Below are 72,089 nucleotides of genomic sequence, written 5' to 3'. Positions count from 1 at the left end.
GTTACTGCCTCCACAACTGTTAGGGTTAATTCTATTTCTACTGATTGTGTTACAGTTACTGCCTCAACAACTGTTAGGGTTAATTCTGTTTCTATTGAGTGTGTTACAGTTGCTGCCTCCACAACTGTTAGGGTTAATTCTGTTTCTATTGATTGTGTTAAAGATGCTGCCTCCACAACTGTTAGGTTAATTCTATTTCTACTGATTGTGTTACAGTTTACTGCCTCCACAACTGTTAGGGTTAATTCTGTTTCTACTGATTGTGTTACAGTTACTGCCTCCACAACTGTTAGGGTTAATTCTGTTTCTACTGATTGTGTTACAGTTACTGCCTCCACAACTGTTAGCGTTAATTCTGTTTCTACTGATTGTGTTACAGTTACTGCCTCCACAACTGTGAGGGGTTAATTCTGTTTCTACTGATTGTGTTACAGTTACTGCCTCCACAACTGTTAGGGTTAATTTTATTTCTACTGATTGTGTTACAGTTTACTGCCTCCACGAATGCTAGGGTTAGTCTTCATTTATTTAATGTACTTTTAAAAATAAATTCCTGCTGCTATTACCAGTTACTTCCAATTCTATTTCACTAACATAGTGACATTCTCCTCAATGGACTGACCTGTGAAGATCCGGGTTGGAATAGGTCTTCAGCAACCCATGCTTGCCGTGAAAGGCGACTATGCTTGTCGTAAAAGGCGATCGGGTGGTCAGACTCGCTGACTTGGTGGATGCATGTCATCGTATCCAAATTGCGTGGATCGATGCTCATAATGTCAATCACTGGATTGTCTGGTCCAGACTCGATTAATTACAGACCGCCGTCATATAGATGGAATATTGCCGAGTTCGGCGTTAAACAACCAACCAACCAACCAGCCTGAATGGACAAGGTGTGTTTGTTATAGTTACTGCCTCCACGACTGTTAGGGTTTTTGTACGTCTACTGAATGTGGCTCTAAACAAATAATTTTGAAGAAATAATAGTGATTTTATATTTTTAAAATTTTCTATGGCAAATAGTATCGAGATTGAAAATAGTTAAATAGTCTATGGCAAAAGCGAACGTGAAAGCTGTGCATTATTGTATATGAACATTGTTGAGAGTCGCTGATATATTCTCTTCTTGGGTAAAGTTCGTTGTGAAGGCTTACATTGCGTCGAAGGGCCCTTCGAATCACCATCTTCAGAGTCTCGTGGAGCGAGTGAAGATAAAAGGGAGAGAACTCTTGATAGTCTATGCCGCATATTAACGGCTCGTCGTTCATCAAGCGACAACCTCTCACGCTCCTCGTCAGCCGTGGAGGAATGCTGTCTGTTATGGACAGGTCGCATTGATACCATCGTATTGTCCACAAATCTAGACTATAACTATGGGACAAGGGACAAAATACTTCTTCACACTCGCTAGCTGGGTTAATGAAAAACGTGTCACGACCCCCACCCCCCCACCCCCACACGTCATATAGCTGGAATATTGCTCATACAGTCACGCATTCACACATACTTCAAATACACACCCTAATCATTCAAAATAATAAAGTATCATATTGCATTTGACAAGTGTAAAAACACTGGGTGAAATTTTGCTACATGCAATTTAGAGCTCGTCAGCGTTTTGTCGTGCCCTTAAAAAAGTCTAATAGATTGTTCACTTCCTCAGGGCTAAGTTAAAACGAAGGACACATTGTATAAATACAGTGGTTTTCCTACGGCATATTGACAATTCATAGTCCTTAATCGCCCAAAACGTTAAGGAATAATAACAAAAGCATATGCACTGGCGCCATTCCGATCCGATTCTAGAAAGTTTTCTTAATTGGACAGAAATGCCCGACAGTATTTTCAATAACAGTTATGATAAAATATTGTGCTGCGGTGCAAAGGTCGTTTAATGAACTGAATTGACTCAGTTAGACGCTGCTGAATCCACCGGAGGCAGAGTTTATCACCACTAGGCAGTTATCGTGCAGTAATTCACCGGTTCTTTAATCAATACGCTATTTAGGCTTTGAGACGAGGTGTTGAACACAATTAAGTCTATAGTTAGGAGCTGCGCCTCTCGCAGCAGCATTTATGAAGATGATGGGGCAGTTTGTGTTGGGCAGTCGTGTAGTTAACATGAAGATACGACCCCTGAAGATCCGGGGTAGAATGGGTCTTCAGCACCCCATGCTTCCCATAAAAGGCGACTATGCTTGTCGTAAGAGGCGACTAACGGGATCGGGTGGTCAGGATCGCTGACATGGTTGATGCATGTCATCGTATCCCAATTGCGTTGATCGATGCTAATGATGTTAATCACTGGATTGTCTGGTCCAGGCTCGATTATTTACAGACCGCCGTCATATAGGTGGAATATTAGTGAGTGCGGCGTTAAACAACAAACAAACATGAAGATACATACACAATATGTCAGCTATTGTGTTGTAAAACATTTTCACTTGGTATCTCCGACCATCTATAAATCTCCGAATTTATAATTTTTTAATTGCAAATAATGGAGGCGTGTAATATAGTCTAAATTTATCATTGAACTAATTGTGAATATATCATCATGTTTAAATATGGTATAGATAGAATGAGTCCTCGCCCGTTCTACCTTTGACGGACAGCACTGGTTGCACTGGTTGTTCACTACAGTGAAGTATCAAGTGTTATGTTTACTACAGTGAAATATCAAGTGTTATGTTCACTACAGTGAAGGATCAAGTGTTATGTTCACTACAGTGAAGTATCAAGTGTTGTGTTCACTACAGTGAAGTATCAAGTGTTTTGTTCACTACAGTGAAGTATCAAGTGTTATGTTCACTACAGTGAAGTATCAAGTGTTATGTTTACTGCAGTGAAGTATCAAGTGTTTTGTTCACTACAGTGAAGTATCAAGTGTTATGTTCACTACAGTGAAGTATCAAGTGTTATGTTTACTGCAGTGAAGTATCAAGTGTTATGTTCACTACAGTGAAGTATCAAGTGTTTTGTTCACTGCAGTGAAATATCAAGTGTTGTGTTCACTACAGTGAAGTATCAAGCGTTATGTTTACTGCAGTGAAGTATCAAGTGTTTTGTTCACTACAGTGAAATATCAAGTGTTATGTTCACTACAGTGAAGTATCAAGTGTTGTGTTCACTACAGTGAAGTATCAAGTGTTATGTTCACTACAGTGAAGTATCAAGTGTTGTGTTCACTACAGTGAAGTATCGAGTGTTATGTTTACTACAGTGAAGTATCAAGTGTTGTGTTCACTACAGTGAAGTATCGAGTGTTATGTTTACGGCAGTGAAGTATCAAGTGTTATGTTTACTGCAGTGAAATATCAAGTGTTGTGTTCACTACAGTGAAGTATCAAGTGTTGTGTTCACTACAGTGAAGTATCAAGTGTTATGTTCACTACAGTGAAGTATCAAGTGTTTTGTTCACTACAGTGAAGTATCAAGTGTTATGTTTACTACAGTGAAGTATCAAGTGTTATGTTCACTACAGTGTAGTATCAAGTGTTATGTTTACTGCAGTGAAGTATCAAGTGTTATGTTCACTACAGTGAAGTATCAAGTTTTAAGTTCCCTACAGTGAAGTATCAAGTGTTGTGTTCACTACAGTGAAGTATCAAGTGTTGTGTTCACTACAGTGAAGTATCAAGTGTTAAGTTCACTACAGTGAAATATGAAGTGTTATGTTTACTGCAGTGAAGTATCAAGTGTTATGTTTACTACAGTGAAGTATCAAGTGTTGTGTTTACTGCAGTGAAGTATCAAGTGTTTTGTTCCCTGCAGTGAAATATCAAGTGTTATGTTCACTACAGTGAAGTATCAAGTGTTGTGTTCACTACAGTGAAGTATCAAGTGTTCTGTTTACTGCAGTGAAATATGAAGTGTTATGTTTACTGCAGTGAAGTATCAAGTGTTGTGTTCACTACAGTGAAGTATCAAGTGTTAAGTTCACTACAGTGAAATATGAAGTGTTATGTTTACTGCAGTGAAGTATCAAGTGTTATGTTTACTACAGTGAAGTATCAAGTGTTATGTTCACTACAGTGAAGTATCAAGTGTTATGTTCACTACAGTGAAGTATCAAGTGTTATGTTTACTACAGTGAAGTATCAAGTGTTATGTTCACTACAGTGAAGTATCAAGTGTTGTGTTCACTACAGTGAAGTATCAAGTGTTATGTTTACTGCAGTGAAGTATCAAGTGTTATGTTCACTACAGTGAAGTATCAAGTGTTGTGTTTATTGCAGTGAAGTATCAAGTGTTCTGTTCACTACAGTGAAGTATCAAGTGTTATGTTTACTACAGTGAAGTATCAAGTGTTATGTTCACTACAGTGAAGTATCAAGTGTTTTGTTTACTGCAGTGAAGTATCAAGTGCTATGTTCACTACAGTGAAATATCAAGTGTTTTGTTCACTACAGTGAAGTATCAAGTGTTCTGTTTAATGCAGTGAAGTATCAAGTGCTATGTTCACTACAGTGAAATATCAAGTGTTTTGTTCACTACAGTGAAGTATCAAGTGTTCTGTTCACTACAGTGAAGTATCAAGTGTTGTGTTCACTACAGTGAAGTATCAAGTGTTAAGTTCACTACAGTGAAGTATCAAGTGTTCTGTTTACTGCAGTGAAGTATCAAGTGTTATGTTCACTACAGTGAAGTATCAAGTGTTGTGTTTACTACAGTGAAGTATCAAGTGTTATGTTCACTACAGTGAAGTATCAAGTGTTATGTTCACTACAGTGAAGTATCAAGTGTTATGTTCACTACAGTGAAGTATCAAGTGTTGTGTTCACTACAGTGAAGTATCGAGTGTTATGTTCACTACAGTGAAGTATCAAGTGTTATGTTCACTACAGTGAAGTATCAAGTGTTGTGTTCACTACAGTGAAGTATCAAGTGTTATGTTCACTACAGTGAAGTATCAAGTGTTGTGTTCACTACAGTGAAGTATCAAGTGTTATGTTTACTACAGTGAAGTATCAAGTGTTGTGTTCACTACAGTGAAGTATCGAGTGTTATGTTTACGGCAGTGAAGTATCAAGTGTTATGTTTACTGCAGTGAAATATCAAGTGTTTTGTTCACTACAGTGAAATATCAAGTGTTATGTTCACTACAGTGAAGTATCAAGTGTTGTGTTCACTACAGTGAAGTATCAAGCGTTATGTTTACTGCAGTGAAGTATCAAGTGTTATGTTCACTACAGTGAAGTATCAAGTGTTTTGTTCACTACAGTGAAATATCAAGTGTTGTGTTCACTACAGTGAAGTATCAAGCGTTATGTTTACTGCAGTGAAGTATCAAGTGTTTTGTTCACTACAGTGAAATATCAAGTGTTATGTTCACTACAGTGAAGTATCAAGTGTTGTGTTCACTACAGTGAAGTATCAAGTGTTATGTTCACTACAGTGAAGTATCAAGTGTTGTGTTCACTACAGTGAAGTATCGAGTGTTATGTTTACGGCAGTGAAGTATCAAGTGTTATGTTTACTGCAGTGAAATATCAAGTGTTGTGTTCACTACAGTGAAGTATCAAGTGTTCTGTTTACTACAGTGAAGTATCGAGTGTTATGTTTACTACAGTGTAGTATCAAGTGTTATGTTCACTACAGTGTAGTATCAAGTGTTATGTTTACTGCAGTGAAGTATCAAGTGTTATGTTCACTACAGTGAAGTATCAAGTTTTAAGTTCCCTACAGTGAAATATGAAGTGTTATGTTTACTGCAGTGAAGTATCAAGTGTTATGTTTACTACAGTGAAGTATCAAGTGTTATGTTCACTACAGTGAAGTATCAAGTGTTATGTTCACTACAGTGAAGTATCAAGTGTTATGTTTACTACAGTGAAGTATCAAGTGTTATGTTCACTACAGTGAAGTATCAAGTGTTGTGTTCACTACAGTGAAGTATCAAGTGTTATGTTTACTGCAGTGAAGTATCAAGTGTTATGTTCACTACAGTGAAGTATCAAGTGTTGTGTTTATTGCAGTGAAGTATCAAGTGTTCTGTTCACTACAGTGAAGTATCAAGTGTTATGTTTACTACAGTGAAGTATCAAGTGCTATGTTCACTACAGTGAAATATCAAGTGTTTTGTTCACTACAGTGAAGTATCAAGTGTTCTGTTTAATGCAGTGAAGTATCAAGTGCTATGTTCACTACAGTGAAATATCAAGTGTTTTGTTCACTACAGTGAAGTATCAAGTGTTCTGTTCACTACAGTGAAGTATCAAGTGTTGTGTTCACTACAGTGAAGTATCAAGTGTTAAGTTCACTACAGTGAAGTATCAAGTGTTCTGTTTACTGCAGTGAAGTATCAAGTGTTATGTTCACTACAGTGAAGTATCAAGTGTTGTGTTTACTACAGTGAAGTATCAAGTGTTATGTTCACTACAGTGAAGTATCAAGTGTTATGTTCACTACAGTGAAGTATCAAGTGTTGTGTTTACTACAGTGTAGTATCGAGTGTTATGTTCACTACAGTGAAGTATCAAGTGTTCTGTTTACTGCAGTGAAGTATCAAGTGTTATGTTCACTACAGTGAAGTATCAAGTGTTATGTTCACTACAGTGAAGTATCAAGTGTTGTGTTCACTGCAGTGAAGTATCGAGTGTTATGTTCACTACAGTGAAGTATCAAGTGTTATGTTCACTACAGTGAAGTATCGAGTGTTATGTTCACTACAGTGAAGTATCAAGTGTTGTGTTCACTACAGTGAAGTATCGAGTGTTATGTTTACTACAGTGAAGTATCAAGTGTTGTGTTCACTACAGTGAAGTATCGAGTGTTATGTTTACGGCAGTGAAGTATCAAGTGTTATGTTTACTGCAGTGAAGTATCAAGTGTTCTGTTTACTACAGTGAAGTATCGAGTGTTATGTTTACGGCAGTGAAGTATCAAGTGTTATGTTTACTGCAGTGAAGTATCAAGTGTTGTGTTCACTACAGTGAAGTATCAAGTGTTGTGTTCACTACAGTGAAATATCAAGTGTTTTGTTCACTACAGTGAAGTATCAAGTGTTGTGTTCACTGCAGTGAAGTATCAAGTGTTATGTTCACTACAGTGAAGTATCAAGTGTTGTGTTCACTACAGTGAAGTATCAAGTGTTGTGTTCACTACAGTGAAGTATCAAGTGCTGTGTTCACTACAGTGAAGTATCAAGTGTTCAGTTCACTACAGTGAAGTATCAAGTGTTCTGTTTACTGCAGTGAAGTATCAAGTGTTATGTTCACTACAGTGAAGTATCAAGTGTTATGTTCACTACAGTGAAGTATCAAGTGTTAAGTTCACTACAGTGAAGTATCAAGTGTTCTGTTTACTGCAGTGAAGTATCAAGTGTTATGTTCACTACAGTGAAGTATCAAGTGTTATGTTCACTACAGTGAAGTATCAAGTGTTGTGTTCACTACAGTGAAGTATCAAGTGTTGTGTTCACTACAGTGAAGTATCAAGTGTTATGTTCACTACAGTGAAATATCAAGTGTTATGTTCACTACAGTGAAGTATCAAGTGTTATGTTCCCTGCAATGAAAATATCACTTTTTTCAACTTCAGAAAGCTCACACTGAAGTATACAAAATATTCTTCAACAGTTCAGCATTCATTTTAGGATAATATTATAATTCCTATTTCGATGTCTGGTCTCAGATATTTTTTAATTATTTCTCTCTTCTCTGGACGAAGTATTCCACAGTAGGGTTGTTTTTAGCATGAAGGGTATAAGCAGTGTTATCCCCCTTCACGCTACCCACCTACATGTATATGGCAAATAATTGATTGCGGGCGTAAATGACGCGACGAACGCATGCTAATCGTCGTGCTTATTTTTAGATCTGTCGAACAATAACATGTTTTTGTTCTGTGAAAGATTTTAATATTGATTATTTTAATAATTTCGAAAATTTCCCGACTAACCTTAGTAGTAGTAATTGAATTTAGGCCGAACTTGGACTAAGAAAAGACCGATTGGCGCCCAACGACTTCCCAGAGTTGGAGTGATTGAGTTTGGTTTTACGCCGCATTTAGCAATACTCCAGCAATATCACGGCGGGAGATACCAGAAATGGGCTTCACACATTGTACCCAGGTCGGGAATCGAACCCGGGTCTTCGGCATGACGAGCGAACGCTTTAACCACTAGGCTACCCGACCGCCCCCACAGTTGGACGGAAGAGTTCTCCCCCTTGCCTATTATTTCGACATGGTCACTAACGAGTTTAAATTAGTTTTCTGTCGGCTGAGGAAAAGGTCAGGTGACCTGAGAAGAAACATGTTCCTGGCCCCGATGGCCGTAATGTCAACTACATCATGTCGGATGACGCAGGTTTTCTTTTTTTTCAGTAAATATCTGGCCGTCAGTTTTCATTTTCATATAATGACATTAAACGGCATCAAAAATGCCTTAAATGGAATTGTGTGGCGCCTAAAAGAAATGTTAAATCTCCCAAAAATGCATCGTGCTTATAGCAGTCATACCTGTTTGCAGACGTAATCAGTTTGTTACAGTTGAACATAACTCTTGATGGAACATGCCTGTCACAATTACAGTGTTAACGACTTTGGACATGTTTCATCCTGTATGGGCTGTCAATTGACGGCTCTGAATGTTTCAGATCTTGTTTACCTCATCCTAAGTACAGATAAAATCCATATTTCACTGTAGACACGTGAAATGCATTTAGCGTTTTGTTTCGAGATATGTCAACACTGTTGCTGTCATCCGATACCATTGAGCTGGGAACTTTGAATCAAATGAGAACCGGATGAAACTTGTAGTCATGATTAAGTGAGTGAGTGAGTGAGTTGGGTTTAACGCCGTTTTTAACATTATTCCAGTTATATCGCAGCGTGTCAGCTTAATGTGGGAGGAAAGCCCGAAGTGATGCAGGTCTCAGACGTCTACCACTTCGGTGAAACCCACGAGCACGGGTATGGTGCTAACAAACCTAGAAACATAATCGGGGCGAACCGGGATTCGAACCCACAATCAAAGGTTTCTGGCGTGCCCAAGGGACGCAACTCTGCACAGCGAATCTCGGCGCCTTAGACAACTGAGCCACCCGTGCCCCCAGTCATGATTAAGGGGTTTAACGTCCTGTTAAGCTGATACATAGCGACATGCATGCACGTGTGTGTGGTTGCTTGCACTAATCTGTCCAAGTTTAATTATGTTCCCGAGGAAAGGGAGTTAACGGACTTTTAACGTCCAGTTTCTACCCTTGCCGAACTAGGCTGGAATTATGGAGCAATATAACGAGTCTATGCATAGTCCATTTAAAATCGCGTAACGAAATCGACATCCGGTTCGTAAACTGCCGTGCAGATCTCGGTCGATTGCAGGATTTTCAAAGCATGTGTACCATAAACTCGGCGTCAACTGATATTTTCCGAATCTTTTTATTCTCCTGGTCATCGTCAATACTATAAAAAAGGATCCTGGTAGGGACCATATATCTTCCCCGTGGAAAATAAAAACCGTACAAGGACATGTTAAGTGTCATCCATAAATATTACAGACATTAGAGGAAGGTATATATTTTCAGTATTTTAGTGCGTCAAAAACCTCTGAATACACCCCACCCACCCCAGCCCCACCCATCGACCCATCCACCCTACCCCAACCCCAAATGACTGTTCCCCAGCGTAATGTCTTCCTTCGATTGCCTGCCCGAGGTTCATGAAGGTAGCGAAACAAACCGAGCTGACCCAAGTGCAATGTTCATTAAATCAGATGCTACACTTACATCTACCTTCATCATCAGACCCATGTACAGCATTAAGGATCAGTAATGGAAACAGTTAGATATTGACAATCACCCATTCAATGTTCGTCCACGGGAGGATAATAGCCTACAAACACCACCCACTGTCACGGACTTCAAGGGAGCGTCCCGGAATTGTCCCCGCATCTTCTGCTTTGAATAAATACAATTATAAGCCGACCCTTCATCCACACGACATAAGAGGGTTGGTTAGGCTTGATCCAGGGCCGGACAAACACGACTGATGGGATTAGAGTCCCAGGTTAGAGTCCCAGCGTAACCCAATCAAACTGAGCACACCACCCAGCGAAGCGAATTGTTGACTGCTGCTAAAGAGACCTCTTATGATGTAGGCTGATTCGTGTTGCTGCTCAGTTTAGTGGCTTAAGAGTTAAATTCAGTGACATTAGCCATTGACCACATTGCCATAACCCACTGACCAGTCCGAACATTGATGCAATTATGATGCATGGAAGTGGAGCGGATATTGACACCGTTGATGGCACTTCACACAGCACAGAGTTTTGAGTGGCGGTTCTGTCACTGGGGCCTAAGCCTGCTCATTTCACAGAACCTCAATCTAATAATGGCCACTGATGTATAGCGTGGCCCCGTTTCTTAAAAAACGACCGTGGCGTACATTTAGCTTTGCAGTCGCTGTTGTGCCGAGGCGGTTGGTCGAGACTATACGGACATTAAAGAACCAGTTCAAAAGTTCCATGTCGGAGAAAAATCGGATTTCCTTAAGTTTAGGGATGAGGGGTTGAATGGCCCTGCACGTTTTTCACGCGACAAAATCAACTTACCTGATTTCTCAGTGTTTTATGTAGTAACTAAACTAAACCGATCTCATTAGTATGCATATACTGTGAGGACTTGTCAAATACATCCAGTCTTCCACAAGGTAGGGTAAGTCCTACAGCAAAAGTGGTAAGTCCATCTGGTGTGTAATATAGAATGGCAGATTTAGTCCGGAAACCCCTACAAAGGATTTTCAACACCTAGTAAATAGACTTCAGTTGATAAACGTTCTGAAAAAGCAGTAGAAACACACAAGAACTGGTCCCTAATTGAAACCGATACCTGCTGCAATCAAGACAGTGCTCCAATTTGATGTGGGGACTTTACGTCGCGTTCCAGATGACTGTATTCATATCATGAAACGTGTGCGTGTGTGTATGTATGTGCGTGTGTGCGTGTTTATGTGTGTGTGCGTGTGTACGTGTATGTATGTGTGTTTGTGTGCGTATGTATGTGCGTGTGTGTGTATGTGTGTGCGTGTGTACGTGTATTTATGTGTGTTTTTGTTTGTGTGCGTATGTGTGTGCGTGTAAAGAAGAAATCCCCATATCCAAGTTTTATCATAATGATCGGGCGAGAGAGAGAGAGAGAGAGAGAGAGAGAGAGAGATAGAGAGAGAGAGAGAGAGAGAGAGAGAGAGAGAGAGAGAGAGAGAGAGAGAGAGTCGTTTCTTGTAAGTACAACCATGGCCATGCATCATACAATACAGTCACAGTTTACCCGTGTGCAGGCGTGCAGGCGTGCAGGCGTGCAGGTGTGCAGGTGTGCAGGTGTACAGATACGTACGTGCAAGGATACTTCATATCGTAAACTGATATTGAAATTCAAATATTTTTAACTGACGTCTGATCCTTCACCATGCAATGTGTGACTATGCATAATTTAGGGACGTGGCCTCTACTTTGTCGAGACATTTAAGTTAGTTACAGAAACCTGCCTTATTTAACGGAACTTAACTGAAGTGATGTGAATTACAAGTACAGTGTATGTGAACATTTTCAACATTATATGTTAACGTCACGTTCAAGATTATTGCGATGTTCATGCACGAGTCTTCATGGCTTCTGCTAAATTCTACTACTGCTTCTAAATTTGGTAGTAGAACCTCATTCTAAACTCATTACCGACAATAATATTCATTGGTCATACATATTAATAAAAGGCAAACGTACGCAGTTCATTATATATTTCTATCTCCAATATCCTTGTATGACATCTGCAGAACGTGTCACATTTGGCTCTCTATCCTGACCGTTTCCACAGAAACACACATAAACACAAACCATTCACAGGACAGCAACTCACAGCAGTCACGCGAGAACATTGCCGTTATCGCATAGTTATAAATTCACTTAATGAAAATATAAGCTTGGCGTATGTGAGTTTTAACGAATGGGTGAGTTAAAGCTTTACGTCACATCGGCAATATTTCAGCCATATCGTGAGACGAATGATATGCGAAGACGATATACATACTAGGTACATAAATAACAGATGCCGCCGATTAGAACTATGCGGTCATGCGATCCATATACTCTCATATTTAGCCGATCTTCTGTTCTGGACAATGATGTCAGTACCCTGTGAGTGTCTGTACATTGTATAACAATATGTTTGAGACACTTATGATTTGAGCCATCATTAAACGGACTGAGCATGCGCATAAAATCTATGTATCGTCTGTGTCTCCTCATTCCTTTCTGACGGCCTCCGTAGAGGAGAGAGCGTCTGCCCGGAGAGCGGAAGGTCGGTTGTTCGCGTCATACCAACAGATGTGAAAAGATGGTACTTGCTGTTATCCTTCCTGGCGCTTGGAGGGTCAGGACTGGTATAAACAACCACCCGATTACAAATACCCGCAGTCACAGCCACAGCCATACCCACCCCCACCTACACAACACCACCCCATCCCCCACCCCCACAGCCAACATATGCACACAGCCACTCCCGCACCAACCCACATATATACCCCCCTACCCCTAACCCCCCCCCCCCCCCCCTCGTTAGTTCGTCCGGAATACGAGCACTAGTGAGGGCCTTTTCTGGCATCCTCCACTTGATATTGATGGAATAGTGCTAAAAGCGGCGTAAAACCATACTCAACGATATAGTATAAAAAATACATCCTACAATATATGTTGATCGATATCATGGTGACTGGCCATGACTGAGCGGTTCGTTACTCTCGTGCAAAAAATAATGATTTTGTGTCTCTCTGGGGTGAAAAATCAGATTGCTATTTCCGTAAATTCGTTGTACAAAATTCGTTTCTCCCATGAATTCTATTTGATCATATATAACTTAAGCCGCCTGGACATTTCGAATAGTTCGTTATAACGGTTTACATGTTATATCTGTGTCGGCTATAACCCTGTTCAACTGTACAGTTATATACTTACTCGGTAATAATGACTCGGAATAATTAATCCGTAGCAATAAATTATTGTTTAACTTGTAAATTAACTCAGTTTTATATTACCTTTTAAAATGACTCGAAATCGTGTGTTCTATGTTTATTACCCATAATTTGAACCACATCCGTCGCTCGGATGTGTAAGATAACATCAATACTCATTATGGGTGTATAACATTATTATCCCCAGCCGCCATTATCTTTAGTGGCTGTCTTCTTTGGCCTTTAGAAAAAAAGAAATAATTGTAAACAAATATTTGACATTTCGTTATTACAGATCTGAAACAACTAATATACATAAATAGACAGTATATGAAACAATTGCATATTTGGTGATCACGACGTGTTGATGATTAAGAAATTCTGAGTTGTTTTATTATGTGAGATGCCACAAAACCCTCATATGATTATACAACACTCTAAAGAAACAAAACTTACATTACCCAATATTAAAACAACGAGTGACCAAGAAGGAGATAAATTTCACATAAAAGCGAAATAGGTTGTATGGTTATTTTTTACCCAATACATACACACCTTGGAGCACAAGATTGCTCGGAACAGTAAACGTCGATATATTCCACAATTAAAACATTATTCTGATGTAAAAGGGGTGAATTCTGCGATTTTCGTATTTGTACCAGTTAGGTTTTATCATAGAGTTGTATACCACTACAAGGCTGTTCAAAAGACTACAGCTTGTCAACAAGTCTCATATAATTAGTTGGCCGCATATCCCTATTTCAGGTACATTACTCTCATAACTTAATCGGGTTACTGGTTCAGTTCATTCTAGTTTTACGGGTAGGCAGGTTATTCCCTTTAAGTGTTATTCCACTGTTTTACAGTCTTCATCAATGGGCTGAAGCCTAGCTCTTTGTCCTGCTTGGTGATTTTGAATATCTATGTCAACAGATATACCCGCGTTACGGAAATTGGTCAACGTTCAGCGAATGCTGCACGGGGAAATGGATCTTATTGAGGAAGACTTGTAACCTGCCCTTCGCCTCTTAAGCGCTCTACGGCAGGTATACCAGTCTAGACAGGTCGTGTCTACCTCTTATGATTGTTGCCGAATATCATTAACATGTTTAGTGAGTGAGTGAGTTTGGTTTTACGCCGCTTTTAGCAATATTCCAGCAATATCACGGCGGGGGACACCAGAAATGGGCTTCACACAATGTACCCATGTCGGGATTCGAACCCGGGTCTTCGGCGTGACGAGCGAACGCTTTAACCACTAGGCTACCCGACCGCCCCTCATTAATCCATGTCCTCCATTGTTGTAAGTGGTGGAAAGTCATAATTCTATTGTTTAGGACTGTAGTATTATTTACTGACTATGTGAATGTAACCTACATTTGTCCGTGTTCTATTTGTATGTATATCATTGTCAGGTCAAAGCATATAGATATGATCTGCAGCATTAAAATTGCATGATAAGCTTGTCACGTTAATATCACGTTGTATATGATATTTACATCCATAAACAATAACAACACGGGCAACACCCGACCGTGGCCTTCGGGCCGAGTGGCGGCCAACCCTACTATCTAAAACGCCTTGATCATGACTATACAATGCAGACAATATATACAATGTCTAAATAGCATTATGTCCATATTTACAATATTCCTGATTATTTCACATAAGATATTTATTGTTACAAGGGGCTTTATCGTCACAGATGGCGGTCTTTTGAGCACAGAATATGTTCATAAAGTATGCCAGAGGCATTCTGCATTAAAAAATGCATCTGACTTGCTTTATTCCCTCCTCCAACTCTGGAGTTTGGGCTGAAAAATCCGTAATCCTGAAAATAAAAAAAGCCTGGTCCAACAATTATATCGCGACGTGTCAGCTTAATGTGGGAGGAAAGCCCGAAGTGATGCAGGACTCGATGTTTACCACTTCGGTGAAACCCACGAGCACAGGTATAGTTCTGACAAACCTAGACACATAATCGGGGCGAACCGGGATTCGAACCCACAATGATAGGTTTCTGGCGTGCCCAAGGGACGCAACTCTGCACAGCGAATCGCGGCGCCTTAGACGACTGGGCCACCCGTGCCCCCTGCAATCAGTTCCCAGGTTAGCTAATATACAGAGGTTATCACGCGAGTGTGTTTGTGGAAGGGTAAATATCCTGCTTTTGTAATAAACATTGTATTTAGAGAGCCTTGGCGAGTCTAAGTTTTTATTCCTAATACAGGATATTTACCATCCCATAACACAGAAGTGTTATAACCTCTATTTATCTGTATGATTATTATCTTATGTGAAATAATCAGGAATATTTTAAATATGGACATAATGCTATTTAGACATTGTATATATTGTCTGCATTGTATAGTCATGATCAAGGCGTTTTTGATAGTAGGGTTGGCCGCCACTCGGCCCGAAGGCCACGGTCGGGTGTTGCCCGTGTTGTTATTGTTTATGGATGTAAATATCATATACAACGTGATATTAACGTGACAAGCTTATCGTGCAATTTTAATGCTGCAGATCATATCTATATGCTTTGACCTGACAATGATATACATAAAAATAGAACACGGACAAATGTAGGTTACATTAGCATAGTCAGTAAATAATACTACAGACCTAAATAATAGAATTATGACTTTTTTTCACTTAGGGATTCACATCTCTTTTCGTAATTAAGCATGGTAAATATATAAGCACAATATTTTCAATTATAGATATTATTAGTCAAAAGATGATTCCTAAAATTAACAAAACGAAACAAGGTAACAATTCAAATATATTTCGGCCAAATCCAACTATTTTAATTTGTGGAGCAGGTTTCAAGCCGCAGAGATCTACAAGCACAGATATGGCTACTGATCCCGCTTGGCTAGGCCTCGTGCCCTCGAAAAATTGTTTCGAAATTTATATCTCCAAAGTTGCCAAAACTTATAAAATGCCTTATCTACGTCACAGTTAGACACTGATTTTCAGTATATTAGACTGTGCTTTTGATAATGATAGCAATTATCCCTGTAGTTTATCCAGATTCCCGATGGTTAATTCTGACTCGATCGCCGAATGACGAGGGCGACGCCATGATTGTTTATGAACAGTGAAAGTAGTCCCTACTTGACCTTTGATATTTGCATCTCTATCCGCATATGACCCCAACGGATATCGTTTTTATCCGTTGGCTTTATCCTGCCGAGAAACCTACCCATTATATGATAAATAGAGGTTATCACGCGAGTGTGTTTGGGGATGGTAAATATCCTGCACTAGAAATAAACATTGTATTTAGCGAGCCTTGGAGAGCTAAATACATAGTGTTTATTCCTAATACAGGATATTTACCATCCCCAAACACACAAACGTGATAACCTCTTTATCATATAATGTCATTCTTTAATTCTGTGCTTGAAAATCGCTTTCCCTCTCTCACAAACATTACCGAAACATTGTGAGTTTTCCTAGAATGCGCGCATTAATATTTATTACGTCACAGGGTAAGTGATGTGTCAGTCGGACAGTGACAGTAGCCAATATAGTTCCAACTGAAATCGGTTTCTTATACAGTGGCCAAGCAACATATACGCAAAACAACAATTGTTTTTAATTGCCTTTCGCGGCAATCCATGTGTCTGTCCGCTAGAGTAACTGCCCTTTGTCAAAGGGAAGCCACTCTAACCCTAGTCTATGAGACGTCGCGGCCACGGTCAGACGTTGTTGACAGTCGGTCTGTCCTGTCATAACGTTAAGAAGTGCAGTCAGATGTACACACAGCGACAAAACGAAACAAGGTAACAATTAAAACATATTTCGGCCAAATCCAACTATTTTAATTTGTGGAGAAGCCGCAGAGATCTACAAGCACAGATATGATATGGCTACTGATCCCGCTTGGCTAGTCCTCGTGCCCTCGAAAAATTGTTTCGAAATTTATATATCCAACGTTGCCAAAACTTATAAAATGCCTTATCTACGTCACAGTTAGACACTGATTTTCAGTATATTAGACTGTTCTTTTGATAATGATAGCAATTATCCCTGTAGTTTATCCAGATTCCCGATGGTTAATTCTGACTCGATCGCCGAATGACGAGGGCGACGCCATGTTTGTTTATGAACAGTGAAAGTAGTCCCTACTTGACCTTTGATATTTGCATCTCTATCCGCATATGACCCCAACGGATATCGTTTTTATCCGTTGGCTTTATCCTGCCGAGAAACCTACCCATTATATGATAAAGGTAATTATTCTAAATTAATGAGTGTGTGAGTTGGGTTTAAGGCCACTATGAAGAGCAAAATTTATTGAGAAATTATACATCAAATCTAACATCAATAGAATCTACTTGTCACTTCGGGGATCCTTGATTACACTTCCGGGATCAACATATTCCAGTGATTTCGTACTACGGAGATTCGGCATCCTAGTCTGCACCACTTGCTGTTTTAAAACAAAGTCACGTGAACTTTAATGACAGTTGGATAGACGCGATCATTGTGCTAACACTCCAATAGTTTGAATATGGGTACTAAATCCTCCCATAGTCTTCCTTGAAAGGTTCCCCTCCCATAGTTAAACAACAGCGGTCACCCTCCCATAGTATAGCACAGTATAGTGAATATCACTTGAAGATTAGTTTGGGACATTAACTTGATCGAACTTTGTTTTAAGTAGGAGAAAGTCCTCAATCACGCGATTATTTTCTCACGTGAAACTTGATCACGGCCTAACGGCCTCGAAAAAGCTTCACCGGCGAAAATAATCGCGAGATTTCGGACATTCTCCTATACTTAATCAGAGACAGGGCACTGATTTGAAACTTCTGTTATTAATGCGATATGAGGTGTGCCACGTATTTTATCTGATATGCCCAGTGTTATTAGACATGTATGGGACCCGTGAATATCCGGGGTAGAATAGGCCTTCAGCAACCCATGCTTGCCGTAAAAGAAGTGACTAACGGGATCGGGTGGTCAGGCTCGCTAACTTGGTTGATGCATGTAATCGTCTCCCAATGCCGTGGACCGATGCTCATGATGGAGTGTCTGGTTCAGACTCGATTATTTACAGACCGCCGTCATATTGCTGGAATATTGCTGGGTGCGGCTTTAAACAACAAACAAACAAACAAAAAAGAAATATGTGTATTTTGTAATGCTAGATGTGTTTTATTTTCCGGGTATATATATCATGTGTTTTTAATGACGCATGTACTAGACGAGGAAGGGATGAGGTAGTGTGTGTGTGTGTGTGTGTGTGTGTGTGTGTGTGTGTGTGTGTGTGTGTGTGTGTGTGTGTGTGTGTGTGTGTGTGTGTGTGTGTGTGTGTGTGTAAAATGGCCTACAAGTGATGTGTGTTTTTTGTGAAATATCAATGCCGTGATGTATAAGTAAATAAAAGAAAAGCGCCCAAACCCGTTCCTTATCCATGAATCCATTGTACGATTCTGGCTGTATCGCGAGCATTTGTTTATGAAGTACCATCAAACAGTAATGATACCACGTGTTCGTGAAAAGGTGAGCGTATCCAGACCCACCGATTGCACAATCACAAACACATGCAAAGGCAGCTTAATTGTTCACCCGTAAAGCCCACCGGAACATATTGTACAAAGCAAACTAGTGAATTGCATCGGGCATAATTTTTGTCATTGATGCGTCAAATCAGGAAATGTCCCCACATGTCTGAAATCTCATGTACTCAAATCGGCATTAAACCAAACTCAAATTCACTCTGACGAATCATGCATTTTATACGATTTGTAACGTGTCACCTTGGAGGTTTATTGGGGGTGTGGGAGTGGGGTGTGGGGTATGGGGGTGCTAGAGGGGTTCAAAGCTACACTTGTGGATTGGTGCCATGACAATGACTGATTTGTGCACTAACGCATTGTCCCGATGGAAAAGTACGCCTTTTCTCAGTTCCCCATGGCTCTCAGTCTTAATTTATTAGTCTTAGTTGTTCAAAAATGCATCATGATATGCTCCGTTTATTGTCTGGCCTTTTGGAAATGATGACACTCTCGACACCCCAAGAATTCCATTACCTTTCCAAGGGGACAGCCTTTGCCTTCTTTGATGACGGCGATGATTCACGCTTCCATACTTTTGATTGTTGCTTGGACTTAGACTGGAAGTGGTGAACCCAGATTTGCATCCATAGTCACAAACTCTGTTGCCCACGTCTTGACGGTGGCATAGGGAGGGGCACATTACCCACTAGATGGCTTTTGGTGTTAAGTCCTTTTTTCTGAAAGAACTTGATCACTGCATGTTCGTCAACTTTGTCCATTACCAACGGACACTGACCCCTGATTATTTCACTGATTTGTCGCAACTAAACAATTTACTCATTTGATTTAAGGTTTTGTGAATATACCTCCATACATACAACAAGACTTATCACTATTACGCACGTCTTTCTATGAAAGGACCGCCCCCGTGGTCTTGTGGTAGAGCGCGCGCGCGCGCACGCACGCACTCACACACACACACATACACACACACACACGGGCCAAGGGAGAACCCCAACGTTGTTGTGTAGACAGGCTCTTGTGATCCGTGTTGTATGCGATCGAGCGTTATCCTGCTGGAATACACCGTTGCCGTTGGCTGCAATTGGGAAGACGTGTGGTTCGAGAATTTCGTTGATGTATCGATGAGCCGTAAGATTGCCCTGGATATGGACCAAACCTGTCCTGCCTTGATGAGATATAGCCGCTGACATCATCACCCTACCCCCACCTAACCTGTCCACTTCCTGTACGCAGTTTCCGGTGTAATATTCTCCCCGACGTCTGTAGACCCGTGCTCTTCTATCCCATCGACGGAGGATAAATCTTTATTCGTCGCTGAGCCAGACATCTCTCCGTCGCAGTTGAGGCCATACCCTGTGTTGTGACACCAATGCAGTCGTTGTTGACAATGTTGTCTAGTCAATATGACGCGTCGAACAGGATGCCTTGCTCGAAGACCTGCTGCTCTTAAGCGGTTTCGTGCGGTCTGGTCGGAGATTGTATGTGACGTGTATCACGTGAGTTATATGGGAAGTATAGTGTTATATGGGACGTTTTGTGTCCATTGTGTGTGACGAGTATCAGGTGTGTTATATGTGAACTGTTGTCATACTTGTGTGTGACGTGTATCAGGTGTGTTATATGTGAACTGTTGTCATACTCGTGTGTGACGTGTATCCCGTGTATTATATGGGTAGAGTTGTGCTTTTTGGGAAGTGTTGTGTGAAATGTTGTGTTACTTGTTGTATATGACGTGTATCACGTGTGTTATATGGGAAGCATTGTGTTACGTGTTGTGTGTGACGTGCAATACGTGTGTTATGTTGGAAGTGCTGTGTTTCTTGTGTGTGACGTGTATCACGTGTGTTATATAGGAAGTGTTTTTTTAAATGTTGTGTGTGACGTATATCACGAGTGTTATATGGGAAGTGTTGTGTGATATGGGAAGTGTTGTGTTATATGTTGTATGTGACGTATATCATGTGTGTTATATAGGAAGTGTTTTTTTAAATGTTGTGTGTGACGTATATCACGAGTGTTATATGGCAAGTGTTGTGTGATATGGGAAGTGTTGTGTTATATGTTGTATGTGACGTGTATCATGTGTGTTATATGGGAAGTGTTGTGTTATTTGTTGTATGTGACGTGTATCATGTGTGTTATATGGGAAGTGTTGTGTTATGTGTTATGTGTGATGTATATCACGTGTGTAATTTGGGAAGTGTTGTGGGAAATGTTGTGTTACTTGTATTTGACGTGCATCACGTCCTTATATGGTAAGTGTTGTGTTAAATGTTGTGTGTGATGTGTATCACGTGTGTTATATAGGAAGTGTTGTGTTACATGCTTTGTGTGACGTGTATCACGTGTGTTATATAGGAAGTGTTGTGTTATATGTTAAGTGTTGTGTTAAATGTTGTGTGTGACGTGTATAACGTGTGTTATATGGGAAGTGTTGTGTTACATGTTGTATGGGACGTGCATCATGTGTGTTATTGCGGAAGTGGTGTGTTACTTGTGTGTGACGTGTATCACGTGTATTATATGGGGAAAATTGTGCTATATAGTGTGTGACGAGTGTTATATGGGAAGTGTTGTGTTATATGGGAAGCATTATGTTACATGTTGTGTGTGACGTGTATCACGTGTGTTATATAGGAAGTGTTGTGTTGCAAGCTGTTTGTGACGTGTATCATGTGTTTTATGGAAAGTGTTGTCTTTTATGGGAAGTGTTGTGTTACATGTTGTGTGACGTGTTTCACGTTTGTTATATTGGAAGTGTTGTGTTCATGTTGTATGTGACGTGTATCACGTGTGTTATATGGGAAATATTATGTCATATGTTGTGTGTGATGCGTATCACGTGTGTTATATGCAGTGTTGTGTTTTATTGGAAGTGTTGGGTTTATTCTCTATGTGACGTCTCGTTCATCGTGTCCCCCAGTGATGTCCATGTGTTCGCCATCCAGTGGTTAGAGAGTTCTATCGCATGTCTTCACTTCCTTGAAGACTGAATGTGTACAGGTATACACTTTTCAACGACAATATATTTTCAAGTAACACATTAAAAACTTCAATTAAATTTGTATCCATATAAATTAGATTATTTCTAAAAATCCAAATAAAAATAAAGTGTCTGATTATTTTTAATTCCCATTAGAAAAGTATATTCTTTTTGACACAAATAACCATTGAACCGACTTCGAAATACCGTGTTCTGCCTTGACGAAGATAACCAAGGTTGTAATGCCATGCCATTTTAATATATTTTTATATATTTTTTATTATGATCACATTTACTATTGCCATTATGTAAAGCAAGGGATTATTTTTTGTGCACAATAAGTATATCTGGGTTCAAGTCCCTTTTGAAGTAAAGTTGCTAGCTAGATATCCACTAACGCAATAGGACATGTAGAGTGTAACAGAAAAACAAAATGAAACCAAATATTTATTCATATAACAAAAATAGACATAAAACCATGTGAAAAAAGTGTAGCATAGCCAACAACAAGATCACGGTAACAACGAACAACGACACTGTCACATGGTGAGGCAGTCTTAAAAAAAGAGACATATTCATATAGGTTCCCGTGCAACGTGGCGGCCGTCCAATTTCCAGTGTCTGAAGTGATTATTATTTACGTACGCTAATCTTGGCTTGAAAACGCTTTGGGTGGCACAAACGGACCACCATTACGTGAATTCAGTAACAGTCACATAATCGTAAGACCACTCCGTGTGATAGGGTTTTATGTTAAAGGATAGGGGTTACAATAGTCGTAGAGCTGAGATCGCTTTCTGAAACGCGACCCAGGATCTCGGTCCACAAAAATTAATGATCTTAGCGATAGGACAATCGCTTCTTTAATTCATTAATGTAAACTTACGACAGTCAAAGCGCTTAAGTCGCTTTGTGGAAGAGGGCCAGGGGCGTCGTTACACAAACCCAGCATAGTGGTAGGCTTGTCTTTACGCGATCTCTGTACAAGGACATGCTGCAGCGGAACACAGGTAACAATGAGACATAGGGAAGGGAGGGTATTTGGGGAAGGATGTGTTGTGCTGGTCCACTCGTATAACGATGCATTGTTGGCGAGGAATTCAACTTAATTAACGTAAAGACAAAATTGAGACGTTATGCCTTCGCCAGCGTAAATATCATGTGTGGACCGTTGTACGAATCCTTGAGCTGCCTATGGGCGTATGGAAAAAGGAGATGGGTAGATCTATTTGTTTATGAAAATGGGCACTTGGCGGGTGTGTGAGGCTCTATTGGGTATAAGGGGCGGTCGGGTAGCCTAGTGGTTAAAGCGTTCGCTCGTCACGCCGAAGACCCGGGTTCGATTCCCGACATGGGTACAATGTGTGAAGCCCATTTCTGGTGTCCCCCGCCGTGATATTGCTGGAATATTGCTAAAAGCGGCGTAAAACCATACTCACTCACTCACTCACTATTGGATATAAATATAAAAAGAACGTCAACAATCGATTCGAAATAGGAAAGGAAGCCCCAATCACGTGTATAGGCATTGTACAAAGGTAGGTCTTTTGGGAGTAGGGCACTAGAGGACGGACAGACTGACGGAACATACATTTAGAGCTGACAGGGGACTGAATGCTGCCTCAGTATGGCGATCATTCCCGAAACATTTTCACAGACCGACAACAGGCTTAAATAGTTCAAACGTCAAAAAGACGTAATCTTACTCTACAAACAAAGAAGTATACAAACATATACAAATATATTCAAAGATACACAAATATATACAAACTTATGCAAACAATTACAAACTACAAAACAAACCCACAGAAACTACAATCGAAAACTACGACATAAACTGCCAGGCAAAGGAAAGTATACACCCACGTTTGATGATAGTGAAAATGAACCTAACAAGAAATGGTGATTCGACGGTGATGGGTTTGGACCTAAAGTTTGCAGTGTTTCGGTGACTGCTTCAAATCCTGTTTCCAAGTGCATACTTGCTGTTGCCGGGCAGTTAAGGTACACAACCACGGACCTACAACATGTTATCACTATCTCATTTTGCCAATCACTTTACCATTCGGCTTCCGTGTAATATGGAATGGTGGGCCTTGAAAACCAGCAGTACTTCGTCAGCTGTTAACATTTATTATATTTTGATTTAATGTAGACATTCTTTAATTTTTTTTGATATAAAGTCCAAACGATCTGAAGCGGTGGATGTAGCAAGACGATGTCACTGCACAGGAGGGGGCAAGTCACACATCCGGGTATTTTATACCCAGGACTGGGGAGTGTGGGAGTTAGAATTAAGGCGGGAACAACGGGTGTATGTCTTGTATTTTTGAGATCGGTAAAAGAATAACATTTTCAACTCGCGCCTGAAGTAGGCCCCGGTGATGCTGTACAGGAAGAAATTTATACAATAATTAATATAGAAAATCGAACGTGTAATCCACAGTGTTCCTTGGAAATGTTCAAAGTCACGGAAATCGTCGAATTTAGCTAAATGTACAAATTTGGAGGTGAGAAACAGCTTACACCATGTGGAGAAGTAGGGCACATTGAACACGATGAAACACAATGACACAGCTAGGAGTATCAAGGTGAACTCGAGGCGTATGATACTCTCCTCTGTGATGATCTTACACGCCATCTGCCTCTTGTTTCTCAGTACCAGCTTCCTCACGATGAGCAGATTGAGAACTGTGATGATGCAGAAGGGCACAAGCGTTATCATGACGGCAAAGATACTATCAAGGATGAAGGACAGGTGTCTGTAGTCTGGGTTCGTGGTACACATCCGACCCCATTTCTCCACATCGTTCACGATACTCAGTATTGGCTTAAAGATGTTGAGGACAAGCGACGCTATGACAAGTCCCCCTACGATGCGCCTGGTGCTGGATAACGTGCAAACGTCCCGTCGACGTAACGGATGACACACGCCGATGTAGCGTTCCACCGTGAAGGCCACGACTAGCCAGGCCGATAGAAACCTGGAGGCGTAGTGGAAATACATAATCATCTGACAAATTCCATTCACGTGCATAAACGTCACCCGCTTGTACGGGTGCAGGACGGGAATTCCCCTAATCAGCCATTCGATCATGACGTAGAACAACAACGCCGTTAAATCTGACGTTGACAAGGCGGCGAGGTAGGTGCTAGCGGAGAGGGTCCGCATTTTCTTCGATAAGAAGACGTTGAGTGACAGGGAGTTGCCGATGATGCCCACGATCATGATGAGAGGTGTGAAGTAGGCGTAAAACTGGCGTCCCATGGTCAAGATGGCGGGTTTGCTGGGGTCTTGGTGGTCCAGCCAATCGATGACGTCGTTGTATGTGCAGTTGGAGGAGTTAACCATCTCCATATTCGGGCTCTCGGCCCAAATCTTCACCATGGCTATGATGTCCGTGTTGGTCAAGCATCTTATACTGGTGTTTCCCTAGAAATATATGGATGAAATGAGATTAGTTTGAAGAATATGTCAGGACCCATAAACAGCATTAACGTAAAACAAGGCTTGATCAGAAATGGTGATCTGAAATATTTTCTCAAATGTTACGTCTCTCCCCTTTTCATATATTTAACTCGACCTTCCCATCGGGTCGTATGTTCAGGGTAGTTTCGGGGCGGTCGGGTAGCCTGGTGGTTAAAGCGTTCGCTCGTCACGCCGAAGACCCGGGTTCGATTCCCGACATGGGTACAATGTGTGAAGCCCATTTCTGGTGTCCCCCGCCGTGATATTGCTGGAATATTACTAAAAGCGGCGTAAAACCAAACTCACTCACTCACTCACTCAGGGTAGCTTCGGCCCTGCATCACACTGTACCAGTGTCAGCCCACATTACAGCTATGTAAGTTTGTAAAGAGCGTGGTCTATTACATGCCACCATTATATCCGGAAACAGGGAGGCGTGGATGGTCGGTCATGGTATACGCCTCTCATATTGATAATGATATCATAGCATCGTTTTTGTTTCTCGATATGTAGGATTCTGATCTATGGCAGATTCCCCAAATAGGCATATATTATCGCACCTGTGGTGTGGTCTTGCTATATCTATCGGTGGAGTGGTCATGCTATATCTACCTGTGATGCGGTTATGCTATATCTACCTGTTGACGTGGTCATGCTATATCTACCTGTAAGGTGGTCATGCTATATCTACCTGTTGACGTGGTCATGCTATTTCTACCTGTAAGGTGGTCATGCTATATCTACCTGTGATGTGGTCATGCTATATCTACCTGTTGACGTGGTCATGCTATATCTACCTGTGGAGTGGTCATGCTATATCTACCTGTGATGCGGTCATGCTATATCTACCTGTGATGCGGTCATGCTATATCTACCTGTGGAGTGGTCTTGCTATATCTACCTGTGATGCGGTCATGCTATATCTACCTGTGGAGGGGTCTTGCTATATCTATCGGTGGAGTGGTCATGCTATATCTACCTGTAAGGTGGTCATGCTATGTCTACCTGTTGACGTGGTCATGCTATATCTACCTGTGGAGTGGTCATGCTATTACTACCTGTAAGAGTGGTCGTGCTATATCTACCTGTTGACGTGGTCATGCTATATCTACCTGTGGAGTGGTCATGCTATCACTACCTGTAACAGTGGTCATGCTATATCTACCTGTGGCGTGGTGCTGCTGGTGAGGCCTGGGAGGGCGGCCTGGATACCGAGGTCATCTGCCAACTCTTCCTCCATGATGAAGTACGAGACAACTGATTCCCGCTGGTTTACATACCTGCAACCCAAAGAAGCACAACTGTCAGTGATTTACTCTGAAGTGAAGCAGTCATTTTGAATTAGGTGTTAACCTGATCGTAGCATCGGTGTGACATTTGTAGGTGAGACAAAGAACGTACAGTCGATGCTGGACTCAGCTGGAAGCCAGAAACTGAAATGGTGCAACAGAGAACCGTTTAGACTTGGCTTCGTCTCTATATTCCACAAGTTGTCGCAGCGCACATTGAACTGGGAACCAGCGACAGAAGCAACCGTCGGAACGTCGCATATGTGATTTAAGGAAAAAGAGTAATCGTCCATTTTGCACCTGCCATGCAGTATAACCAAACTATTTCTTGATGTTCAAAATATTTCAAAACGCAATACCAGCTTGTCAACCAAACCAAATCAATAAAACATACCAACCGATATCCGTCGCCGATTATGAAAAGCCAATTCATATTACATGTTGACATTGACGCAATGCTAGGCATCATAACAGAAATCAGATACAGCATTAAAACGAACAGCACGACATTGCAGGGTCAATCTAAGGCTTTACCGGCCTTGCGTAATCTAGAGAACATCGACTCCAGTGGCGCTCCATCAATCATTAGTCCTGATGACACGACTGATCAAATGATTATCTAATCAACAATGACTTTAGCGCCTATTAACGTTCACTATAATACTCTGTCCACAATTACTTTTTGCATTTAGCAGAAATAATCTCATAGAATCATGTCTCACGTAACGTAAATCCCCATTATAGACCATGGGGCAGGATAATGCCCCTGATGCCCCCCTCCTCCTCCCTCCTCCGTATCCGTATAGCGGATTATTGTTGTTTTCCTCTGTCAGCCCCAAGGCTTGTTGGCGTTGGGAGAGTGAAGGCCGTGCTTCGTAAGCCATGCCTCAAAGCCAACGCATCTCTGTCCTGCATGATTACAAAATATGCTATTATTTAAAAAAATAATAATGGTCTCACTTTAGAACTTAACTTTTGTAGAATTAAATCATACCATGAGAACAAAAAAAAATCAATGTCCTTGCTTTGCTTTCTTTCGGACGTGTACACGCAAGGCCACAAATGATGACCAGTGACGATTACCTAACTCCAACGAATAAGAGGTGAGGTGAGGTGAGGTGAGGTGAGGTGAGGTGAAATGGGGTTTAACATCGCGTCCAAGATTATTGCACTCATTATAGCGATGTGTGTGTGTGTGTGTGTGTGTGTGTGTGTGTGTGTGTGTGTGTGGCTGCTTGTACTAGTCCGGACTGATGCCGATTTATAATGCTAGCACACTGAGATATCATGCCTCAGTTTAACATAAATACCCCACTCAGACACAGTATACTGACGCCGAGCCGACCAGTCCTTGTTTTAGCCCTTCAATGCCGAGCGCCAGACAGGGTACAACAAGTACCATCTTTTAACGCCTTTTGTTATGACGCGGCCGGGGATCGAACCCCGGACCTTCCGCTCTCCGGGCGGACGCTCTACCACTAGACCCAACGAATAAGAACCGTCGCAGAGCAAATACAGCAGGAATCTGGTTAATATGGAAGATACCATTGCAGGTGCAATATTCCTGATTAACGCTTTCCAGATTTAGTTTTTTCTCTGTGATGATACAATGAGGTTCCTTACAGTGGTACCGCCTCCGTGGTCTAGTGGTAGAGCGTCCGCCCGGGCCCGATCCCCGGCCTCGTCATTCCAAAAGACGTTAAAATATGGTACTTCTTGTTACCATGTCTAAAACAAGGACTGGTCGGCTGGGAGTCAGTATACTGTGTCTGAGTGGGGTATTCATGTTAAACTGCGGTATGGTATGTCAGTGTGCTGGCACTATTAATCGACAACAGTCCGGACTAGTACGAGCAGCCACACATACACGTGCATGCACGTTGCTACATAAGTGCAGTAAACCCCATTTCACCTCACCTCACCTCACCTCCTTACAGTGGTTGTACGAAAAGCGATGTTTCCGGTCAAATGGGGCTCATTGTATACACAAAGCGATCGAAGCATGTGCCAAAACCTAATAAGATACAAATGAAGCCACAGTCGACATGTGACCAGCACTATGTATAGGTGTTCCTGCCGTTATAGGGGATGTGTACACACAAAAGTCACTTTCTTCCTTATTTGAAACAAAACGCAATTTTAGAATTAGTTTATATAAATGTCTTCATCATTATTTATTCACGAAATATAGGCCATTGGGTCATTACATGTTGCAACGGTGCTATGAACCGCTTTAATGCAAAAAAATAATTAATTACTTGTGATATGAAACTACTTGGTAAATGCTTTACATGTTGAAAAAGTACAAGAAAAATGATTCATTTTCGTGTGAACTTGCCCTGAAAGAGCACCACGTTGAACCCGGCAAATGTTCACGTCTCAATGATGGCTGTGCACAAAGGGCTGTCTATAATACGTCTTCATGGAATGTGACTTAACCCCTCTGATCAATAACCGCGAGCGACATATGTGCATACTAAACTCCACTTCAAACAACCACCGCTTTTAACATATAATATGCTGTTATTACGCGTCACCCTGGGCGAACTGTAAAAATACGCCCGCGAACAAACTGGCGACATGGCGTGGTGACAAGGCACAGAATACGTAAACGTTGTTTAAGGAAACATGCATTATTGATAAGCAGAGATGTCTGGATGTAATGAGGATATGATTCAACCGTTATGTGATTACCTTCCTTTACACGCTACTGTAGTTTCAGCGCTACATGAACACGAATACAACTGAGGTAATTTAAGTGAGTGAGTAAGTGAGTATGGTTTTTACGCCGCTTTTAGCAATATTCCAGCAATATCACGGCGGGGGACACCAGAAATGGGCTTCACACATTGTACCCATGTCGGGAATCGAACCCGGGTCTTCGGCGTGACGAGCGAACGCTTTAACCACTAGGCTAGCCGACCGCCCCGAGGCAATTTAAGTTGCATACACACATACAGATATTATTTTCGGCAACAGATGCCTGACCTCTACTATTATACTACCAGGCATTCTCTCACAATGACACCAGCATAAATCCATTTTTTCTAATCCGGGTTTTCCCTTCACTGGTAATTTCAGGATATTAAAGCTACTGAATGTAAGCTACGAAGTATACAAGTTGAAACTACGAAGTATACTTATAGAATCAGAGTGACAGTGCCCCCTGTAACTAATCACCAGCTATAAATACGAGGTATACTTATAGAATCAGGGTGACAGTGCCCACTGTAACTTATCACCAGCTGTAACTACGAGCTATACTCTGTTTGTCAAAAATGAAAGTATTTGCCATCTGAAGTTTACTGAGAAAACGGTATGTGAAATGCTGGACTTCCTCGTACATGACATCTGTACATAACATTTAGGACTAAGACGTAGGAAGCCCCACGGGCACCAATACTGCTCCCCGTCTTGCTGATCTGTTGCTTTTGGCATAGGAATCGGAATTTATGCGAGGATTGGCAAAATCACGACAATGTAATTTGGCCAAGAAGTGTAACTTAAGCTTCTAGTATAGGCATGATCTGACATTGTTCAATAACCATCAAATAGCCAATCCCCTTCCATCGATTCACCCACCTGAACTAGAAATAAAGGAGACCAGTGAGACAGCTTCATCTGTTTCATATTAAAGATCTATGCATAAGGATTCAGATTGACACAACAAGAGTGACTTCAATTTTCCAATCGTCAACTTTCTCTTAGTGTCGAGTAATATTCCTGCAGCTCCAGCTTTGGTGTCTACATTTCACAACTCAGAAGATGTTTGACCAAGGTTACAACATTCAAGGCCCCAGTAAAGCTTTCAAAAGTTTTATGGCAGACATGAGGAGGCCATTCCCTATTTTTCAGATGAACAATTGACTTGCCTTTGCATGTGTTTGTGATGGTGCCACAGGTGGGGCAGGATGCCCTCACTTTTTCGCGAACACCTAGTATCATCACTATTTGATAGTGGTTTTTACAAACTTGCTCATGATATCGTCGGAATCGTACAATCAAATCAGACGCACCCAGTTATGCAGCAGATATAACACATATGAACCTAACAATGTAGAAAACAGGTTTATCTTTGTCTTACTAACTTAAATGTATTATTGCATCTCTTGGTGACTGTATCATGTGAATTATACGCTCGCCACAAACAAACCATGCCATTAGAACGACTTATCCACTTTGATATATACAGTCAGAATTGGTTTGCTTGAGAGCAAGGACAGCCAGAGAGAATCCAAAGGTCAGCCTGAGAGAATCCTAAGGACAGCCTCAGAGAATCCTAAGGACAGCCTGAGAGCATCCTAAGGTCAGCCTGAGAGAATTCTAGGGTCAGCCTGAGATAATCCTAAGGTCAGCCTCAGAGAATCCTAAGGTCAGCCTGAGAGCATCCTAAGGTCAGCCTGAGAGTATTCTAAGGTCAGCCTCAGAGAATTCTAAGGTCAGCCTGAGAGTGTCCTGAGATCAGCCGATTCAGAATATTGCTTGGTGCGGCGTTAAACAACAACCCAAACCAACACAACACCTCTTTCATCCAATATCGTATCATGTGACTTTAATTACATCGAAATAAAAGCCTGGATCGCAGGGTCGGTAAACACGGACCATGTAACGCTGACGCTGGACTAAGTAGTGTCATAAAGTCCCCAGACAGATGCAGGTCCATTAGTGCCATAGAGATGGGACGGACTACAATGCACGGCAGCTACAAAGAAGCTGATGCTGGGGCTAATAAACGTTGTCACAAGAGACTGGAGGCATCGACTGATAATGCGATCCTCCCTATGTGCTTTTGGTGGTACAATATACGTCAGTGAAAATACGTCAATCCAAGGTCAGGGTCGTGATTATGGAACAGAAGAAGTGCAATTATATAGCTGTCATATCTTCGTAGAACGTCTTGCTGGTGTGTACCTTTTCCGACATTATCCATATGTACACAGACATCATCTTCTTACTTATGGTATTGTGATTGTGGGGAAGCGCTTTGCAGTTGTTAGGGTCTTTAAATTTGGGGAATACAGTAAACTACGGTTATAACGAACACGCTTATAACGAACTGACGGATATAACGAACTTACTGTTTTGGTCCCGACTATTTGCTGTAGTTATGTTGTATATATGCTTATAACGAACTACGGTTATAACGAACTAAAATTAGTGGTCCCTTTGAGTTCGTTATAACCGTAGTTTACTGTAGTTGGGTCACATGGGGTGAGGATGAACGTCGCGTTCAAGATTATTGCACTTATGTAACATGTACGTATATATACATATATATATGTGTGTGTGTGTGTGTGTGTGTGTGTGTGTGTGTGTGTGTGTGCGTGTGTGTGCGTGTACGCGCGTGTGTGTGCGTGCGTGTCTGCCTGCCTGCCTGCCTGTACTAGTCCGGACTAATGTCGGTTTTGTACTGCTAGCCCACTAAGATACCATGCCGCAGTTTAACATGGATACCCCAATTAAACACATTATACTGACTCCGTGCCGACCAGTCCTTGTTTTGTAGGGCTGTAGGTGCGGTGATTTAACTGTACAGCCCAGACTTAGCCCCCAGTGACTATTTCCTGTTCCGGCAAATGAAATCTGCCCTACGTGGAAGACACTTCCAGGATGACAGGACATAAAGGCTGCCACAGAGGCGTGGTTAGAGGATCAATCTGAGGATTTCTATAAAAGTGGTATTAAAAGCTTGAAGGACAAATGGAATAAGTGTATTGAGGTGAATGAAGATTATAGTGAAAAATAAAAGCGCAAAAGATATTCTGCGACTTGCAAAACTTATTGAACGCCCCTCGTACCCTCATGACTTCTGTGACGTAGCTCCTACCCTCAATCGCTAGTTTGCCTGGGCGATATGTTATATATACCAGATTGCCTCAACTGTTTTCCTCTTCCAGTTACTACGCACTAAAAATTCTAAAACGATAAAATCTGAAACTGTTGCTATGCAATCCTGGATTGAATTTGCCAACGACATCAGTCAAACAAAAATCTATTCCGATTCCGACAAAAATAACCAACAACTAAACTCACTGTATATTGTTCCAGACATTGATACGGGGCACGTCGAGATGCACATGCACACCTTAAGACTTGGGTGCAATCACCTTCATGCGCAATGTTCGACACACAATAATGTTTCTACACGTGGACACTGCTATATGAGGACACACTCTAATTTGTGTTTGTTTGTCCAAAATATACAGCATTGCCAACATACAGAAGGTTTTGATGGACAGGATAAAACACGCCTCCGAGGTTTTGGTTGAAAATATTAAACCGCGAGCGAGGGAAAAGCCCGAGCTCAAGGTTTTACATTTTCAACCAAAACCGAGGAGGCGTGTTTTGTCCAACTTATGAACCGTCTAAATCCAAGAAATGCCCGAAAAAATAAGAAAACATCGACATATCTTATAGTGAAACAATACAGTGTATCGCGGTATAAAAGGATTTCGCTCAAAGCGTACGCGAGATGAAACACGTGCAGCATGGACTAGCTGGAGTCATGACATGATACATTTAACAAAACTGCTCATCACCTGCCTCGGTTGCTCAGTGGGAAAACAGTGGGTTACAAAACTTCACACGATATGTGATGTTGCAGGTTCCATTCACGTCATGAGATTTCCATGTAAAAAAGGGGCAAGTTTATATACGTTAATTGTAAAACCTATGTGTTATAACTGAAATGTAAAACCTCAAAGCAGATTTAGAAGTGACCTGTTTCAAAACCTAGTCTAGGAAGATGAGCTGCTTACTAGGTTTACCCGAGGTGGTGAGACACCTAATGCAATATAGGGTAATACGGGGATAGGTAAATTGTTTGATGGGCATTACTTAGAAGTTGACGGATGACAAAGTAGACACAATTTATGGATAACAACGTCTTTAATACTGTAAAGGCGACGTTTTGGTATAGATCCTTATACCGTTGTCAAGCAAGACTTAAAGAGGAAGATTGTACAGAATATATAAAGTAGGTGGAGGATTAAAGTATTAAAGAAGTTGTTATCAATAAAGTGTGTCTACTTCGGTGAGAGGTATATAAATACACCAAAATCTATACAAGCCTAAATCTACTGTACTTCTATAGACCTGGGCATTAAGTAATGCGTGATACGTCAAAAACTTTAAAGCAATGTATTTATACATAAACTTTAAAGTTTATAACTTTAAAGTTTTTGACATATCACGCATTACTTAATGCCCAGGTCTATGGAAGTACAGTAGATTTAGGCGTATTTTGGTGTATTTATATTTGCACCAAAAGGTCAATATATCATTACAATGTTATTAAATCACCTCTTAGCTAACTTCAATATGCTTAACTTATTGTATATGCTGAAACATATTCGAGTTACTGCAGCGGCGTTAACACTTGCGTGTAAAGTAATATCCAGTCTGGCCTGTTTATCGCATACATCTTTTGGTAACAAATGTCAGCAATTACCTGTGTAAATGGAAGACCAGTTGCCACAGAATTGATAATAATAGAATTTCAATATGGTTCTCATGGAAACGGAACTAAACAACAGTCCGAGATAATCAGTCTCCGACAACCTGCAACATTTCACTTCTCTAACAGCCCGCTCCGATGTCCGATCCGCTCTCAGCCATGTGCGCCACGTTATCCATGTTGTGTTGAAAACACGTTAACAGTAAAATGTACTTTCCGATCCAATTTTAATTATAATTGTTGTGTATCCTTATCATATTTCAAATTTAAATATTTCAAACTTTATTGTCGTATATTATAACAAAACATGCTTCAACCATGTATTACTTAAAGCATGTAATTGGCACGTCAATTTACGTAATGCATCGTTTGCTTGTAATGGTCGCATGGCTACACACAATTTGGAATACTTTATGCATAAAGGAATTCTCTTAGGCTGTCCTTAGGATCCTCTCAGGCTGACCTTAGGATTCTCTCAGGCTGACCTTAGGATACACTCAGGCTGACCTCAGGCTACTCTCAGGCTGACCTTAGGATTCTCTCAGGCTGACCTTAGGATACTCTCAGGCTGACCTTAGGATTCTCTCAAGCTGACCTTAAGATTCTCTCAGGCTGACCTTAGGATACTCTCAGGCTGACCTTAGGATTCTCTCAAGCTGACCTTAAGATTCTCTCAAGCTGACCTTAGGATAATCTCAGGCTGACCTCAGGCTACTCTTAGTCTCAGGCTGTCCTTGCTCTCAAGCAAACCAATTCTGACTGTCTTTATTGAAGTGGATAAGTCGCTCTAATGGCATGGTTTGTTTGTGGCGAGCGTATATTTCACATGATACAGTCACCAAGAGATGTTATAATACATTTAAGTTAGTAAGACAAAGATGAACCTGTTTTCTACATTGTTAGGTTCATATGTGTTATATCAGCTGTATAACTGGATGCGTCACTCATGACAGGATTGTAAGATTCCGACGATATCAGAAGGTTTAAAAAATCACTATCAAATAGTGATGATACCAGGTGTTCGCGAAAAGGTGAGGCTATCTTGCCCTCACTCTGGCACTATCACAAACACATGCAAAGGCAAGTCAATTGTTCACCTGAAAAAAACCCAACAAAAACACGGGAACATATGGCACAAGTCAAAATAGGGATTCCAATTGGACATCAGTTTTGTCAATGATGTGTCAAATTTAGAAATGTCCATCTACCATAATAAATTTATTTGTGAAAGCTTTACTAAGGTCTTGATTGTTAACCTTGATCGAACCACTTCTGAGCAAGAGTCATATGGTCGTTTTGGTAGAAAGAGAACGTTCGATTGCACCTCAAAAGTTGTGAAATGTAAACACCAAAGGCTGGAGCTGCTGGAATACTGCTGGATATAAAGTGAGTGAGTGAGTTGGGTTTTACGCCGCTTTTAACAGTATTCCAGTTAAATCGCGGCGTGTCAGCTTAATGTGGGAGGAAAGCTCGAAGTGATGCAGGTCTCAGACGTTTACCACTTCGGTGAAACCCACGAGCACGGGTATGGTGCTGACAAACCTAGAATCACAATCGGGGCGAACCGGGATTCGAACCCACAATCATAGGTTTCTGGCGTGCCCAAGGGACGCAACTCTGCACAGCGAATCGCGGCGCCTTAGACGACTGGGCCACCCGTGCCCCCTACTGGATATAAAGGGAAAGTTGACTATTGGAAAGCGGAAGTCATCCCTCTTACCATACGTCTTGAGGAGAGACTTTGAATGTTTATGCATACACCTAAATATAAAACAGACAAGACGATCTCACGTGTCTACTCTATGTCTAGTTCAGGTAGGTTAAATTAGTGGAAGGGAAATTGCTGCTTGGTGGTTATTGAACGATCCAAGATCATCAATGCACCCGACGGAATCCGGGAAAAGCATGCTTATTAGCAAGCATTGACCACAGACCAAACACTGATTGCAGGATTCCTCATAACGGTGGGTGAGTTTGTTTTTTAGCCGCTTTTAGCAATATTCCAGAACATCAGAAATGGGCTTCTGAAACCAGAAATGGGCTTAACACATTGTACCCATGTCGGGAATCGAACCCGGGTCTTCGGCGTGACGAGCGAACGCTTTAACCACTAGGCTGCCCCGCCGCCCCCCATAATGGACAAATGCGAGTTATGATACTATGATAACCCACCCATTCGTCGGAGCAGCCAAGCCTAGAGTACTCAGTTCACTGTAATAACATGGACTATATATTATGACACAAGTCAATCTTTATTGACTCAAACCGTAGCCTGGCTTCTGGTCTTTACAAAGTTATAATTGTGAGTGAGTTTAACGCAGCACTAAGCAATATTAAAGCTATATAACGGTGGTCTGTAAATAATCGAGTCTGGACCAGACAATCAAGTGATTGACATCATTACCATCGATCAACGCCATTCGGATCGATGGCATGCATCAACCAAGTCAGCGAGCCTAGCCACCCTATCCCGTTAGTTGCCTCTTACGACAAGCATAATCGCCTTTTACGGCAAGCATGGGTTGCTGAAGAAATATTCTACCCCGGATCTTCACAGGTCTATAGTTATAATAATGGTAAGCATGTTTCTCTGCCTTTATAATAAAGTAACCCCTTGCAAAAATAAAGAACTACAAAACTAATAAAGTTGAGAAACATAACTGTAACAATTCTGATGACACATGTTTATTTATATCAAATATATTATTACAACTTATCTCTGACAAGAATGCTTCGTAACAAAAACTAATGAAGTTTCGAAGAATACTGTGTATATACAAGGCATAAGTTGTATATATTTAAACACTCATATAACATATATATATAACTGGCTTAATGTTGTTTTTGCTTCTGACGACATGACGTTGCACGGAACAACAAAGTCAACAATACGAACACCACTGACACTACCTGCAAGGTCTGGATATTGTTGGGCTCCTCTACATCATATTAATGCATTAATATTTCATATAGCATTTGTTTGAAGATAGGTAAAAACTAAACCCAAACTCGCAGTGTACAGCAACCTACGTTCATACCTAACCGGCGGATAAAACGTATTTTTGGTCCCGGTCATTTGCTGTATATATGCTTATAACGGACTGGTTATAACAAACTTAAATTAGTGGTCCCTTTGCGTACGTTACAGCCGTTGTTTACTGTACAATGGAACAAGTTTATGTTTAACAAAAACTGAATTTCGATTAAGGAACACATCAATTAATTGCACGAGCCTCAACAGAAATGTATACCGTAATAGCTATTGTGCATAATCTTAACAAAATATTCATGAAAAGGTTTGTTATTGATATTGCTGTTTTAATTGTTTCATATACTATCTACGACGTCACGCTTAAGATGATGAAGACTGTCACATATCCAAACGATCTACACAGGTAATAAATACATGTTATTTACACGAGCGATATACACGTGATGAAATGAAATTTTTAAATATTTTGTAATTGCTTCTAAAGGTTTGTAAGACACCCTACCTGTCCTGAAGATCAGTTGGTTCCGACCGGCACTGCTCCGAAACTGGTATGCTTCCGCCAACCGACAACGGAAGGACAGCAGTGATAGACGCCAGGTGTGACAATCGATCAATACAAGCGCCAGGACGCAGAATCCCCCCTGACACATCAGCTTAAGCTGATCTCACTGGATTGGACAGCAACAACTCCAGTAAAGACATGCTCGAAATACCACATGTGTAACTGCACCGTCAGATGATATTTAGTTCGGGGTCGCTCAAGGATAGCATCCCCTGAGATATGTATATTATATAGCACACGGGGAGCGTCGTTTGTTTGAAGTCGGTAGTTGGGCTGATGGTCAGACTCCCAGAACTTACAGGGGGTACAGGTGGCCCAGTCGTCTAAGGCGCCGCAATTCGCTGTGCAGATTTGTGTCCCTTGGGCACGCCAGAAACCTATGATTGTGGGTTCGAATCCCGGTTCGCCCCGATTATGTTTCCAGGTTTGTCAGCACATACACGTCGTCCTCGTGGGTTTCACCGAAGTGGTAAACGTCTAAGACCTGCATCACTTCGGGCTTTCCTCCCACATTAAGCTGACACGCCGTGATAAAACTGGAATCCTGTTAAAAGCGGCGTACGTTAAACCCAACTCAACTCATCTCAGAACTTACACATCAATTGGTGCTCACTATGTAGAATGGTGTACTACTATAGCTAAATTGAAATATCGTGACAGAAAATGTTTTTGCGTGAAATCAATTAAATGATAGTTCTAACTTTAAAACATGAATAAACCGAACGTGATTGTATTGTTTCCTTTGTGACGAAGATTCCCATGAAATAATTTAGTACCCCTGGAGCTACACACGTTCCACATCCTTGGTTGGTTGGTTCCAAATCCAAACTCACGACTGAGTGTTACCATAATCTATGCACTTCATTGTTCGTGCCCCCTTGGAACACAATGGTATTCTTTTGAGAATGAGTGCCAATCGACAGCCCCGATGTTGGTATAGATTCCGGAGTGTGAGTGGACCTTGATGTTTTAATTAGGAGATATATATTATATGTTTGCAGATATGCGGGTTTTAATGTTACATGTGTGTACCACCTCGCTTCGTATGTGAGTATGTGAGACCCTTGAACTTATGTCTATTGTGTACATCATATCTCTATTGTGCACGGTATCAAAATGGACTAGCACTATAGAATTATGAAATCGACATTTGTCCGGACTAGTACAAGCAAGCACGCAGGCAGGCAGGCAGGCGGGCACGCACGCACGCACGCACGCACGCACGTATATATGTACAATAATCTTGAACGCGACGTTAAACACCATCTCACCTTACCTCACCTAATTACGATACATTTAATTCGTTACATATGGCTTTCGGCATGGTACAGGGCAGTATACTTTGTTAATAATGTACATGAGACTTTTGTTATCAAGGGCAGTTTACTTCGCTGAAACATTTTGGTATCGTTCTGAACGCTTGTCAATTCAACAATTTAGCTTTCGGTCAAAACATTTTACTGCATTCAGATTAAATTTACAACTATAGATATCAGTACCTACAGAATTTATTTACTACTTGTACAGTTTACTGCCAACATATTAAATGTACTACTCCATACAACTGTGCATACATATTACGTTTACTACTCCAACCTACTGTGCATGCATATTAACATTACTACTCCATACAACTGTGCATACATATTGACATTACGACTCCATACAACTGTGCATACATATTAACATTACTACTCCATACAACTGTGCATACATATTAACATTACTACTCCATACAACTGTGCATACATATTAACATTACTACTCCAAACAACTGTGCATACATATTTACATTACTGCTCCATACAACTGTGCATACATATTAACATTACTACTCCAAACAACTGTGCATACATATTTACATTACTACTCCATACAACTGTGCATACATATTAACATTACTACTCCATACAACTGTGCATGCATATTAACATTACTACTCCATACAACTGTGCATACATATTAACATTACTACTCCATACAACAATGCATACATATTAACATTACTACTCTATACAACTGTGCATACATATTGACATTACGACTCCATACAACTGTGCATACATATTAACATTACTACTCCATACAACTGTGCATACATATTAACATTACTACTCCATACAACTGTGCATACATATTAACATTACTACTCCAAACAACTGTGCATACATATTTACATTACTACTCCATACAACTGTGCATACATATTAACATTACTACTCCAAACAACTGTGCATACATATTTACATTACTACTCCATACAACTGTGCATACATATTAACATTACTACTCCATACAACTGTGCATGCATATTAACATTACTACTCCATACAACTGTGCATACATATTAACATTACTACTCCATACAACAATGCATACATATTAACATTACTACTCTATACAACTGTGCATACATATTAACATTACTACTCCAAACAACTGTGCATACATATTAACATTACTACTCCATACAACTGTGCATGCATATTAACATTACTACTCCATACAACAATGCATACATATTAACATTACTACTCCATACAACTGTGCATACATATTAACATCACTACTCCAAACAACTGTGCATACATATTAACATTACTACTCCATACAACTGTGCATACATATTAACATTACTACGCCATACAACTGTGCATGCATATTAACATTACTACTCCATACAACTGTGCATACATATTAACATTACTACTCCATACAACAATACATACATATTAACATTACTACTCCATACAACTGTGCATACATATTAACATTACTACTCCAAACAACTGTGCATACATATTAACATTACTACTCCATACAACTGTGCATACATATTAACATTACTACTCCATACAACTGTGCATACATATTAACATTACTACTCCAAACAACTGTGCATACATATTAACAATACTACTCCATACAACTGTGCATACATATTAACATTACTACTCCATACAACTGTGCATACGTATTAACATTACTACTCCATACAACTGTGCATACGTATTAACATTACTACTCCATACAACTGTGCATACATATTAACATTACTACTCCATACAACTGTGCATACATATTAACATTACTACTCCATACAACTGTGCATACATATTAACATTACTACTCCAAACAACTGTGCATACATATTAACAATACTACTCCATACAACTGTGCATACATATTAACATTACTACTCCATACAACTGTGCATACGTATTAACATTACTACTCCATACAACTGTGCATACGTATTAACATTACTACTCCATACAACTGTGCATACATATTAACATTACTACTCCATACAACTGTGCATACATATTAGCATTACTACTCCATACAACTGTGCATGCATATTAACATTACTACTCCATACAACTGTGCATACATATTAACATTACTACTCCATACAACTGTGCATACGTAGCCTGATGAAAGTGTACAGCAATTTGATTCGCCGTTTGAGCTCGATTCCGTAGTTTCGGTTTCGGATCAATCGACCCTGAAGGCTTGTCGTTGACCTGGGGCGACCTGAAGGGTGTCGATCGTCAACATTTTGGATTTGTTGGTACCTGTTCCATTGTCTGCTAATCACAGACTGTGAAACACAGAACGTATTGGCCACACACTTCTGCTTGCATGCTTATAGCTCGTAGACGCTCTGTGCGTTGCAAACGACACATCGCTCGTTTATACACACAGAATGAATAAAATTAAGTAAATCTGTATGATAAACAGAATCAATAAGATTGACAGAAATAATAGTCCATAGTGATTAAACGACCTTCCTTGAAAGCGGCACATGCAAACTATAGGATTTGTATTTGGTGTTTTACTGAAATAAACGTTCTTGCATGGTATGTTTGTCGTCAACACTTATCTTTGCTCTAATACTTGGTATTAACATGTATATGTCATGATCCCCTACTTTGTTTAAAGAGTATACTAACATGAGATAAAGACATTCAGATGAAGTACGTTCCATTTATTTTGAATAATGGTGGTGGTTACAATTTAGATGTGGCGATCCACGTAAACTTCTTTTCTCTATTAAATAAAATGCGAACTATATGAATCACTATTCCGTACACTGTGAAATATATAGACCAATGTTGCGTAGTCGTCATTATGTCACAGTATGATAATGATAACGTCTGTGAGGCAGGCAAATTGTACACGTGCATCTCGAGAAATGTTTGTTCGTTGGGGGTGTCATTCTCTCTTTACTTCTGTTTTAATAACAAGTATGATCATTTACTGTACATACTGCCGGAAAAGGTCGTCTATGTTGTGATAACTCTACCCATGCCATCGCCATTAGTCTGTCTTACAGACCCTGATACATTTATATCAACTACAGCCCATGCAAGTCTATAATGTTTGGCAAGTCTAGATTACTGCAGTATCAGGCTGAAAATGAAGAGAATCACTGGGCTCCCTTTTTATTAGATTTTTATTAAGATAACTGAACAACTGGTTTTTTCTGTACGATATGTTTATTTCAGAGACTATATGTTAGTGTACATCGCCATCACAGCATGCTGAAACCATACATACAACACTCAGTCCCTTAATCAGTTCGATCTTGACAGGGACAGTGATATTATCGTATGACACGTCAAGACAGCTTTACATGTGTCATAGTTCAATGTATATGATAGCTACGCGATAAATCGCAAAGAAGAACAATAACGAACGGAGTGTGGTTAATTTCACGATGAAACATTGTTCTGTCATGACGTCATTTCTGGAGATTCGAATACTCGCTCGCAACTTGATGACGTTTTTTTTTAGAGGGAAGTGTCTGGTGAGTTGTTCCCCATAGATGTAGCTGCGCTAAGCAGATAAACGCAGTGGCCAAACGCATCCAATAGTGGACGAGATATGACGAGATATCAGGTGGAAAGATACAGATAATTGACGCGAGGATTGTGAGAATACGCGGGAAATACCAAACTTAAACCACATGTTCGTAAAAATGAACTTGTCCGACGCAACCCCGAGTGGTTTATTCTCCCGACAGTGTTTTATTGTACGATAAACAACTCCCATCCGTCGTTTATTTCTTAAGTAAGACGTTTCACAATGTAGTTACATGTATGTGTACTTGGTGTTTAAAAGGCATGTTCTAGGCATGTGCTAGCATCGCCATGGGGACGTACCACCGACAGTGTGGCAGTAGGATGGTATAAAAGGTTTTCCATGCATCCAGCACCAAACTCAACGCATGTGTGAATAATCATTCAATCCTGAAAGCAAGTAGCGTCTGCAAAACTTTCTAAGGACACCTGAACATATAGTGGTGCTGTTGTGTACAACCCCAAGATGGCGAAACTGGTATTTAATAATCTGAACTGACAACACCGCGGGCATTGTGTCATGCACTGATGTCCTTGGACTTCCCCTTATCTAATCAGGTGTCCACCCACGAGGAGCGGTCCAATGTATAAACATACGTTACGGGAACCGTGAGTCCAATGTATAAACATACTTTACGGGAACCGTGAGTCCAATGTATAAACATATTTTACGGGAACCGTGAGTCCAATGTATAAACATATGTTACTGGAACCGTGAGTCCAATGTACAAACATACGTTACGGGAACCGTAAGTCCAATGTATAAACATATGTTACGGAAACCGTGAGTCCAATGTATAAACATATGTAACGGGAACCGTGAGTCCAATGTACAAACATACGTTACGGGAACCGTGAGTCCAATGTATAAACATATGTTACGGGAACCGTGAGTCCAATGTATAGACATACGTTACGGGAACCGTGAGTCCAATGTATAAACATATGTTACGGAAACCGTGAGTCCAATGTATAAACATACGTTACGGGAACCGTGAGTCCAGTGTATAAACATACGTTACGGGAACCGTGAGTCCAATGTATAAACATATGTTACGGGAACCGTGAGTCCAATGTATAAACATATGTTACGGGAACCGTGAGTCCAATGTATAAACATACGTTATGAGAACCATGAGTCCAATGTATAAACATACTTTACGGGAACCGTGAGTCCAATGTATAAACATATGTTACGGGAACCGTGAGTCCAATGTATAAACATACGTTACGGGAACCGTGAGTCCAATGTATAAACATACGTTACGGGAACCGTGAGTCCAATGTATAAACATACGTTACGGGAACCGTGAGTCCAATGTATAAACATACGTTACGGGAACCGTGAGTCCAATGTATAAACATACGTTATGAGAACCATGAGTCCAATGTATAAACATACGTTACGGGAACCGTGAGTCCAATGTATAAACATATGTTACGGGAACCATGAGTCCAATGTATAAACATACTTTACGGGAACCGTGAGTCCAATGTATAAACATATGTTACGGGAACCATGAGTCCAATGTATAAACATACGTTACGGGAACCGTGAGTCCAATGTATAAACATACTTTACGGGAACCGTGAGTCAAATGTATAAACATATGTTACGGGAACCATGAGTCCAATGTATAAACATACGTTACGGGAACCGTGAGTCCAATGTATAAACATACGTTACGGGAACCGTGAGTCCAATGTATAAACATACGTTATGAGAACCATGAGTCCAATGTATAAACATACTTTACGGGAACCGTGAGTCCAATGTATAAACATATGTTACGGGAACCATGAGTCCAATGTATAAACATACTTTACGGGAACCGTGAGTCCAATGTATAAACATATGTTACGGGAACCGTGAGTCCAATTTATAAACATACGTTACGGGAACCGTGAGTCCAATGTATAAACATACGTTACGGAAACCGTGAGTCCAATGTATAAACATACGTTACGGGAACCGTGAGTCCAATGTATAAACATACGTTATGAGAACCATGAGTCCAATGTATAAACATACTTTACGGAAACCGTGAGTCCAATGTATAAACATATGTTACGGGAACCATGAGTCCAATGTATAAACATACTTTACGGGAACCGTGAGTCCAATGTATAAACATATGTTACGGGAACCGTGAGTCCAATTTATAAACATACGTTACGGGAACCGTGAGTCCAATGTATAAACATACGTTACGGAAACCGTGAGTCCAATGTATAAACATACGTTATGAGAACCATGAGTCCAATGTATAAACATACTTTACGGAAACCGTGAGTCCAATGTATAAACATATGTTACGGGAACCATGAGTCCAATGTATAAACATACTTTACGGGAACCGTGAGTCCAATGTATAAACATATGTTACGGGAACCATGAGTCCAATGTATAAACATATGTTACGGGAACCGTGAGTGCAGTGTATAAACATACTTTACGGGAACCGTGAGTCCAATGTATAAACATATGTTACGGGAACCATGAGTCCAATGTATAAACATACGTTACGGGAACCGTGAGTGCAGTGTATAAACATACTTTACGGGAACCGTGAGTCCAATGTATAAACATATGTTACGGGAACCATGAGTCCAATGTATAAACATATGTTACGGAAACCGTGAGTCCAATGTATAAACATACGTTACGGGAACCATGAGTCCAATGTATAAACATATGTTACGGGAACCGTGAGTCCAATGTATAAACATACGTTATGAGAACCATGAGTCCAATGTATAAACATATGTTACGGGAACCGTGAGTCCAATGTATAAACATATGTTATGAGAACCGTGAGTCCAATGTATAAACATACTTTACTGGAACCGTGAGTCCAATGTATAAACATACGTTACGGGAACCATGAGTCCAATGTATAAACATACTTTACTGGAACCGTGAGTCCAATGTATAAACATACGTTACGGGAACCGTGAGTTCAATGTATAAACATACGTTACGGGAACCGTGAGTCCGATGTATAAACACACGTTACAGGAACCGTGAGTCCAATGTATAAACATACGTTACGGGAACCGTGAGTCCAATGTATAAACATACGTTACGGCAACCGCGAGTCCAATGTATAAACATACGTTACGGGAACCGTGAGTCCAGTGTATAAACATGCTTTACGAAGACTGTGAGTATATTGTGCAATACAATTCACTATGAAATGGTTATGACGCGGCATATAATTGAAATTCTCGCGTGAACAGGTCAGTGACATCTTTAGATTTTATACATTAATAAAAGGAAGCTCTGTAATTGTCAACCTCTCTAGATGAAATATCGACTAAGCCGACACGAACAATAACAACACCGATGTTCAAGCTGTAATTAACAGGGCATTTCAAGGGCACGTGGGCTTTCACGTTGTTGATTTTAAGGATTATCGATGTACAAGCCATCTCAATGCCAACCTCTAATTAGACCATGCTAATTTTGACACTATTTTCTTCCTGTCAATCAGACCCAGATCAATTAAATCCACCTCACCAACACGATGCAAGATTACAACTACGTGACTGCAGTATACAGTCAGGGTGATACAAGTTCAGGGCGATACAAGTTCAGGTTAAGGTCAGCTCTGTGGGGATGGTCGGACATCCGCTGTGATAAGTCAGTCCAAATCTGTTACTGACAGCCCGTGCATCATCCTCGCTTCTGGCTACATGTTGCTGTTGGAGCTCTTGTGATGCAGGGTGTTAGAGGATCAGGGCGGCAACCACTATTCCAAGTTTTATTTTCATGAAACTCTATCTTTAAGTGACATTTCAGAAGCTGTAGTAGTAGCAGTGAAGGCAAAGTTCATTGAAATTTGGTTAAATCGGAAACTGTTACAAACAAAATCCTCCGGAAAGATTACAATATCCGTATGAACTAGTCGTAGTTTGGAGATATTTGTTTTATGTTTATAAACTATCGTATGCACCCATGTTTGATGGTGGTAAAAATGAAATACAGTAAACTACGGTTATAACGAACACGCTTATAACGAACTGACGGATATAACGAACTTACTTTTTGGTCCCGACTACTTGCTGTAGTCATGCTGTATATGTACATATAACGAACTACGGTTATAACGAACTAAAATTAGTAGTCCCTTTGAGTTCGTCATAACCGTAGTTTACTGTAGATATTCGAAGGTGATATATTGGACTCGGGTATCACCGTAGTGTTTTGGACCTTAAGTCTGGAGTGTTTCGGCGACTGTTTTCAGCCTAGAAACGTGTTGAATACGTTGGTCATTGTTGGTCAAATCCAGTTTTCACGGGCACACCTTCTTTTGTCCAACAGTTTATGTATATGTCCCTAACAGTAATGGTCCGGACTAACGGCTTTCCAGACAGACTATCCAGGTTCACTGTACATATTTCACTTAAATTAGGTATGGATTTCAATTGGTTTATATTAACCGACATCCCTGTTCTCAGTGTCACCTGGAGCGATGGGGGTAACCTAGTGGTTAAAGCGTTCGCTCGTCACGCCGAAGACCCGGGTTCGATTCCCGACATGAGTACAACGAGTGAAACACCATTTCTGGTGTCCCCTGCCGTGATATTGCGGGAATATCGCTAATAGCGGCGTAAACCCATACTCAATCACTCATGTCATCTTTGTACATCTATACATTTTACTATAAAGGCTCTGTTCGAATTTTTATATATACTGAACAACAAAAGTTCCTGTGACATTGAATAAGATTTAATGCAAAGTTATGTTTTTTACCAAATCTGAAACAATTTCGGTTTGCAACAGATAAAGGACTCCTGTGAGTGTTCAAATGGTTTAATTTGCCATACTGGCTTCAGAAAATGCGTGATTTCATAAAAAACATGAACATGCCAAAATGTCTATTTACAAATCAATAGCGTGTGTGTCCTACTCTGGTTGCGATGCAAGCAACACATCTTCGTCTCATGGAATGAACCAGGCCTCGCACAAAGTCCTGTGGGATATCTGTCCATATCTGCTGGAGCATGTTTCGAAGTTCCTTGAGTGTCTGTGGAACACGTGGTTGACGTCGAAGGCGCCCATCCACCTTATCCCACTTGTGCTCGATTGGTGAGAGATCAGGGGAGCGAGACGGCCAGAGGATGACATTTCACGTTGTTTTGTTGAAGAGAATCCTGAACAAATCGAGCAATATTGAGGCCGGGCGTTGTCATGTTGAAAGGTAATGCCTGGGCCATGACGACGCAAAAACGGTAGAACAACAGGGCTGATGATCTTGTCGGGGTAGCGCTGTCTACTGAGATTTCCCTCTACCACTATCAAACGGCCACTGTCTTGCTGTAATCCCACCCAAAACCATAACGCTGCCGCCCCTGAACCGATTTTTTTCCATGACACAATGATTGACGTAACGTTCACCTCGACGTCGGTACACTCGAATCCGTCCATTGCTGTGGCTGGGGTGAAAACGAGACTCGTCCAGCGTAGACACAGTCTGCAAAACTGTAGACGTGCTTGACGGTGGTTTTCTTGCGACAATCCCTGCACATCTGAAGCGACGACCTACGGTTTGTGAAGATATTAGTCGAAGGCCAGGGATGCTTCTTGCGGTCACTGTTGCTGGTTGGAATCGATTTCGTAGGTGTGTTGTTCGAATCCAGTTATCTTGTCGATTATTGGTTACGCGTGGCCTGCCACTCCGAGGATGGACGTTAAATTGTCTCGCACCATCACGTTGACTCGATTCTGCTTCAAGCATACCAATGGCTCGCAGACGCTCATTTTTGGACAGGCGTGGCATTTCGTAAAGTTGAATAATTGCGTAATTTTGTTGTTTTTCTGAGTAGTTGTTGTCAGCACGATGCTAAACAATGCATATGGAATCCCGTTAAAGCCCATGTTTTTATACAAATTCTTGGGTAGTGAAATGCAAGAGGTTTGCATAAAAGTCAACTTTTGCATGGAATGCATGCTTTTCTGTAGCATGCGTTTTTGTGACTTGATTCCATATTGAAAACCAAACTTTACTTGTTTGAAAAATACACTAAAATATTGGTGTCACAGGAACTTTTGTTGTTGAGTATATTATTATTTTCTTTTGTTTTTCATTTTGTCTGAGCGTTATTACTACCTTCAGCTTATGTCATTCACTGAGCATCTTCATCCTTCTGTAGCCACATGCAGACGTTACAGATAGATGTATTAGTTATGATAAACACAGCTTAAACAAGATGTCAATTATATCACAGGGTGTCAATTTTATTTTGAAGACAACCTAAAATAGAAATGTGTTGTGAAAAGGGATCTTAGCGGTAACTACCATACATTAACATGACTTACGACAGTCATAGAGCCAAGATTGTTTTGTACAAGGTCACCCAGCCCTGAAATCTTATTCTTAAGCGCCAAGACCAGTAAGTTTTTATATAGCTTTGCTATTAGACAAAAGCGACAAAACTCTTTCTATATCTCATAAGATTACGACTATATCATGAACATGTGTATGAATCTCTATCAAATAGTGATGATACCAGACGTTCTTGAAAAGGTGACCGTATCCTGCCCTTCACGGTTGCGACCGTCACAAACACATGCAAAGAGAAGTCAATTATTCTCCAGAAAAAAGCACGGAAAGATACGTTAAGGTCAAAATAGGGTATTGGATTGGACATAAGTTTTGCAATGATGCGTCAAATTTGTAAATATCCTCCATATGTCTTCCATGAAACGTTGTGAAAGCTTTTCTGAGGCCTTGAATGTTGGAAACTTGATCAAACAAACTTCTGAGCAAGAGTTGTATTTCAAAAGAAAAAAGTCTTGTGCATCACGTCAGGTAAATGATCAGGCAATTATGTAGGGGAACGTGAATTATTTATGGGATAGGGAATTATTACGTCTAATAAAGGGTTCAATTGTACATAACAACAACAAAGACATTAGTATACCAATGGTCGCGCGTGTTTCCACTTTCCTGTTATCTTATAATAAATCAAATCATGTCTGAGAGCGTCTACGAGGTTGTGCTTACATCCAACGGCCAATATAAAAGAAATCTAACGGAGAGTCCCGTTTTACGTAGCTGCTTGACTATTGCTTGAAAATTGCCCTGTGTCTATACTGAATTCTAATTTCAAAATCGCTCGTACATCACTGTGGTTTGATCAACAACAGATTAATTATCAAAGATTCAATATCAGTTTTACGGATATATGACACACAATTAGTTCGCTAATGGAGAAACCTTGAACCCTGAGCACACCCATTAGCAAACAAACACGAAACATCACTGCCCTGACCTTGACGTCTAAATGTTCATCTGGAAACTGCATAGGTACAAATCCATGACTGTTGTTGTCTGTAGGACATAGATTAATGAGGGGCGGTCGGGTAGCCTAGTGGTTAAAGCGTTCGCTCGTCACGCCGAAGACCCGGGTTCGATTCCCGACATGGGTACAATGTGTGAAGCCCGTGATATTGCTGGAATATTGCTAAAAGCGGCTAAAAAACATACTCACTCACTCACTCATAGATTAATGAAGTCTGTGATTGGCTGAAAGTCTCGCCATGAACAGGGACCAAGGTATTAACCCTTGAAGATCCGGTTGCAATTGGCCTTCAGTAACCAAAGCTTGCCGTAAAAGGCGACTATGCTTGTAAGATGCGACTAACGGGATCGGGTGGTCAGGCTCGTTGACTTGGTTGATGTGTGTCATCGTATCCCAGGGTAGATCGATGCACATGATGGCAATCACTGGATTGTCTGGTCCAGACTCGATTATTTACAGACCGACGTCATAAAGCTGGAATAGTGTTGCGTTAAACAACAAACAAACAAAACAAACACTCAAACCAACAAACCCATAGATACTCCACTCTGCTATCACAACTCGTCATTACAACAATACCTTACAACAGCAAACCTCTGGTGTTGTATTGTTACATGTCACTCTAGTGATGCTCTTCTCGCACACCCAAGTCAATTGCTCTGTCTTTATAAACACCGTCATCAGCACTCCTTGTTTTGTACGTCAGTCCGACCCAGTGTAAACAATTCAGCTCGTGTAACAGCTTAACATGTATTCGGTCAGCTACCTGATATAGAGGTTATCCCTGCAACATTGTTATAATCAGTTAGGACGTTGACATCAATAAGAAAGTGCAGATGGACGTTGTGAATGTATACGTCATGATAATGTTGGTGCATTATGCAAAAATAACCATTAAATATTAAACGTCAACGCCAAAGAATAAACAAACCCGATTATCAGCCGAAATATTCCTTAGGCGTAAAAGGCAAAAACGTGGTGAAAATTAAATTATATGGATCGCTGAAAATCAGTGATGACACCATGTGTTAACGAAAATGGGAAACATGTCCTGTCCTATCGGTAAATACTGAGGATTCTTCAGCACTTGATTCACAACTGATTACTGAACCTGAGACATTATTCTCATTAACATTTGTAGTACCAAAGCGTCTCCGATGTTGAGTAAGCTTACCCTGCATCTACGTTTGTATAATATGATACGTATTATGCACGTACTGATATATTTCAACCAGGAGGTTAGTTTGCAAATATCATAGAAAATTGGCACTGTTCAACACTTTGTATCAATGTATGATGCACAGTGGCTGTATCGTAGTTGACACGGAGAGTATTCACACGTACTATTCACCTATGGACGGTGCGTCTAACCTGGCCACAGGGTCCCCATCGAAGTTCAAATTAATGTGTTGATCAGTCATTGCCACACTGAGAATAAATTATTCAACTATACAAATTACGATTTCTGCTCAGCTTAGTTTAAACGTATCTTATTCACAAATGGAAAAGGATTAGGAACAAGTTATCCAACTCCCTCCTTGGTGTTTACATACATTATTTACGTTTGTACAAAGGATGACGTAGGATGACAAGTACAATAAGGAATGATGAGAACAGAAAGAATTGGACAAAGCGTTCGGTCTGACTGATGTAAGATTGCACTGCCTGAAATACTTGTTGATAGGTCTGCACTTACCTTAAACCATAGTTTAACATTGATTGGTACACTTGTGTTTCTTGTAGGTATGCGTCTTAATGTTAATATAAGTTGTTCTCTTTGGTGTATAATGGACATTCAAACAAATAATGGAAAGCGTTTTTATGAAGTTGCCGCAGGTGCATTTCTGGTTGTTGTGGCTCTTTATATGAACAAGAATTAGTGAACTTGTGGATTAGCGTTAAAAATGTCAAATTCTTTTGCCATACCCAAAATAAGATGGCGCAAATGAATGTGTTTTTGAGATACAAGATTTGAAGGATGATACACTATCACAATTACGAACATTTAATGATAGGTCATTCCATGATCCTATTGTTGAAGGAAGGAAGGATTCGTATGAATGTTTAAGTCTCGAACGAGGAATTTCAGAATTTCTCAAATTATATTAAAAATAATATAACTATTTCTGTCAGTGCAATAACACTTCTTGTATCCACCCAGTGTGCCCCACCGTTGTGGACGTAATGCCTTCTGGTGAGGATCGGGTGGATCGGGTGGTAATAACAGTGGATGTCTTGACCGTGTGGCTTAGTGTCCCGACGGCATTAAGCTCATGCTATCAACCACTGGGTTGCCTGGACCAAATGCCAACTCCTCTACTTTCATATAGACGTAAGTGTTAACGGTAAGATCGCTCTGTACAAGTTACTCCAGGCATGACCTTTCGTGATATTTCTGATTGCAGTGTAAAACAACTCGCGAAGGCTGCTTGGTCCTACACACTCGACCATACAACAATACTACCTCCACGGGGATACTTAAAAGGCCGTTTGTTTTCATGTAGGCAACATAATGACACTAATTAAAAACGTAAACTATGACAATATCGCCGAGCCCCTGAGAATATCTCCACACAAACAGTCCATTATGTCTTCCCCCGTCTGATTAGCACGAACTGCTGAATAACGTCATGTATGACTGGGCCCCGACTCCGTGACGTCTCCACTGTTCCCTACTTATTCAGCAAGTCACATTTTTAAATATTATTGATTTCTGGACCTACAGGGCGTTGATTGTTTCAAGTAGAGCATATCAACAGTTATTCCCGGGAGACAAGAAACCTTTTTGTTGACGCAGAGTTGATAGTTGGCAGCCTAACAAACGAAGAAATGAAATGTTCAGTCCACATATATACGATATAACCAACTTGAATCTGTATTCCAAAAATATAACAAAAAGAAAAAAATTATATTCAAACAAAATAGTGGCTATTGTTGCTTTGTAGCTGATACCAGACCATTGAAGGGAAATCGTATAAAAATCAAAATGAAATAAAATAAGTTCCAGTCTGTCTGCCAAGCAGATTAATTAAAAAATCCATTCAACAGATCTAGATATACTGTTAAAAATGAATGAGAAAACACTTAGTTTTTGACACTGTTAAATGTGCTATCATGGGTTCCCCACCCTGTCTACCAAATATGCGTTGGAAACAACGCATACAAACACATCTCAACATTTGATTCTGAAGTGTTTATTTTGTAGTCATGCTTTTTCAACTGTACTCACAGTAAAGCCTACTTCCCTCTATTTTTCATTGTCCCGTTATTCGTTTTCATCAGTATATGTGTCGGTTACATGATACAAACAACATCACTATTGCCGGGGCATTAAAAGGCCTATCAATGGACGTGTGCGAAAAAAGAATGTACATGCTATTTGTCGAATTTGCAAATCAAAGAACTATAATCTGTGATGTACGTCGGATAAGATGCTTCACTTGTAGGCCTGGTAAATTTATGACGTGTCATCTTGATTGCACACCCAGAACCACTCATTATCTGTGGATGTTCCTGCTACTGCCCTCATCTATGGATCGTATTTATCTACCCGTCACTTATCTATGAGTTCTACCTTCATGACCATCCATTATTTTCTGATAAACGCCCATAACCATCGATTAGCCATCCATTATACTCCAGATGCCATCCATGATCTATCGATAGCACGCACATGTCAGAAATCAATTGATTAAGCTCAAATTCAATTATCATTATATTTTCTTGCCCACCATTGATGAACTGTATTTCAATATACGTCATCTATTGAATTGACACATGCATCCCTTATCCATCACTATTGATACACGTATACCTCTTATACCCCTCTACTGATACACGTGCACACTTTATCCATCATCCAATTATACACGTACAATTGTATCCATCATCCATTGATAATAGTGCTCCTATTATCCATCATCTACTGATACACATGCCTCCCCCCCCTTGTCTATGTTTTTATACACATGCCCCACTTATCTATGCTTTTTATACACGTGCCCCCCTCATCTATTCTTTTGATACACGTACCCCACTTATCTATTCTTTTGATACACCTGCCCCACTTATCTATTCTTTTGATACACGTGCCCACCCCCACCCCCTATCTATTCTTTTGATACACATGCCCCACTTATCTATTCTTTTGAAACACGTGCCCACCCAACCCCTATCTATTCTTTTGATACACATGCCCCACTTATCTATGCTTTTGGCACACTTGCCCCCGTATCTATTCTTTTAAAACACGTGCCTACCCCTATCTATTCTTTTGATACACGTGCCCCACTTATCTATTCTTTTGATACACGTGCCCACCCCCACCCCCTATATATTCTTTTGATACACATGCCCCACTTATCTATTCTTTTGAAACACGTGCCCACCCAACCCCTATCTATTCTTTTGATACACATGCCCCACTTATCTATGCTTTTGGCACACTTGCCCCCGTATCTATTCTTTTAAAACACGTGCCCACCCCTATCTATTCTTTTGATACACGTGCCCCACTTATCTATTCTTTTGAAACACGTGCCCACCCTATCTATTTTTTTATACACGTGCCCCACTTATCTATTCTTTTGATACACGTGCCCACCCCTATCAATTCTTTTGATGCACGTGCCCCACTTATCTATTCTTTTGATACACGTGTCCACCCCTATCTATTCTTTTGATACACGTGCCCCACTTATCTATGCTTTTGATACACGTGCCCACCCAACACCTATCTATTCTTTTGATACACGTGCCCCACTTATCTATGCTTTTGATACACGTGCCCCCGTATCTATTCTTTTGATACACGTGCCCACCCCCGACCCGTATCTATTCTTTTTATACACGTGCCCCACAGTATGCTTTTTATACACGTGCCCGCCTCATCTATTCTTTTGATACACGTGCCCCACTTATCTATGCTTTTAACACACGTGCCCCCGTATCTATTCTTTTGATACACATGCCCCACTTATCTATGCTTTTGACACACGTGCCTCCGTATCTATTCTTTTGATACACGTGCCCATCACCAAACCCCCATCTATTCTTTTGATACACGTGCCCCACTTATCTATGCTATTGATACACGTGCCCCCGTATCTATTCTTTTGATACACGTGCCCCACGTATCTATTCTTTTGATACACGTGTCCACCCCCCACCCCCTATTTATTCTTTTGATACACGTGCCCCACATATCTATGCTTTGGATACACGTGCCCCACTTATTTATGCTTTGGATACACGTGCCCTACTTATCTATGCTTTTGACACACGGGCCCCCGCATCTATTCTTTTGATACACTTGTAGTCTTTATTAATATTCTCTTAATACATGTGCACAACGTATTCATCATCCACTGATAAAAGGAGTATAACCTTTTCCACCTATGCGTGGATTTAATTCACTTACTACACATGCGCACCACTAATGGAAAAGGGCGGCTTTTTGTGATCAATGTCACATTTTTGCGCTGTCGAGCATTTTAACGCCTTTTTATACATGTTATAATTAGAGGGCACAACAATGCCAAATGACCTTGAAAAAAATGTGTTACGTTGACTCGATGTCGCCCTTCGGTGAAAACAAAAATATAACAGTTTACTCAAAGCGCGACAATACGACAATTGGTCAAACTGTCGACGCTCTGGTTAATTACGATACTTTTCGCTTGTTTCTGTGAGGGCGAAACGCGACAATGACGCTGCCAGAAAAAAATTACCCCTCTAATGTCCCTCACAGAAGCAGCCGATGGCGGAAATAGGTCGAGCCCGATAAAAAAAACCCAAATGGCATTGTCTGCCAATCGTTAATATGTGATGACTATTGATATGGAAAATTTGGTATCTCACTGGATAAAATAATTTACATTTTCAACTGATTTTAATGGTTCAGGTGGAAGGTCCGATTCAATGGCTCCTAGAAGCACACAGTTCACGCAGGAACAGGGCAGGGTCATATCCGAGTTTATCCTGTAGACGTGACATATGAATAATAGGATTGCTGTCCGATGCAAGACCCTGATTTAACTTGTACCTGTTTGTTCCCGCGCTTTTCCACATGGTTAATTGACTTGCATTTGCATGTGTTTGTGACAGGTGCCACCGTTGGGGCACCGTTGATACCTGGTATCATTACTATTTGATGCAGATGCATAAACACATTCACATGATATAGTCGGAATCGTTCAGTGGAGTGGAGATATTTCTTATGATTATGGAAATGTGTCTTGTCGTTTTCATATGCAGGAGTTATTTTACAATGCTTAAGTATGTTATATATTTGGAAGGAGCCCTCAAATAGTCCATCTTTAACTAGTCTGAAGTTATTATTAACAGGGCCAAGCAGTATCTTCAACATGCCACAAGTTGTCTGGATAAGTGTACGTTAAAACAGTTAACGTTCTAACGTTTATCTCTGTTCAGTTACCTAAATTATCTCTAACAAGTTAGTTCTGATACATCTGGCAAATACGTTTACGAATGCTTTAGTTAGTTCCGTCGCCACTGACTAGTTAGCTCTTGTACCTCTGACTAATTATCTCTGACCAGATAGTCCTGGTACCTCTGGCTAGTAAGTCCTAGTACATCTGACTAGTTAGTACTGGTACCTCTGACTGGGCAGTCTTCGTACCCCTGACTTGTTAGTCCTGGTACATCTGACTAGTTAGTACTGGTACATCTGACTGCTAAGTACTGGAACTCCTGACTTGTTAGTACTAGTACCCCTGACTGGTTAGTACTGGAACCCTTCACTTATTAGTCCTGGAACCTCGGACTAGTCAGTCCTGGTACCCTTGAATAATTAGTCGTAGTACCCCTGACTGGTTAGTACTGGTAACCCTGACTAGTCAGTCTTGGTACCCCTGACTGGTTAGTACTGGTACCCCTGACTGGTTAGTACTGGTACCCCTGACTGGTTAGTACTGGTACCCCTGACTGGTTAGTACTGGTACCCCTGACTAGTCAGTCTTGGTACCCTTGACTGGTAAGTACTGGTACCCCTGACTGGTTAACACTGGTACCCCTGACTGGTTAGTACTGGCACCCCTGACTAGTCAGTCTTTGTACCCTTGACTGGTTAGTACTAGTACCCCTGACTGGTAAGAACTGGTACCCCTGACTGGTTAGTACTGGTACCCCTGATTGGTAAGTACTGGTACCCCTGACTAGTTAGTACTGTTACCTCTGACTGGTTAGTACCGTTACCTCTGACTGGTTAGTACTGGTTCCTCTGACTGGTAAGTACTGGTACACCTGACTGGTAATACCGGTACCTCTGACTGGTTAGTACTGTTATCCCTGACTGGTTTGTACCGTTACCCCTGACTGGTTAGTACTGTTACCCCTGACTGGTTAGTGCTGGTACGCCTGACTTGTTACTACTGATACCCCTGACTGGTTAGTACTGGTACCCTTGACTGGTTAGTACTGGTACCCCTGACTGGTTCGTACTGCTACCCCTGACTGGTTAGTACTGGTACCCCTGACTGGTTAGTACTGGTACCCATGACCGGTAAGTACTGGTACCCGTGACTGGTTAGTACTGGTACCCCTGACTGGTTAGTACTGGTACCCATGACTGGTTAGTACTGGTACCCCTGACTGGTAAGTACTGGTACCCCTGACTGGTTAGTACTGGTACCCCTGACTGGTTAGTACTGCTACCCCTGACTGGTAAGTACTGGTACCCGTGACTGGTTAGTACTGGTACCCCTGACTGGTTAGTACTGCTACCCCTGACTGGTTAGTACTGGTCCCCCTGACTGGTTAGTACTGGTACCCCTGACTGGTTAACACTGGTACCCCTGACTGGTAAGTAATGGTTCCCCTGATTGGTTAGTACTGGTACCCGTGACTGGTTAGTACTGGTACCCCTGAATGGTTAGTACTGGTACCCTTGACTGGTTAGTACTGGTACCCATGACTGGTTAACACTGGTACCCCTGACTGGTAAGTAATGGTACCCCTGATTGGTTAGTACTGGTACCCCTGACTAGTCAGTCTTGGTACCCTTGACTGGTTAGTACTGGTACCCCTGACTGGTTAGTACTGGTATCCCTTACTGGTAAGTACTGATACCCCTGAATGGTAAGTACTGCTACCTCTGACTGGTTAGTACCGTTACATCTGACTGGTTAGTACTGGTACTCTGACTGGTTACTACTGGTTCCTCTGACTGGTAAGTACTGGTACCCCTGACTGGTAATACCGGTACCTCTGACTGGTTAGTACTGTTATCCCTGACTGGTTAGTACCGCTACCCCTGACTGGTTAGTACTGGTACCCCTGACTGGTTACTACTGGTTCCTCTGACTGGTAAGTACTGGTACCCCTGACTGGTTACTACTGGTTCCTCTGACTGGTTAGTACTGGTACCCCTGACTGGTTACTACTGGTTCCTCTGACTGGTTAGTACTGTTATCCCTGACTGGTTTGTACCGTTACCCCTGACTGGTTAGTACTGTTACCCCTGACTGGTTAGTGCTGGTACGCCTGACTTGTTACTACTGATACCCCTGACTGGTTAGTACTGGTACCCTTGACTGGTTAGTACTGGTACCCCTGACTGGTTCGTACTGCTACCCCTGACTGGTTAGTACTGGTACCCCTGACTGGTTAGTACTGGTACCCATGACCGGTAAGTACTGGTACCCGTGACTGGTTAGTACTGGTACCCATTACTGGTTAGTACTGGTACCCCTGACTGGTAAGTACTGGTACCCGTGACTGGTTAGTACTGGTACCCCTGACTGGTTAGTACTGCTACCCCTGACTGGTAAGTACTGGTACCCGTGACTGGTTAGTACTGGTACCCCTGACTGGTTAGTACTGCTACCCCTGACTGGTTAGTACTGGTCCCCCTGACTGATTAGTACTGGTACCCCTGACTGGTTAACACTGGTACCCCTGACTGGTAAGTAATGGTTCCCCTGATTGGTTAGTACTGGTACCCGTGACTGGTTAGTACTGGTACCCCTGAATGGTTAGTACTGGTACCCCTGACTGGTTAGTACTGCTACCCCTGACTGGTTAGTACTGGTACCCCTGACTGGTTAGTGCAGGTACCCTTGACTGGTTAGTACTGGTACCCCTGACTGGTTAACACTGGTACCCCTGACTGGTAAGTAATGGTACCCCTGATTGGTTAGTACTGGTACCCCTGACTAGTCAGTCTTGGTACCCTTGACTGGTTAGTACTGGTACCCCTGACTGGTTAGTACTGGTATCCCTTACTGGTTAGTACTGATACCCCTGAATGGTAAGTACTGCTACCTCTGACTGGTTAGTACCGTTACATCTGACTGGTTAGTACTGGTTCCTCTGACAGGTTAGTACTGGTACTCTGACTGGTTACTACTGGTTCCTCTGACTGGTAAGTACTGGTACCCCTGACTGGTAATACCGGTACCTCTGACTGGTTAGTACTGTTATCCCTGACTGGTTAGTACCGCTACCCCTGACTGGTTAGTACTGGTACCCCTGACTGGTTACTACTGGTTCCTCTGACTGGTAAGTACTGGTACCCCTGACTGGTTACTACTGGTTCCTCTGACTGGTTAGTACTGGTACCCCTGACTGGTTACTACTGGTTCCTCTGACTGGTTAGTACTGTTATCCCTGACTGGTTTGTACCGTTACCCCTGACTGGTTAGTACTGTTACCCCTGACTGGTTAGTGCTGGTACGCCTGACTTGTTACTACTGATACCCCTGACTGGTTAGTACTGGTACCCTTGACTGGTTAGTACTGGTACCCCTGACTGGTTCGTACTGCTACCCCTGACTGGTTAGTACTGGTACCCCTGACTGGTTAGTACTGGTACCCATGACTGGTTAGTACTGGTACCCCTGACTGGTAAGTACTGGTACCCGTGACTGGTTAGTACTGGTACCCCTGACTGGTTAGTACTGCAACCCCTGACTGGTAAGTACTGGTACCCGTGACTGGTTAGTACTGGTACCCCTGGCTGGTTAGTACTGCTACCCCTGACTGGTTAGTACTGGTCCCCCTGACTGGTTAGTACTGGTACCCCTGACTGGTTAACACTGGTACCCCTGACTGGTAAGTAATGGTACCCCTGATTGGTTAGTACTGGTACCCGTGACTGGTTAGTACTGGTACCCCTGAATGGTTAGTACTGGTACCCCTGACTGGTTAGTACTGCTACCCCTGACTGGTTAGTACTGGTACCCGTGACTGGTAAGAACTGGTACCCCTGACTGGTTAGTGCTGGTACCCTTGACTGGTTAGTACTGGTACCCCTGACTGGTTAACACTGGTACCCCTGACTGGTAAGTAATGGTACCCCTGATTGGTTAGTACTGGTACCCCTGACTAGTCAGTCTTGGTACCCTTGACTGGTTAGTACTGGTACCCCTGACTGGTTAGTACTGGTATCCCTTACTGGTTAGTACTGATACCCCTGAATGGTAAGTACTGCTACCTCTGACTGGTTAGTACCGTTACATCTGACTGGTTAGTACTGGTTCCTCTGACAGGTTAGTACTGGTACTCTGACTGGTTACTACTGGTTCCTCTGACTGGTAAGTACTGGTACCCCTGACTGGTAATACCGGTACCTCTGACTGGTTAGTACTGTTATCCCTGACTGGTTAGTACCGCTACCCCTGACTGGTTAGTACTGGTACCCCTGACTGGTTACTACTGGTTCCTCTGACTGGTAAGTACTGGTACCCCTGACTGGTTACTACTGGTTCCTCTGACTGGTTAGTACTGGTACCCCTGACTGGTTACTACTGGTTCCTCTGACTGGTAAGTACTGGTACCCCTGACTGGTTAGTACTGTTACCTCTAACAGGTTAGTACCGTTACCCCTGACTGGTTAGTGCTGGTACGCCTGACTGGTTACTACTGGTACCCCTGACTGGTTACTACTGTTACCCCTGACTGGTTACTACTGTTACCCCTGACTTGTTAGTACTGGTACCCCTGACTGGTTACTACTGGTTCCTCTGACTGGTTAGTACTGGTACCTCTGACTAACTAGTCATGTTGCCTCTGAAGAGATTTTTCTTGTTTCTGTGACGAGATGTATCAGTGTGCCACCTTTGACTCGGGTGAGAATTGCTTCCAACCGAAGAGGCAACTTAATGGAACAGTGAACGGAATGGTGAGGTGACTTTGTCGATTGTACCACGACGGCTCATAACATCAATCACTGGATCGTCTGGTCAAGAATCGATTATTTACTTGTCGCCGTTATGCAGCTGCGTTATAGAGTGCGGTGTTAAACAACAGACACAGACATACACGCACACGAATGCACACTTACACACTCGCACACGTAAACGAGGTGATTACAGACAAGTTAATGTACATTTTACGTGCGCCTCTAACACCTATGGTGTTTGCCATAACGTCTCCGTTACGGATGCCGACAATACGGCTTGCACCACTTCACCAAATATTGCACATTAAAATGGCGTTGTATACGATGTTTAGTGACGCTCAGAAATATAACCACATTAAGATCAAAAGAACAATAATGAAAAACGTCTGCATCTTTCGCCGTCAAGATACATCTGCTTGCTGTCTTTATCAGTTCCTCCGTTGTTTGATTAACGTTAACTGTGCAGCAACGACCGTCGCGTCATGAAGTCTTGCGCAACTGAAACTAGGGCTAGAAATACACACAATCTTCGGTTTTGTAATGTCACCGTGCTAGACGAATGCGTCTTATTAAGGCGGTTATCAATTTCGTTGTAATATATCCGACAGATAACTTTGTGTTTTCTAGAGAAGATATTGCGAAATATTTGTTCTGTTGAAGCCGTTTGTATATTAGTGACAGCCAGTTGAACGTGATAGGGGTGTAAATTGACACAGAAATGAAAAAAAACCCGAGTACCGAGCAATCAAGTTTTTGACTTCAGAGAACAAGGCTCCCCAAGACATTCAGGATCGCATGTCACAAGTGTATGGGGATAGGTTTTCTAGCTATTCCACTGCGCAGATATGTTTAAGGCCTGTAGAACAAGCCTAGATGATGACCCTAAGTCTGGACGTCCCTCAACTTCCATCAATTAAAATCCAGTCAAGGAGATGGAAAAACATACACTGTCAGATTGACGTATTACCATCGATCAGACACAGGTCTAAGCCATGGACCCACTGAAACTAATATTCATGAACAATTACAGATGAATAAAATATTTGCTCGTTGGGTGCTAAAGTTTCTTAATTCTAATCTAGAGGAAAATGTTATTCCCTGTGCACGAACCAACAAGTCAGCTCTCCCCGGACAAAACAGTCAGTGGTATTTATAGAGAAAGGTCCTGTGATTACACTCAGGTGTATGATATGACAGAACTAAACACTAGTTATAGGATATAAACCACATACAATGCCACGATGGGTAAGAACGCCAATAAATGTTGATAGAACACATCAACCATTAAAACCTCAAACAAAATAAATCTACGAGTAATGACAGTCGTTACACTTTTTACAACAAATACTTGATGAAAACAGGTAATGTGGTTAAAACACATTTTCATCGAAATCAATAAAGCGACAAAATCCTTTCCATATCCAATAAAGCAGAGTCGATTGTACGATTCCGACTATATCATGAGCATGTGTTTATGAATCACTATCAAATAGTAATGACACCGTTCGCAAAACGGTGATGTTTCCTGCCCCACCGGTAGCACCCGTCAAAAACATAAATTTTTTTAAAGAAGGACATCGATGATGTTTCACACAAGCAATCGAAGTACGTTCTTACCTCTCTTACCTCTCCTCTCCGCAACGTTACCCAACAAACAGGAAGCACTGACAATACAAAGGCAACAAGAATACCAACCAAGCAGCAGGCATATTCCTTAATGATGGAGTTAGAAACAGTTATGAAATGCCTAAGGAGAAAGTAACGGTACCATTAAAAGAATAAAGATAAAACGACAGCAAACACTTGTAACCCTATGCCAAGTGTGTATATATAATGATGGCGTTTTGTCGTCATAAAAACACTGCTTACTCGGTGTTTGTGTCAGCACAACAAATAACAACGTGCAATTAACGTTTTCGCGACATGGGATAAGCGTGAGACAGATGAAAGACTCGTAAAGGTTACATGAATAAATACATCAATCGTTACTCGTTCGCCAAGTAGCCACATAGTTAGTGGACAAATCTATACCCTCTAATAAGATGATTGGGAAGAGATATGTGTATTTGTTTTGTCGAAATACATTTTATTGATATTTTTGAATGCCTAATAAATTTTCAAATAAATATTCTACCATGAATTGATGGAATCCACCAGCGGTATCAAATATTACACGATCATTTTGTTTTATAATGGAGAGATACTTAATTAGAGAGAAACTATTGTTTGAAATAAAAAAACAACGCGGATTAAAATCGATCATCATTGATCCCCGAATTCGACCTATTGAAAATATTAGACTCATTCGATAACACATCACTAATCACTTTCGCTATTACAAAGTATTCGCGGTTTTTGTCACTGTGTCATGGTAGAATAGACAAACAACGTTTGTGTTTGAAAGGCTTCGGACTCTGAAGCAGCTAAATATTCAGATTCGAAACGTCACGCTTACGTAAAAGGTTTGGATGAAATTTCAGGTTGGAAACATCTAGGTTGAAATCACAGTTTACCTCCACTGAGATATCACATACATGTTGAATGTAGTTAAGGACAGTAAACGGCTTGAAAATAACAACTGAACTAAAAATACATAGAGAATCTCACCCAAGACATGAAGGGTGAGAATCTACTATCATCCAAAAGTAATTCTTACGTTTTTCAGTTGGTTAACAGTAATAGTTTAACCATTTGTGTGTTAAAAGTACATCTAACCGGCTTCAGTGACAGAGAGATTAGTGATGTCATGGTAACCGATGACGTCATAATGATCTGCAAAGCATTGTGATGCACTTCCATTTAGCGATATCTCCTTGGGGATATCGCTTGATCTCACCTAAACGATATCCCCCAAATACAACATACATGTATAGTAATGTTCATTTGTTATCACCATAAAATGATGGTGATTTTTAAACATCAATCTCAAACAACGATGTCGCTAATTCCCAGATCAGAATAGGACTCCTGCAGAAGCATAGGAAGTACAGTATCTTACACTCGAAAACACTCGAACGACAGACATATGCCATTAGGTTTCATTTTAGAACCTGTAACATTTTATTAAACTAAAGTTCTGATTCGATAAATAAATCACGTATGGAAAGGTACGTATTGGTCGATTTGTTTATGTCATACTTATAATTATTGGTATGAGCAGCACATGTTTTATGTGTATAGTACACCTACTTATGATTATGAACGTACGTTCATCCTATTGGTACGGATTCAGCATATTAATGAAACATCAACGAGCCCAATAAGGAACCCATAGAAGTATAACTTGTAATCTGTAGAAAACATAAAAAATCGGGTAATATGACACAAAATATATGAGAAATGATATTTACAAGATGATATACTCCTGATTAACTTTGAAATATAACATGTCACTCAAATACTCTTTAAAAGTTTATGTCATGAGATACCAACACGAAAGAACTCATTTTCATAATATAAAGTATAAGAGTGAGTGAGTGAGTATGGTTTTACGCCGCTTTTAGCAATATTCCAGAAATATCACATCGGGGGACACCAGAAATGGGCTTCACACATTGTACCCATGTCGGGAATCGAACCCGGGTGTTCAGCGTGACGAGCGAACGCTTTAACCACTAGGCTACCCGACCGCCCCATAAAGTATAAGAGAGAATTGATACCAATATTTACCTTATAGCCACACGGTGTTAAAGTTTAGACAGGTGCCTTCATAAATATTGCAATTGGAACTGGTGACAAAATATATATGATACTACAAAGTACATAAGTATAATACTGAAATGTTGGCTTTATGAAAAATCTAAGTGACAGCACTGATAGTAGGTGGCAGTGAAAGGGCGAGAGAGACAACAAGAATGGCGACCGCAGACAGATTGTGCAGTGCTGGTACACTATAAAGCAACACTATCTCTCAATACATACTCTATATAGTTACGTTGTAAAGAATTATGTAAGTTTTTGAACAAGAACAAGCAGAGGTAACCGTAGTTCTTAAGCAGCGAGAGCTTCCCCATCATGGCACAACCAACAGTGTGTAACCCATTTCCAGGTCATGCTTGACTGACGAGGGATAATGGATAAGCCACACTTCAAGCGTGGCCTCAAACCACCACTTCATGACACAGTTCAAACGTAGAAGTATTGCAACTTACCACAGTGGTCAATGTTGGAGAAGTCTTGAAGGCAACAAGGCGTGGTTCCCACAGGTATCCCGGCCTTGTGAGGAGGGGGTGGGGCGCTACCGTCTAAGGGAGGGTGTTGCCCCCTAATCTGCCCCAGACCTGTGTGCCTCGGCTACAACCCACGACACATCTGGTGCCTGTTCTGCTAGGTCGTGTTCTCAGAGATCGCCGATTGCAAGTTATGGATTCTGTAACACGGCTGAGGAATTGGAATCTTTCGTACGACACACTGACGGCTGCACTTCAGCCTGCCGTCCTAATCCTTATAGCGTTCCCTTTAAACGCCGAGCGGGGACTACTCTCTCTCTCTCTCTCTCTCTCTCTCTCTCTCTCTCTCTCTCTCTCTCTCTCTCTCTCTCTCTCTCTCTCTCTCTTTACGGTATTGGATGAAGTCCACTTCATATGATCATGAATATTGAAAAAAGGTCAAGGGATTTCCTCGATTTGAATAAACGCTTTGGTATTCTTCTTTTATCCACGATTTTCCTCACGGTTGAATATTGTTTGGTCCAACGAATACCCGGCCACTGTATCTTCTTGTTAACCAAATACCTGGACAGTTAAATATCCTTTATTCAACCAATTATCTTGACTGACAAAATATCCTAAAGTCCAACGAATACTTGGTCAACTGCCCAGCCCCAATAATGTCCGGTGACCTGTCACTTGACCCAAAACTACTACCTGGTCACTCGAATAGCCTTTATTTCCACGAGTGTATGTTCACCCGAACACCCTTTGCCATAACCAAATATGGTAACTCGTAGATCCTTTAGTTAACGAATACCTGGCGTATTGTATATCCTAAATACAACTTATCCCTGGTCATTGAATATCCTTCAATACAACATATCCCTGGTCATTTAATATCCTTCAGTACAACATATACCTGGTCATTGAATATCCTTTATTACAAAATATTCTTGGACGTCACTGATTCACTCAAACATCCTTTTTCATAACCAAAGTATGGTAACATGAATATCCTTTAGTAAACCGAATACCTGGTCATCCATATATCCTTTGTCATAGCAAATATATGGTTACTTGAAGATCCTTTAGTTAACGAATACCTGGTCAATTGAATATCCTTCAATACAACACATTCCTGGTCATTTAATATCCTTTATTACAACATATCCCTGGTTATTGAACATCCTTCAGTACAACAACATATCCCTGGTTATTGAACGACCTTCAGTACAACATATCCCTGGTCATAGAATATCCTTTATTATAATATATCCCTGGTTATCGAATATCCTTCAGTACAACACATCCCTGGTCAATGAATATCCTTTATTATGACATATCCCTGGTTATTGAATATCCTTCAGCACAACATATCCCTGGTCAATGAATAGCCTTTATTACAATATATCCTTGGACGTCACTGATGATGTCTGAATCTATCGGAGGTCATCTGAAGTAAAGAAATAAACAAATGTATCTGAGAAATATGTAAATTATGAAAGGTCTTCAGAACAACCAGACAGACATGTACATTCAAGAAAATGCCACGGGTTAAAAAACAGTAAGGAGTAGGTGTTTATGTGGTTATTACGAACTAATTGCAGAATTAACACCACTAGGTTATAACAGCGGGAAGCTACACTGCAGTCACACACTCCCCAACGCCCAATAACTGCCCTAGCAATGGCACAAAAACATCAAGATTTCCACACTCACATCAAGGTGGCAACAACTTGGCATTCTCCAACAGAATCGGAACTTGTAGCATCTCTGCCTGATCTCTCTCGGCTGAACACAAGGCGACGATAACGGTACAAGGCTGGTTGTCGCAGCCTGCTGATCTCACGGTATCACAGTAACCCGTCTTCACCTGTCCCTAAAGCCTCTTCTATCTTTAACTCTATCTACATCAAAGGTTATTGTGGAATAACGCCAACCAGGCTGTAGTCACTTTGGGATTTGTCTTATCTCAACATTAGATCGCTGTGACAGATGCAGCTTTGAAAAACTCAGCGATGGGCCTTTTTAATTATAGTCTTTAAGTTGAGGCGTAATTTAATAAAACTTTTAAGAACTCGGTGGCGAACCTCGGTAACTAATATCTACTGTGACTTACCTATGTCTGAAGTGCTCAGTAACAAACCTTTGTAACTAATCTCTACCTATGTCTGTGTGACTTTCGTAAGTTTAAAGTACTTACTTATATAATTATGAACCCTTGTCCGGTTAGAATAGGTCTTCAGCAACACAATGCTTGTCGTCAGAGGCGATAACGGAATCGGTTGGTCAGGCTCGGTAACATGGATGTCATCGATTCACAATTGCATGGATCGATGCCCATGATGTCAATCACTGCATTATCTGGCCCAGATTTGATTATTTACAGATCGCTGTCATAAAGCTGGCATATTGCTGAGTGTGGCGTTACACGACAAACCAAACAAACAAACCCTTGTAACTGATCTCCACATATATCTGTGTGACTTATGTATGATTAAAGTACATATCTACGAACCCTTGCAACTAACCTTTACATATAGAGGGCTAACATAGGAATGATTAATTGTACTTAGTTACGATAGCTGTGAAGAACCGTTTTAGAACTTATCTTCTGCATGAAGCGGTTCTTCCTCTTCTGCTTGGCGCCTGCTTCCCTCCCTCTTCCGGCAACATAAAATGTGTCTTTTGGTGTGAAACTTCAACATCGGATAACACATGAAGTGTTCCCGAAGGGCACAGTATCGAGGACGCCAGGACCTTTTTAATACCCACATGCTGTGATTATAATTTATGCCGGGAATTTTCAGCTTCCTTTAGTTCTCAGAACAAAGGCGGACAATATGCCCCTTGACACGTATGAGACTTTGAACATGGAATGATTTGTGTGCAAGTAGAGCTAAATAGCAGCAGGTTGCGATACAACAACTGCTGTGATGTTCGGGGAGGGGGAGGGGGTGGGTGTGGGTGTGTGGTGGGTGTGTGGTGGGGGTGGGGGTGGGTGTGGGGGTGGGGAGATATTTGTGGCTTGGGGACTGGATGGATCAATGCACGTTAGTGTTTCTTTCTTTCTACCAGGGATGGTATATTTATAGCACTATTGGTAGTTTAGTATTGGCAGAAAGATATGTTTTAGTCTTAATTTGTAAATCCAAGTTACATTTAATACAATAAATCTTTGCGTACATAGTGTCATGGAAACCAGCGTCGCGGGGGGTTTCACTTATACGATCAGTGGCCGGAAGTTATTACTGATCCTGAACGACATTTTCTCATCTCCCTCATGTTTCTGTGGCAGCTAATTACTATTGCTCTGGAAGCGTAGACATGACTTTATATCACGAACTGTAAATGGTTCACCAAATCTCTGTTTCAAAACGTTAACCATAATCCTCAATACAATTAAGGAAGGACTTTATTTATATTCGCAGAACATATTTGGGACAGGTGGAATTAATACGATGAAGATTCTCAAAACCTCAAAGGTACATTGATGATCGGATATCATTCAGTAATGGCCAAACAGCCAATTCTCTTTCCACCGATTTACCCCCGTGAACTAGCCAAAAAAGTGACCATTTTAACATCCCCATCTGTTTCATATCTATATCTTTGCATAAACCTTCAGATTGACAAAAACATATGCACAACATTGTATAACAAGAAAAATGTCTCACGGTAGACATGTGGAGGAGAGTTCCAGTGGCAGCCTGATGCTAATGCCTATTTTGTCTTGTATCCACATGTTCCCGTGCTTTTTTCTGCAGAATACTTGTCTTCTCTTTGCATGTGTTTGTGACGGGTGCAACCGGTGAAGGGCAGGATACGGTCAACTTTTCAAGAACACCTAGTATCATCGCTATTTGATACTGGTTCATAAACACATGCTCATGATATAGTCGAAATCGCACAGTCGACTCTGCTTTTGGCAGAGATAAGAAAAGGGCTTTGTCGCTTATATTCAACTTTCCAACAATCAACTTTCCCTTCATGTCGAGCAATATTTCAGCAGCTCCTGCCTTTGGTATCCAAATTTAAAAATTCTTGAGGTACTGTCGAGCTTCAAAGGTGGTCATACAACTCTTGCTCAACTTTTGTTTGATCAACGTTACAACTTTTAACCTATTTGTCTTTACGACCAATGGATTCGGCGGATTAATCTGGCGTTGACATTTTCTATTTCATTGTTTTACTCTTCTATCGGTACTAGTTACTGCATGAATGTGATAGCTCGGTGGCAGCTCGGTGGTAGCTCGGCAAGGTTTGTATTTTTTATTTGGACTTTTGCGCCCAATGTATTCATGTAATCTGTTTCTGAGGACACACTGACGTTGACGTTATGTGTGTATTGTGGCCAGACGGGCTGAATACATTGATGGTACACGCAGAGTGAGGGGTGTGGATTAAGATATATCCATCCATGTCATGCAAAGTACCAATAACACGTCAGACAAGCCAGCTTCATCTCTATGTAAATAAAGTATGAATAAATAATAGCCATATCTGTCAGCTGGTATAAGTCCCTTACCTTTCCCAATGCCCAAGTGATGTGGCGGTTGATAAAACTAACCACGTTATTTCACGAAGACTATAGATAGTAATTCTGCAGGTTTCTAAAATGTGGATGAGGAATGCTGAGGATATTCACAAATCAGATTAATTCCTTCACAAATCAGATTAATTCCTTCACAAAACAGATTAATTCCATCACAAATCAGATTAATTCCTTCACAAATCAGATTAATTCCTTCACAAATCATATTAGTTCCTTTACATTCACAAACTGTATTGATTTCTCCACATTCACAAACTATATTGATTTCTCCACATTCACAAACTATATTGATTTCTCCACCTTCACAAACTATATCGATTTCTCGTAATTCACAAACTGTGTTGATTTCTCGACATTCACAAACTTTTTTGATTTCCCCACATTCACAAATATTTTGATTTCTCCACATTCACAAATTATTTTGATTTCTCCACATTCACAAACTATATTGATTTCTCCACATTCACAAACTATATTGATTTCTCCACATTCACAAACTGTGTTGATTTCTCCACATTCACTAACTGTATTGAATTCTCGACATTCACAAACTGTTTTGATTTCTCCACATTCACAAATTATTTTGATTTCTCCACATTCACAAACTATATTGATTTCTCCACATTCACAAACTATATTGATTTCTCCACATTCTCAAACTATATTAATTTCTCCACCTTCACAAATCATATGATTTCTCCACAATCACAAATAATATTAATTTCTTTATGTTCAATGGCCATATTGATTCCTCCACACACACACATATATATAGTTATATATTTATATATATATTCCTCTACGTTCACTAAATATATTGATTCCCTTACATTTATTACTTGTAAAATAGTTGATTTCCTCATAAATGATAAATTATATTGATTCCGTGACATTCACTAACTGTCTCATGATATCAAAATACAATATTTGTTAGATGATCGCCTACGGCAGGAAAAAGATGTCCTTGAAATACTGATCGTAAAGAGTATTTCGTCCCAGTCCAGCTTCCTCTATGATTTGATATGATTTAAAAGATATTTCCCCCCGAACTACAAGAACGTTTATATGGAGAGTGTAAAGCCCTTAACATACTTCCATGTGTTGTTATATGATACTTCAACGTACATATGCAGACATGGCTTCCCAACATCACATTGATCGAGTTCATGTCGAAGCTATTTTCATTGTGATTGATTTGCTGCCTTAATTCACAAGCAGAATCTCGGGGAATCCCAGTTTCAAGTCTCTTGGTAATGGATAAGACGGACATTTAGAGTACTGTCTCTGACAACTTATCATTGAGATCGATAGGGCGTTATCCGCATAAAATTGTCCGACTATGACCCCAAACGGCTAAACATCTGACTTCATGAAACGTGACCTAACATAAGCTTCGAAATCCACCAAATCATTCTAATTGAAAAGAAACAAAACCAATACGAAAAGAATAATAATATGAGTGAGTGAGATGCTTGGGTTTAAATCCGTTTTAAATAGTATGTCCGTTAAACCTTGGCGTGTCAGTTTGGTATTACAGGAGGAAAGCCCAAATTATGCAGGTGGCATGAAACCGGACTAATCTATAATTTGCGGGCTTTGTCGTGTCTGACATGAGATCCATGGCGTGGATTCTTCATAGGAGTGCATTGCCCACGTAGCCTTCTCACTCACTCATTCACTCACTCATATATAACGCGGAAGGAGCTACTTTTTGCTTCTTTATCAGGTGAGCCAGCACTTACTCCTGATGAAGGAGCATGGGGTAGCTCTGAAACGTCGTAAAATAAAATAAAATTGCTATCCATAAAAAGTGTCATGTATTCATGTTCTCCCAACATCTAAATGCCTATCAAAGACTTCATAAATGTAATTGTGTCTCTGTACGCAGCGCAAGGAATATTCCAATCTGTGGATGTCTGTGCCTAGCAATAAATATCTAAGATCTTTAAGCCTCAAAGTAATACAGTCATTTGTTATTCTTGGTATCTCAGTGTTGTATCTGACGTATGCGGCTTCAATTTATCTTTGAACATGACACCTACCTGTCTTAGCTGTGAAAGACGTGCTTGTATACAGCACCACGGGTCCTATTGTTCAACGCATCATGTCCGACAAAGACACATCATGGAATCTGAAGCAGTCTGGGTAAACCTATAGTTCAGCGAGACACACGTGTCATTGAAGGGCTCGTGATTGCACGTGGTCTTGTGTACAGCGTATATCTCAGATGAAGTAAAGCAACGTTGCTTGCGGAGAGTAGTTGGATGGGAGACGTTCGGCAGCGTGACTCCTGATAGTTTCTAGAGCTTCGGTCCTGCCTCACACTGAAGCTCATGCAGCGCAGGTGGTGTCTCTTGGGCAAGCGTCTTTGCCTCTATTCACATAGTTATGAATGGGTACCCGGTGGGATGAAAGGGCAACGTAACTGTTAACCTTCTAGTGCCCCACGCATCAGGGGTTGTATACTCAGGGATCTAAGGAGTACAAACGCGTGCACATTGATCCACTAACCGGGGTAATAATATAGCGCCTTGGGGATGCTTTGGGGTGAACATAAGGCCCATTATAAATAAGTATCTCAAGAGTTCTATAAAAGCTACATAGGGGACCGTCTATTTCATATTCTGCAGATGTGCCTGGGATATAAAAACAAAAATTCTTCTGAAAAATATATGAAAGATATTGCCTTATGTTTCACCATCCCCTCAAATAAATTGTATTCGAAACATGTTGCATGTTCTGAAAACAAGTTCCCACCCTTGGATGGGCGTATGCAAAACCTTTTCAAGGGGGCTACTATCCTTTCTATTGTACAGTGCACTGCACTGTCACGTCCA

At 40.9% G+C, this 72,089-nt stretch overlaps 1 protein-coding gene across 2 annotated transcripts; it reads right to left on the bottom strand.

The window, feature by feature from the left end:
- Positions 1-21,601: 21,601 nt before the first annotated feature.
- Positions 21,602-65,426, bottom strand: LOC124139746 (neurotensin receptor type 1-like). 2 transcript variants are annotated; one of them, XM_048400687.1, is made up of 3 exons: positions 64,698-65,426; positions 26,100-26,214; positions 21,602-24,898 (listed from the first exon to the last, which is right to left on the bottom strand). In XM_048400687.1, the coding sequence occupies exons 2-3, from the start codon at positions 26,172-26,174 to the stop codon at positions 23,726-23,728; spliced, it is 1,248 nt and encodes a 415-aa protein (XP_048256644.1). In that variant the 5' UTR covers positions 26,175-26,214; positions 64,698-65,426; the 3' UTR covers positions 21,602-23,725. The 2 variants fall into 2 exon arrangements, with proteins under 2 accessions (XP_048256644.1, XP_046363013.2); XM_046507057.2 differs by lacking the exon at positions 64,698-65,426 and adding an exon at positions 37,174-37,341.
- Between the last annotated feature and the right edge of the window lie 6,663 nt (positions 65,427-72,089).

The sequence above is a fragment of the Haliotis rufescens genome, unplaced genomic scaffold, assembly GCF_023055435.1.
Source record: "Haliotis rufescens isolate VD_foot unplaced genomic scaffold, xgHalRufe1.0.p SCAF_1, whole genome shotgun sequence".
Taxonomy (NCBI): domain Eukaryota; kingdom Metazoa; phylum Mollusca; class Gastropoda; order Lepetellida; family Haliotidae; genus Haliotis; species Haliotis rufescens.
The sequence above is the reverse complement of the archived record's forward strand: the minus strand, read 5'-3'. Positions and strand labels throughout refer to the sequence as shown.

Excerpts from the sequence above, each read along its gene's own strand:
- LOC124139746 (XM_048400687.1), bottom strand. The coding sequence starts at position 26,174 with ATGGAGGAAGAGTTGGCAGATGACCTCGGTATCCAGGCCGCCCTCCCA. Across the intron at positions 24,899-26,099 it reads CCAGCAGCACCACGCCACAG|GGAAACACCAGTATAAGATG; the intron begins GTAGATATAGCA and ends ATATATTTCTAG.